This window comes from Quercus lobata, chromosome 7 (genome assembly GCF_001633185.2).
Source record: "Quercus lobata isolate SW786 chromosome 7, ValleyOak3.0 Primary Assembly, whole genome shotgun sequence".
Lineage (NCBI taxonomy): Eukaryota > Viridiplantae > Streptophyta > Magnoliopsida > Fagales > Fagaceae > Quercus > Quercus lobata.
This window is the reverse complement of record NC_044910.1, coordinates 28,199,436-28,271,524: the sequence shown is the minus strand read 5'-3', so window position 1 is coordinate 28,271,524 and position 72,089 is coordinate 28,199,436. Positions and strand designations below refer to the sequence as shown.

Sequence of the window (72,089 nt, the reverse complement as noted above, 5' to 3'; positions counted from 1 at the left end):
TGGGTCTTGCAGTCAAGCTCCTTTCTACCTTTACACTTGAGGGCCAATTTCCATCTCATCCGAAGAAACCTTTGCACGTAGGTATATATTAACCGAACTCATATAATATTATTGTACTTTCAAATAATCGTATAATTATTGTCCTTTCAAAGGATTGTATAATTAGTACTGTAATCATTAAAAATTTATGTGGTGTAGGCTCCTTTTATGCTCTGTTGCAAGTTTGACTCTTTTTCCTTTTTTTTCTTGAGTCCTTCTAGTGCCACATAAAGTGGCACAAGACTTATTCTTTTTTCCTTCAAAAGGACTTTTTTGGCTGAGATAATCGCTCAGCTCAGTTCTTGCTGAGATCATCCATGAACTTGGCGCTGGTCCTGAATGTTCCAATCATGCTAGGATATACCATGGGCCATGATTGACATTTCAGCACTTAAACCATTTACCACTATCTGCGTAGGGAAGAGAGAAAAATTAACATATAACTACTCCTTAGTGCAACAAGAAATCGAATTGATTAAATTAACATTTTCTATCTTCAAGTTGGGTTTTTTCCTCTTTAAATAATAACCCCCAAGTCTATCATCCATGAACTATGGTGCTGGGTCCTGAATGTTCCAATTATGCTAGGATATGCCATGGGCCATGATGGACATTTCAGCACTTAAACCAGTTACCGCCATCTGCGTAGGGAAGAGAGAAAAATTGACATATAACTACTCCTTAATGCAACAAGAAATCGAATTGACTAAGTTAACATTGTCTATCTTCAAGTTGGGTTTTTTCCTCTTTAAATAATAACCCCCAAGTCTTCTTCTATCCATTAATTGGGCAGCTTCCTCCCCAAGAAACAAAAATAATACGAAGAGTCAAAGGCATAGTAGTGGCTTAACCACTAAGTAACCATAGTGCATAGTAGGCTCTTTAAAAGGGCATCAGACCCAGAAGGAAGAGCCAAGCATCTGAATCTCATAACAAATCTTGACAGTGCAGCAACAAAAAGTTTCATCATAAATGGACGAAGAAGTATTGTTGTTAGGTTCGTGGGGAAGCCCTTTCAGTCGTAGAGTAGAGATGGCTCTGAAACTGAAAGGAATCGAGTACAAATACATTGAAGAAGATTTAACTAACAAGAGTCCTTCCCTCTTCAAATACAACCCAGTTTACAAGAAGGTTCCTGTGCTCGTACACAACGGAAAGCCAGTGGTTGAGTCACTTGTTATTCTCGAATACATTGATGAGACCTGGAAAGACCATCCCATTTTGCCCAAAGATCCTTACGAGAGAGCCCATGCACGATTCTGGGCTAAGTTCATAGACGAAAAGGTAAATATTAATCTTTAGATTCTTTAATTTGTAAAACTATGATGTTTGTAACCAAACATAGCTGTCTTAACATTGAGAAGGAGGCGCCCTTGTTTTATTATTTTTGTTTAAAATGAGACTTTTATTCTACGTTTGGAAGTTTGGAGTGAGAGGAGAGTAGAGGAAAATCGTTATCTTTCACCTTGTTTGGATGTTTTTAAAATTAAGGAAGAGGAGAATAATTAACTTTTTTATAGTTTGTAATTTTGTTAATATGATAAGGATAAATTTGATAATTTATTATGTTAAGTATTTCTATACTCTACCCTCTCTCAAAATCTCTCTAATTTGGGAGAATAGAGTATAGAAATACATGAGATTTTTAATTTTTAATAGAAGGTAGAGTAGATGCCGAGATTAAACTCATGATAACTTGTTTTTATATTATGATAAATTACTCACCGTCCTCAAAGCTTAAACTTAAAAATGACAAATTTAATTATTTAACCATATTTTGATTATCTATTTGTGTTTTTTTTTGGTACAAACACTTCTTTAGAGATACACTTTATCATCAAAGAGAAACAGACTGCTAGTCACACTAAAATTTGAGTTTTCTGTGTCGCTCTCTTTTTTTTAGAGCTCGATTGCAGGATTTAAGGCTTGCTGCTGGGGTGAAGAGAAAGAGCGTGAGAAGGCTAAGGAAGAAGTATTTGAGAAACTACAATTTCTAGAAAATGAGCTCAAGGAAAAGAGGTTTTTTGGTGGAGAGAATATAGGACTGGTAGACATTACTGGTAACATCATAGGCTACTGGCTTGGAGTTTTTGAAGAAGCTTCCGGGGTAAAGTTATTGACAAGAGAGAAATTTCCCAAACTTTGCAATTGGGCAGATGAGTTTGTAAGTGCCATCAAGGAAAATCTACCTCCTAGAGACAAACTACTTGCCACTTTACGACGTCGCTTGGGGGGCGCTAATGCTTCCAAATAGGTGAACTTTACACTTGCCAATCATAGTTGGTTCACATTACTGCATAATAATTGACTTTTTTGCCATCAATGGGGTTCTTATGTACTTTGCAGTTTCATGTCATTTGTCTGTAATAGTCTATAAGTTAGTTTGCGCCCTGTACTTGTTACCCTGTTGCAGTGTTTCTATACAGTGTTCACTACTCTTGGATGAGTAATTCTTAGATATTCTCGCATTATAGAGAATCGTACTCCCTCCTTTTACATTTATGATGAGGTCCGCTCATTAAATTTATGGTAGAGTCCACCATGAATGTCAAAGGAGGGAGCACTATTTTTTCGTACTCTGAGACTACTTAAGAATTTTTCCTCTTGAATATCCTGTCAATTAAGAATTACTATGTAATGTAAAAGAAGTGCTATTAAACTAGTCTTCAACATGGCATTTGAATTTTTCCCTACTATTAAAATTTCATTAGTTGCAGACTTGCAGTGTAGTGTAGTATAAGGGTAGATATTTTCAGTTGACCGGAATATGAAATTTGAATTTATTCCTTTTGGTGTTAGGAGACTGTTCAAAGGTTGACAACTTGAGATGACTTGCACTTGGGAGTCTTGGATAAAGTTTCTCTCTTCTTCTTCTTTTTATTTTTATTTTTTCATTTTCATTTTTGTTTTAGGGCTCAAGGATTCTCGTTATCTGGACCAGGCTATTTTGAAATGTTTACATTTGTTTAAAAATTAAAATACAATTGTACTTGAGAAAAATTTAAAAATTACAGTATATCCAACCAAAGCTGTAAAATAAATCAATATAAATAGACCCCTAATACAAGAGTGAATTAAATGGTTTTAATATCCTCATAGAGTCGTGGTACTCTGGCCCCATAAAGAACTTGTAAATAGTGCATTCAAAATCGTACTCTAATTAACAAAGAAGCAACTATCAAGGGCTTTTAGTGGCATTACTCAATTCTTTTAAGGAGGATAATTTGGGTTCAAATCCTCTCCCCGACTTTTTGTAAGGATAAACAAACAAAAACAAAGAATCCACCAATGTCATGGTATCACCAATGCATAGCATCGATGGACATACAAGTAGGACACTAAAGAATGAGACAACAAATTTTCATATGATATGTCCACATGCGTTCACATTTCACACAACTTTTCCTCAATTAGTTGTTCGAATCTAACCAATAAGCATTAATGAGTGATCAAGGGTCCCTTGGTGGGCAAAATCTGGAGGGGCCTAAAGAAGAAAATGTTAAAACTATTAGTAATTTTATTACAATAAATATATATATATATATATATATATATATAAATTGTGGGGCCAGAGAATTTGTGATAATAATCTCCTTTACTTGGCTCTCACTTTTGATATTTTTCTTGCACGGCTTTATGATTTTTGAACTGTTGGACATATACGTGTGAGTGAAATCTCACATTAAATAACAATAAAAAAAGTGAGTGGTTAATATAACATAGTTGAATCCAAACTCATAACCTTAAAATTTTGGGTTGGTTGTGTCCTTTTATATATATATATATATATATATATATATATATATATAAAACCAAAGTCTTTTACTTTTTGTTAACCTCTACAGAACTTGCCACATCATTATCATTTTTTTTAAACAAAATTATTCAACTTTTTTTTTTAATTAACAATATCAACTTCAACCCGAGGAGGACTAATCTTTGACATCAACAACTAAAGTCCAAACTTAATAAGGAGTGAAACTCTATCTCTCTAACAAGTCCAACTTAAACTTAAACTCAAACGTTGATAATTTATCTTCAAATTTGCGAGGTTAATTATGAACACTAGAAAAGCAGCGCAAACCCCAATATATATATATATATATATATATAGATAAATCCAATTCTAAAATCAACAAAAAATCACACAAAAAAAAAAAAAAAACTATTTCTCCCCATCCTCTCTCTTCTCTAATTTTTCCTCCTTCATCCTTACAAAACTTCTATGACTTACTTTGGACTGAATTGAAGAAAGGGACTACGTGCAGCAATCTTCAAAGCAACATAACTTTTCTTTTTATCCTCAAAAAATTATAATATCACACAATTGCAATCAGCTCTACCCATTTATGACTCTATTCTCAGCTTCTTCCTCTCTTTGCCTTCCAAGAGAATGTGCATCACGTGTGTGGTTAAAATCTGATGTTTTCATCAATTGAAGTGGTGGCCAGGTATGACTTCTCTTTCTTCTTTATTTCTTATTAAAATAATATATATATATTATACTACATAACATTGTAATATATATATATATATATATATATATATATATATATTATTAAACTAGAAAAAAAAAAATAAAACATGATTTTTTGGGCTAAGCAAAAAGATTGATCATTATTTTTTTAAAAAGTAGTTTTTTTTTTTTTTGTTTTTGTTTTTGTTTTTGTTTTTGTTTTTGATATTGATCTTTGGGTGTAGGGTTTAGAAGAGAAGGGTCATGGGTGGTTGATTTGAAGGGCAAGTTGATGAAATCATTGGGTTCAGAGAGGGGCAACCACCCAACCATTCACAATCTGAACCCTCTTTCTGTAACTATTAAGAGTGTGAAGAAGAAGAAGGAGAAGCAAAGCCCTTAAAAAAGTAGTTGATTATTTGATTAAAATTTTCATATATTGAGATTTGTCTACTTTCTAGAAAATCTTTAATTTATTATTATTTTTATTATTAATAAATAATTTGTTATCCCCTTCTCTGTCACTCCAATATTTTCTTCTCCTCTACTTTGTTAAAAAAAAAAATATATATATATTTTATGGTTTTTCATATATTTTTTGAAAATTGATTTTCGTACATGAACCACCAAACTTTACGTCTGTGGCTGCATATGATTTTTTTTTTTTCATTGTTTAAAGTTTAGACCCGTTTAAAAATTTTTCATCGTTTAAAGTTTAGACCGGTTAAAATTTAAAACTTACTGTTTTATGGGTTCGTATACATTTTTTTTTTTTTTTTATATTTCTCTTTTGAATAGTCATATATTTTTTGAATTGTTTCAATAACTTATTCTTTAATTATATATCTTTTTTGGCATTTTGAAAGTTTTAACATCTAAATTTGTGTTAGTTTTTGCAATATTTGAACATGTTTAGCAAATTTCAATGACTATACCATGTACTATTCTTTTGAAGGTAATTAATTTTTCTTTTATATCTCTCTATTGTGTAATCATATACATTTTTTTTTTTTTCAAAAATTGATAGGAAGTAAATCTTATGATTCTTTAATATGTTTTGGCTTTTCAAAAGTTTTAACATCTGAATTATTATTTTGATTGTAATACATCTTTTTCTTATATATCTCTGTTGTGTAGTCACACACACACACACACACACACACACACACATTATCTATAATTTCTAGGCTCTAAATCTTTTGATTCTTTTCAATAGTTATAGTCATGAATTATTATTTTGAATGTAACCCATCTTTCTTCTATATTTCTTTATTGTTTAGTCATATATATTTTGTTTTGTTTCAATAATTTCAAAGCAGTGAATTATCTGATTCTTTAATATTTTTTGGTCTTTTAGAATTTTTAATATCTAAAATTTCATCCTTGAAAATAACAAAATCCATGCAAACATTAAAATAAAAGTTAATGTTATATAATATTATAAATTTACAAATTAGAATAATATTCCTGAATATGGATTTACTTTATGTGAGTACAATTTAGGATTTTTTTTTCTCTTAATGTTTGAATATGCATTTTTATATAGTATTCCTGAGTAGTTAGTGTAAATCTGTGCAATATATTAAAATCTCTAGGTTATTTTACAAATTTTTTTTAAGCCATTACACATTCAAGCAATGACTTTTTCATCAAATTGTAACACAAATTGAAATCATACAAGAGTAAATCATGTAATAGTGTAGTTTCTTAATCAATTTAGGATTTTATAAAATTATTTTAGTCTACCTCACAAATAGGTAGGTTTCCGTGTATAGCACGGGTTAACAACTAGTATGTTATAATAACTATATAACTAGCAGATGTTTGGTGCGATGTGCAATAATGAAGAAAAAGAAATTGTAATACAATATATCCATAAGTAACCATAATCAATATACCCTAAAAATGCCACTTGATTCTTACATTTGACGTTTTCAATACAAAAATTCTTATTAATTCTTTTTCTTTTTCTTTTTTTAAGGAGTATTTATTTTATTTTTAAAAAGAAAACATGTGAACTCTTGAAGGCTAAACATCTAAGATTTAAGGTTTATAATGAAAAATTTGCAAAACTATATATACATGTCAAGAGATAAAAAATATAACAACAATTGAATAGAGAGATGTAAAATTGTATTGTTTCATATCGCAAGTTTAATTTTACATATAACTGAGTACCTCAATTAATTACAAAGATTACAAATATAAATAAACATGCATTTTAGAAACCCCAACTGGCTGAACCGTTGTATCAAGCTTTGACAGTGTTGTTGAGAAATTTAGATCATATGCACCTAAAATCGAAGCCAATTTCATACTTTTATTGACATTGACTCTCTCTCTCTCTCTCTCTCTCTCTCCCCCTTCTTTTTGGCCATTTGATATTTTGTGAAATCGGAATATATAAAATAACAAGTGTTATAATATGAAAGGCAAACATTGAATAGAGAAAATTTTTCATTTATGAAATTAAACATGGAAGAGTTCAAGAAGTTGGACAAGAGAGTAAAGCCAAATCTCTTAATCTTTTGCATTTATGGCTTAAACTAGACATGGATAAGAAGATGAGGTGAGGTGAAAGGCTAAATAAAAAACTATTCATATAAAGTGTCACATGGGAAAACCTCATACTTTCCCCCATAAGGTCTCTACTTATATATGACAACTTGAGATGATTTGAAACTTCCCAATGTGTTCTCTCCTCAATAAAGTGGTATTAAATCTCACGGTGGTGTGTGGCAACAAAGAAGTATTGTTAGTGATGCTAGATTAATGGTTTGACACAAGGTTCTCATGGATGAGCATGCGTAGTTGACGCATGATACTAAAGGATGGTATACGAGAGACCCATAGATAACACGTATATGTGTAAATTAGATTTTTAGAGATTACTTTGAGAAAACCTCTAAACCATAACTAGAGCACACTTAAACACCATTTTGACAAAGATTTATAACAGTGTTTCTCTACCAACAAAGAAAAGGAAGAACAAGAGTAAAACTAAATAAAGAGAAAAAGGCAAGAAATTACGTGTGTTAGAAAATTTAGACCCCGGTTGATAAAATTAACAAGTTTTAAATCCAAATTGTTAATTAGATTTATTATTGATAAAACTTGTTAAAGCAAACAAACATCAATATCATGTCAAAATCATGCATTGGAAAAATAAATAAGACTAGATATGATGACCTAGGAAAACCAATGAAACAAACTAGTTTCACAGTAAAAAACCTGGGGGGAAACCTTCCCAAAAAGCAATCCACTATAGCAAAAGAAAAGTTTCAGATCTAGTGCAAACCTTTATCCCTAGACTCTACAATCCTTGTAAATAAACTTACAGCAGAAACCTTCTACCGCTTCTGAACATCTGAACTCTTCAATATATGAACGCTACCCTTTTTGCACGGATCCCAGTATGTGACTAACCAATGATGTACGACTCCTAGTATGTGACTCACTCACCAACTTGAAGAAGATTGTTGGCTGCAAAGTTCTTCACTTCATCAACAATGAAGATCAAGAAGCATTTGGTTATAAATCCCTAAGGTGCAAAGATGCAGTAGCTTCTTTCAGAGAGAATAAGGCATCGGTCACCTTTTGCATATGTTCATCTTGTATTCTCTTATGTGACAACTTCTAAAATAAGCCTTACATATGTCTAGGGTTGTGAGAAAAGAAAGCCTACACAAACACAAAAACATGGGCCAAAAATCAGATCTGAAAATCTGAATTCCTGTAACCTCGATAGATACCTTGATTGATTGAGAATTTGTCGAGCTTCATTCATTAAATCTCGATAGATAGCTATCTGTCGAGCAGCTGTTGAGCTATCTGTCTGTAGGTGTCGAGCTATCTATCCAGCTTTAATGAAAGCCCTTCTTCACTTGTTTCTTGGTCCAATCTTCATGACTTTAATACTAGACTTGAACAACATGTTTCTTGAAGTACGAAACACATCCTAGATCTACCTAAATATAAATAAAGTGTATTTTGTCAAAGGATTGGCCAATTACACAAAATATGTCCTTAACAACATGAAAAACCCATGACAAAGGGGTGAAAAACCATGGTGAGGAGCAAGGATTTGGTGTCCTTACTCTTGCAAGAATATTACATTCCTTTTCAATGAGACCAATAATACATTTTTTATTCTCTATTCAGTGTCAGCTTTTGTCATTTCTTCTTGTCCTTTTCTACCTTACTCATCATATATTTGCTGATACCTAGAATGACTAGTGTACATATCCTTTTATAGTACATGGAAGAACACCTGGTGTACAAAGGCAGGTGGCAACACTCTATTAGTGTTTGCAAATCCAAGATGACAACTAATCAATAGTACACATTTGTCTGCTGGAAGAGAGAAAAAAGCTCAGCTGCTTGGAGGAGGTATGTGGGGAAGGACAACACATGTCATGGTTGTAGGAAGATATGATCATGGGTTTTGTTTCTTCCTCAAGCCAAAGGGGGAGCTACACGTGTCTACTGTGTTGCCCAAGCAAGGTACTATCCAAAATAGGAAGTGACTAGAATCTCTCTCAGGGTAGCGCTTGGTGATTAGTACAGTACATCAGAGAGTGTCCCCCTTTCCTTTAGATTCTAGCAGCTGTGTGGAGCTCACGCCATTGAGGTGCTCAAGGTGTAACTTCCCTCCTCAAATACAACCCAATTCACAAGAAGATTCTCGTGCTTGTACACAACAGAAAGCCTTTAGCTGAGTCACTTGTTATTCTAGAATACATTGATGAGACTTGGAAAGACTATCCCATCTTGCCCAAAGATCCTTATGAGAGAGCCAATGCTCGATTCTAGGCCAAGTTCATAAACGAGAAGGTAAATATCATTTACTATTAAGCTATTCTAAATTATAACTTTGTCATGTCCTAAACAAATTATAGTTAAAATTTTATTTATTAGATTTAGTAATGTAAAGAAATATCTTTTAAATTTTAAATGATCATAGTATTGGATGTATTTTAAATTTATAATTTTTCTTTTATAAGATATTGTACTAATATTTAATTTAAACTACTATTGCTAGGGTCATACTTTGTTGTAATTGGATAATTCTTTGACAAAATACACTTTACTTGTAATTGGGTAGATCTAGAATGAGTTTAGTACTTCAAGAAACATGTTGTTCAAGTCAATTATTAAAAACATGAAGATTGGTCCAAGAAACAAGTGAAGAAAAGCTATTCATTAAGTCTCGATAGATAGCTTAACAGATGCCTGTTATCGAGATTTAATGTGAAACTCAATAGATAGCTCGACAACAGCTCGATCTATCGAGATTTATGATTTTAGAATTTTCAGATCTTAAATTCGGCCCAGTCTTGTATATTTTTTTGGAGTTTCTTTTTTCACAACCCTAGACATATATAAAGCTTATTTTAAAGGCCGTCACACACAGATACAAAGACCAAGAGACTTATATTCTTCATGTGAAGCTATTGTGTTTATATGCCATAGGGTTTTGTAACTAAATGCTTCCAGATCTTCATTGTCGATGAAGTGAAGAACTTTGCAGCGAACAACATCTGTTCAAGTTGCTGGAGTTAGTCATGTACTTGGGATCCATGCAAAGGGTTAGTCACAAATAGGAGGTTTGTGCATCAAGGGAAAGAAAGCTACTATAAAATCAAGTCTAATTGGGTATTAGAGCGAAGGTTCAATTGTAGGTTGGTATTTTGGGATAGGGTAAGGGTAGTTGGTAAGATTCCTTATACTTGTAACATCTTGATTGTTGATTAGTGGATTCTTGGGAGTTGTGACCTTAAATCACTCAGTGAAATTTTTGCCTTGCGATTTTTCCCCATTTGTCAACAAATCACTGTGTCAAATTTATTTTCCGTTGCATTTATTTATTTATTTTTTGTGATTTGTTGATGCCTCCACGATTTGCATGAAATTGAACCTAATTAATCAACTTGGGTAATTGAATTAATTAACCGGGATTAAGCTATCTTAATCCAACAACCATGATATTGATCAAATTTTAAATGAAAATAGCCCTTCTCCAATGAAATAGTGGTTTTTCAAGTGTCTTGTAAATTATGATTCTAGTTTCTGTTGTTTTTATTTTTGGTAATCTTATTGAGTTTCACAACCTCGGTTGTCAGTGGTAGCAAATTTCTAGTTAAAATTGTGTATGTTAAAGATAAATCATTCAAAAGCAAATACCCCTGCGTGCATTGCAGCCAAAGATTCCATTAACTATGTGTCCGCGAGCATGTTTTTTATTTTTATTTTGTTTTTATTTTTTAATTTTATAAACAGTCGTTAGAGAATAGAGATATAAATTATCAATTAAGAGAAAAGGAGAAAAACTGTAACTCGCACTAAAATTTGAGTTTTCTCTATTTTATTTTAATAGTGCTTGCCTACAAGATGGAAATCTTGCTCGTGTGAAGAGAAAAAGCGTGAGAAAGCTGTGGAAGAAGCATCTGAGCTTCTACAATTTCTAGAAAATGAGCTCAAGGAATAGAGGTATTTTGGTGGAGAGACTATACGACTGCTAGACATTGCTGCTAACATCATAGGCTACTGGGTTGTAATTTTTGAAGAAGGTTCTGGGGGTAGAGTTGTTGATAAAGGAGAAATTTCCCAAATTGTGCAAATAGGCTAATGAGTTTGTGGGTGTCAGTGCCATCAAGGAAAATCTACCTCCAGAGACAAACTAATTGCCTTTTTGCGAAATCACTTTGGGCTTGGTAATGCTTCCAAATAGAACGTACACTCACCACTCACAGTTGGTGCATATTATTGTGTAATAATTGATTGCTTTGTCATCAATCGGGTTCTTATGTACTTTTGCAATTCCATGTGATTCATCTGTAACTGTTTATGAATTTGTTTGAGCCTTGTACTTGCTTACCCTATTGCAGTTTTTCTATAAAGTGTTCTCCACTCTTGGTTATCCTGTCAAATAAAATTTTTGTAAATTGACATTCTTCACATACATCTAAAAAATATCAAAATGACTACTGCGCACCCTTGGTGTGATGGTTACTCTACAAGCATAAGTGCTTGTGTGGTGTGGGGGGTAAGGGCCAAGGTTCAAGTCTCTAAGAGAGAGCTTCATACACATATATACTTAGGTTAGGTTAGAGTAAAATTTCTATCTTGTATTAAAAAAAATAAAAATCAAAATGAAAAGAGATGACAACGGTAATAAGAGTGTCAACAAAGGATGGTGAGCAACAGAGACAGACATCTTCTTATTGTCAATATCTAATTCGGTAATTCCTAAGTTAAACATTTGGCTTCAAGACGAGCCTTGTAACACTAAAAAGATATATCTTTGTAAGTTTAGGTGTTCTAAACTCACTTTAATAATATGATTCCCTTGAGGCAAATCACTTGGTCCAATGTCTGAGTTTTGGCACGTGTATCCAATTGTTCATTCATTAGAGCATTAGTATTGGTGGTGCTAAAAAAACTAATTTGCTATTTTTAGCACCACAATATACAAAAAGTGTGCTACATTGGAGGTGGTATACGTAAAAATTTTAACTACTCAACTACAGTGCATAACCATCTATAGTTGTGCACTGTAGCTCAAATGTTAAAAGAAAATAATATATTTTATTATTTCTCCCATTAAAATAATATTTATTTCCTTTTTTTTTTTTTTTCATTTTTTTCCCCTCCACTCCATAGTTCAACTCACTCTCTTCACAATCTCATCCAAGCTTTCTCTTCCTCCACTCTCACAGACCAAAGCCCAGTCCTCCATCTCCCCTACCCTTCTTTGATTTATCCTTTTTCCTCAACTCGTATCTCACCTAAGCTTTCTATTTAGTCAACCATCTTTGCTCCTTCTTGTCGCCCCAAGCCCCATTGCCGACCCATCCCTCTCCCAGTCACTCTCTCGCCAAGCCATCTTGCCCATAACGCAATCCCCCACGATGCCCAAACCCTATTCCCATGCAACTCCACTAGCATTGCCTTCTTCGAACTCAATGGCATGAGGCGAGTTGAAATTGGTGAGGCGTCAATGGCATGAGGCAAACTCGACGGAGAGGAATGAATCGAAGTTGAAATTGAAATTTTCACTATTGCCACCATCTACGACAGCGTCGTTTTTGGTTGCAGCTCTAAGTCTAAGCGTGAGGCAAATGGATTTTCTATTGATGAATAGGTTTTGATTTTGAGGTTAATGGATTTTGTTTTGATTTTTTCTTAGTTAACAGGTTTTGTGGTGGATCGTGACTAGGTTTATGGTGGTGGATCAATGGTTGATGGTGGTTGAGTTTGAGATGGTGGATTGTGGCTGGTGGTGATGTTGTGAATGGGTTTAGTTTGAAGAGAAGACAAAGAGATAGAGATTAAGAGAGAGAAAAAATAATAAATAAATGATTAGTGTTTAACTTTGACATGAAAATAAGAGCATTGACGTGGAGTGAGTTGTGAAATGGTAAGTTAAAATAGATAAAGTGGCTTTTTGTGGTGCCAAATTGCTAAATTTTTGGCACCACCAATGTTGATGCTTGTTACCCCAAAGGGCTAAATAATGAGGCCTCACATAATGAGTGAGATTTGTGTAAAGTTGCTAATGCATGATAACAATTTAAATAATGAATGTGTGATGATGGAGATTTTACCCTCTAACCTGATTGAAGTAGTGAAGGTCTGAAGTAGTTAAATTCAATGGCAGAGCTAGAAATTTTCTCAAGGGGGGCCAAACTAAATGAATCATTATATTCCGGTATCCTTAATTCTCTCAATATAAATGCATGACTCTATTTTTGGAATTTTTGGAATTTTTCATGTTAAAGAGATAAATTTACTTATTTATTTTTATAAATAAATGTTTGCTTTAAATGCTCTTAATTAAAATTGTTAAGGACATATTTTATGTAATTGGTTAATTTTTTGACAAAATGCACTTTACTTGTAATTGGGTAGATGTAGGATGAGTTTAGTACTTCAAGAAATAAGAGTTCAAGTCAAGTATTAAATCCATGAAGATTGAACCAAGAAAGAAGTGAAGAAAAATTGTTCATTAAAGTTCGATAGATACCTCGACAAAAATAGTATCTATCGAGATTTAAGAACAAAGCTCAATAGAAGCTCGACAAAAGCTAAATCTGTCGAGGTCTACGAAATCAAGATTTTCAAATCTGATTTTTGGCCCTAGCTAACATGTATGTGTAGGGTTTCTTTTTTCACAAACCTATATATATATAAAAGACTTATTTTAAAGGTTGTTATACATGGAGAACACATGCAGAAAGTGACCCAGTGTCTTATTCTCTCTGCAAGAAGTTACTACATCTTTTGCGCCTTAGGGTTTTGTAACCAAGTACTTCTTGATCTTCATTGTGCATGAAGTGAAAAACTTTGCAACCAACAACCTTCTTCAAGTTGTTAGAGTTAGTCACGTACTGGTATCTGTGCAAAAGGGTAGCGTTCATATATTGAAGAGTTCAAAGGTTCTGAAGCGGTAGAAGGTTGTTGAGGGCCATTTGTTAGAGCCCAGGTAGAAAGAAAGAAAAGCCCAATGATAAGGGCAACAAGGAATTGACAAAATAGATACGACCCAAGCAGCAGGAATAATGCATCACAGGCCCAAGAAATAAACAAATGGGTCTTGAAGAGGCAAGTGCGCTCAAAGAAGCCCGGAAAGAAAGAAATAGCATCCCATAGGTAGTGTATGAGGTAGAAAAGCGAGAAAAGGCCGTCGTAGGCCCAGTGTAATGTAAACTAAGAGAGTAAGGGATTTATGGCAGGCCCATGAGTCCCAAGGATGAGAATAAGGTTATTGGACCAGGGAAGCCCAATAAAGTTAGTAAAAAGCCCATGGGAGTGTGGAATTAGCAAAAGGATCGAGGAAGCCCAAAGAAAGCAAAACAGGCCAAGGATGCCCAAAGGGACATAAGAGCCCATAAGCAAAAGCAAAACAGTAGCCATGTCAAGCCACTGAGAGAAGGAATAAACGACTGGTCTTAAAAAGAGGCCCAACGGATTAAGTTATTACGGCAGAAATAATTGTACAACATTACAAGAAATAAAGAAAACCAGGGAGTGGGCCAAAAGAATGTAAGGCCCATCATCAAACGAAGTCCAGCTCTTGAATGGAGCGAGAAAACAAAGAAACGCCCACACAAGAGGTCAAAAAACACAGACGGCGAGCCTCCAGATCACGACAAACGCATGAGCAGCAGGCAGATTTTTGGACATATCTGAAAGGAAAGCACGCGCAAGGCCCAGACACCACTAGCCTGTACCCAGCCAATATGGGACGTGGTGGGGTTATTGGCCAGAGGTAAAAGGTAAAGGGGGCATGGTTTGGTGGTGGGGAGAGGGGAAAAGACCTATTTTGTAGTTCCTGCCCAAGCCCTTTTGGAAGGTACGTCCTGTTGGGATGATAGACCACCCAAAAGAGGCAAGGTTGAGGGGGGAACCGCTAGGTACATGCCTTGAGAGTAGAGAGAGAGAGCATTTATGCTGTGGCAGGTAAGAGTGCTACGGTGGACTGACGAATGAAACAAACTTGCCTTTGTCGGGTAAGGGTGAGTGGCACACAGACGAGCCCTTTGGTGGTTGGCAAGTACGCCCAGACTAGAGAAAGGCGATTAAGGGGCAAAGTGGTAAAAAACTGGTCACGGTAGACTATAAAAGGACCCTTGCCGTGCCTTGAAAAAGGATCGAAAAAACAGAGGGTATTCACGGAGTAAAAGAAAAAACAGAGTAAAAAGAAAACAAGAGAAAGAAAAGAAAAAGATAAGAGAGAAAATAGAGGAAAGAAGAGAGGAAATTGAGAAAAAAAAAAAAGAGAAAATACAATGGGCATGCATCAGTAGGTCGAGTTCCCTCTCCCCCCTTCAAATCATGCTTTCTTCCAAAACATAACAAGGATTCCTTTTGGGCATTAACCATTCAGGTTCGACTCCCTCAAAGCCATTAATCCCCACAGCATGATCTTTTTCTGGGAGATTATTTGCATTGAGAGGAGGCGTTCTCCCCTTTTTGGTTTTGCTTTTGCGGACCAAACTTAAAACTTGACTTTGTGCACGTTCTTGATTAATTCATATTATTTTCTTTCTCCTTTACTTTCTCTGTAAATGACATTATCACAACTGTAATCATGTTATATAAGTATAGATTTCTTGGCCATTTTTATTAAATAGTCAGAATACTTTGTTTTGTTATTATTATTCTATTTGCCTGTCGTAACTCATTTGAAACAGTTCTACTTGCCGTAAGCCTACTCCTGGCAGACGAGGCATAGTTTGTGCATAAACTAGCCCAAGTTGAGTTACAGTTGGACTGGTCCCAACTCCCTTACTCCGAAACATTCGGGTCCATTACCATAGGAGGCAGCCCAACCCAAAGCACAATATGCAAAAAACAACCCACATTAAATTGGCGACTCCATTGGGGAGTTAGGAAGTAGATAGGGGTAAAAAGAAAAGAAAACATAACCCTTCGCAAACAATACCACCAAAGTCTCGGATGACAAGGAATATGAGTGTCGTATCCTCACAAGTAGAATCCAGGCCGATGACACCTCACCAACAGCAACTTAACCAAACAGAAGGTGCCAACAGAACGAGGGTTGATCCTCAGCCTCAGAGAAGAGTCCCCACGAACAATGTCAACACTTTCATCGAAGTATTGCAATCATTACTGTACTCGCAACAACAAATGATGGAAGAGATTCATCAACTGAAGGCAGACAAAACAAAAGAGAAAGGCAGCCAGCATGACCCAGATCATGGGCAGACAGAGAGGAGACACTGGCAGGATGTGTCCCACGGAACGTAGAACAGCTTTTCATTACCATGGTTGAAGTAGCGGCTCTCTTGAAGCAAGAGATAGCCAGAACACCTAAGGAGAGGTTTTACGCACGAAGACCTCCTTATCCTCTAAAATTACTAAGTAAACCGTACCCCGAGAGGTATGAACCAAGGGCCTTTGCACAGTATGATGGCAGGAAAGGAAGTGCAGTAAAGCACGTGAGCAAATTTATTGATACCCTTGGCCCTTACGCAGCAGATGAAGACTTATATCTGTGGGAGTTTTCAAAGTCACTGTGCGACCGGGCATACACCTGGAACATTGGCTTAAATCCAGGATCGATCCTAACTTGGGATGACATGGTGGATGTATTTTAAACTAAGTACTTCCACAGAGAAGAAACGACAATGCTCGCAACTCTGCAAGCAATCAAGCAAAGGAATGGCGAGGATTTAATGGAATACATCAAACGGTTCAGGGACATAGCACTTGACTGCTACGACCACTGTGAAGAAAGCACCTTAGTGGAAATGCATGACCAATATAATTCGGGAATTCAGAGCTGTCTTGGAAATTCTAGAAATTTCCTAGTTTGTACAGCTATTGCAGAAAGCTAGAAAGACGGCTCAGTCTGTAAAACCCAGTTCAGACAAGAGAAACGCCCCGCAGGCTATGGCGATGTCCACTAGAGATTGGAGAAGGAAAACAGAGGGGAGGGAGTATGATACGCCCTAACCCTTACCATGTACTCCTAATGAGTTGGATGTGCTACTTGACAAATAGATAGCGGACGAGATCTTTAAACCCAACTAGGTTTCTAGAGAGCCCACGGAGGAAGAAAGGAGGGATCCTCACTTCTGTCGCTTGCACAACTATGTACAACATCCCACCGCAAAATGCTGGGCGCTTCACAAGTTGGTGCACCACAGGATTAAAGAAGGCGCATTAGAGCTAACCCAGCAGGAAGTCCAAAGAAACCCACTCCCAAACAACAAGGGAAAGAGTGTAGCAGCAGTAGTAATATGTGCAGATCCGGGAGAAGACGACGAAGAAAACTAGACTCTACTTGCTGTAGCGATTACCACTCTTCAGCAGAGTGTCAAGTTCAAAAATCTATTTGACCAGTTGGGACTTACAGCAAAATAAAGAAAGATAGCCACGGAGGCTTTGGTAAGCATCGCCTCCGAGATAGGGGTGGAGTTCCTATCAGTAGAAATGCCAAAAAAATAGGGCTTTCTTGCAGGAATCAACAGAAATCACGTTCAGCAGTAAGGATATGGAGGTGGGACACCCAGATCATAGGAGGCCTATCTATTTAGCAGCATCTATAAATCAAATCCCCATCAAGAGGGCCCTGGTGGATACGAGTGCTTTCATAAACCTCATTCCGTTGAGCACCTTACAAGCTGCAGGAATTTCGAAAAGAGAGATCCAAGGATACCCGATGGAAGTAACATGGTTCAGTGGAAGAAGTGAGTACACCGCAGGCCACATTTAGTTATGGTTAAAGGTAGGCCCTATAGCCTCTTTAGCTCGTTTCTATGTGATTAGAACGGAAGTATCCTATCATGTGCTTTTGGGAAGGCCTTGATTACACAAACACCAACTGGTCCCATCTACCTACCACCAATGTGTGAAAGGAAGACTGAATGGCAGAATGATATGCATAGCCGTAAACCCCTCGCCATTTGAGCAAGCAGAAGCTCACTTGGTGGAAACTATGTTTTATGACCAATGGGCTCCATCTGGGGAAAACTTGGTTTTAAGGCCACGAGGCACCTTCGTGCCTAGGTGGGAAGATGTTCAAGACGACCTAGAACCCGATTTAAGAGAACTACTGGTGCGAAAGAAGAAAAGAAAAGAAGCGCCTGCCGTAGAGCCAGACGAAACACCATAGTGCATCAGGGTTCGAGGCCTTAATGGTAGGATTGTGTATAAATTATGAAGGTACGTGGGGCCCACGGGTGAGAGGCAAGTGGGTCCCACACAAAAAGGGCAACACAAGAGTTTGGCATATTGCATCGTTGAAGAAAGTTTGGGAAAAAAAGAAGAGAAAAATGAGGCAGTTGCGGCAGAAAAGGACACGTAGGTTATGGCAGAAGTAGAGTTGAAAGAAGTTGACTTGGGGTCTGATTCACGGGAACCAAGGCCTATCTCAATTAGTGCAAGCCCGACAGAAAGGGAGAAGTCAGAACTCATATTGTTGTTGAAAGAATTCAAAGACGTTTTTGCTTGGGACTATAGTGAAATGCCGGGATTGGATCCCAGGCTAGTTGCGTATACATTAAATGTAGACCCAGAGACCAAGCCGGTGGCCCAGCCTGTCAGAATATTCCACATGGAAATAGAAGGGTAAATAGTCAAAGAAGTGCAGAAGTTGCTGGCCGCAGGATTCATCAAGCCTATTCAGCATCCTCGCTGGCTATCCAACATAGTACCAGTGAAGAAGAAGAACGGCCAGATAAGATGCTATGTGGATTTCAGAAATCTCAACAAAGCCTATCCAAATGATGAATTCCCTTTGTCGAACATGGATTTACTAATAGATTCTGCAGCAGGAAACGCCATGTTTTCATTCATGGATGGTTTCAGCGGGTATAATCAGATCAGAATGGCACCAAAGGATGTAGAGAAAACTGCTTTCAGAACACCTATGGGCAATTTCTATTACACTATGATGCCCTTCGGGATAAAAAAATGTAGGTGCAACTTATCAACAAGCAATGACGACCATATTTCACGATATGATGCACCAGGAGCTAGAAGACTATGTAGATGACATAGTGGTTAAATCAAAGAGGAGAGAGGAGCACTTTTGTGTGTTAAAAAGAGTATTTAAATGATGCAGAGCTTTTAAGTTAAGAATGAATCCCCTCAAGTGTGCATTCGGAGTGTCCTCTGGGAAATTTTTGGGTTTCCTGGTTCACAGCAGGGGCATAGACGTGGATCCGGCCAAAGCCACAACCATAGCAACTATGAGACCTCTGGCCACAGTAAAAGAATTAAAGAGCTTCTTAGGAAAAGTCTCATATATCCAGAGATTCATCCGTGGGTTGGTATCAATCATCTCTGCCTTCACCAAGTTGCTTAAGAAGGGGCAAAGTTTTGGGTGGGGGGAAGCGCAGTAGACGGCCTTCAAAAGGCTACAACAGATAATGATGAACCTTCCCACGGTGCAGGCCCCTATTCATAAAAGACCACTGCTACTCCATTTGGCCACCAACTCGTACGCCATCGGTGCACTAATCACTCAGGAAGATGGAGGAGGTGTCGAGCAGCCAATATACTACATCAGCTGCACCTTAAAAGATGCAGAAACTCGTTACCCAAAGGCAGAGAAAGTGTGCTTGGCCATTGTATAAGCTTTGCAAAGGTTGCGTCACTATTTCTTGACCTGCGAAGTATGGCTGATGACTAAGTCCCATGCCATTAGAGCTCTGTTACGATAGCCGATCCTTTCTGGCAGGATATCTCAGTGGTTGCTACAGTTATCGCAATACAACTTAAGAATAGGGACACCTAAGGCAGTAAAAAGTTAGGCTATAGCAGATTTATTGGCGCAGTTTCCAAGCGAGGAAGAATTCCCACTAGATGATGAAGTTCCAGGGGAAGTAGCCATGGTTAAAGAAGTCAGAGAACAGTGGGTAATGAAATTCGATGAGTCTTCTACTATCCATTCTGGAGGAGTAGGAGTAGTTTTGTATCATGAAGAAGACAAGACGGTGGCGCTGTCATTTAAGCTGGAATTCCCTTGTTCGAACAACACGGCGGAATATGAGACCTACTTAACTAAGCTTGCCATGGCCCTCGAAATGGGAGTTAAACATTTGAGAGTATTGGGAGATTCAAACTTGGTTGTCTACTAGGCCAAGGGAAGTTTTTCCTTAAAGGAGCCTAGCTTAACCCCGTACAGAGTGATGGCCCAGAGAATGGAAGAAAAATTCTCAACCTTTGAAATAGAGCATGCTCTTAGATATGAAAATAGGTTTGCGGATGCGTTAGCTGCATTGGGTTCCCAAATAATCTTCAAAGGGAATAACACTAATATAGAAGTCAGCAAGAGGGAAGAATCCATCATTGAGGTGTTAAAGGAAAAGTTCCGAGAAGAACAGGGTGAAGGGGATTAGCGAATCCCCATAAAGGAAACCTTGGTGAAGGGAGACAACGCAACATAATTAAAGATGTTAAAAGACTATGCCTTGGTAAAAGAAGAGTTGTATCGCAGGATGCTAGGCGGGGTCTTATCTAGATGCGTGGGGCAGGAGGAAGCCCAGAGGAAATTGAAAGAAATACACAACAAGACTTGCGGGTCTTGCAGAGAAGTTAGTCTTTAACGCAGACTTTAGAGAGCAGACTTCTATTGGTTAAGCATGGGTAAAGATGCAAATCAAGTCCAAACCCAGTGTGAGACTTGCCAGCTTGCGGCAGACAGGGAGGAAATTTACGCTGTATTCATCAGTTAGGATTGGAGAAGCCCTTTCATGCAATACCTAACAGAAGGCGTTCTGCCACAAAGGCACAGTGAAAGATACAAGCTTAAGAGGTTAGCAACATGTTACTTCTTGCATAACATGGTCATTTTCAAAAAAGGATATGATGGAGACCCTTTAAGGTGTTTGGGCCCTGAAGAGGCAAAAGAAATGATAAAAGAATTACATTCAGGGGAATGTGGTGAGCACCAGGGGAAGAAAAGGCTTTACAGATGCCTGCTATAGATGGGTTACTACTGGCCAACCATGAAGAGAGATGCGGCAGAATTTGTAAAAAAGTATCACAGTTGTCAAGTACAAGCCAACTTGATTCACACCCATCCACAGGGCTTGCACAACATGGTCACCCCATGGCCCTTCCACACTTAAGGGCTAGATTTGGTAGAGCCAGCCAATCCACCATCACGTGGATACATATGGATATTAGTGGCTACAGAGTATTTTACTAAGTGGGTAGAAGCAGTACCACTCCGTAAGGCCACAGGGGAAGCAGTGGCAAACTTCATCAAAGAAAATATAATTATGAGGTTTAGGGTGCTCCACAGGATCATCAGTGACAACGGCACACCATTTGTCAACAGTGACGTAAGGAGAATGCTAGAGTTCTACCAAATCAAGCACCACAGGTCATCACCTTATTACCCTCAAGGGAATGGGTAGGCAGAGGCAACGAACAAGACTCTCATAAAGATCATCAGCAAAATGAGCCAAGAGTATACAGGAGAGTGGATGCTCTCTAGGCTTACAGAAAATCACCAAAGTCAGCCACAGGCTTTTCACCCTTTTCCTTAGTCTACGGAACTGAAGTAGTGAGCCTGGCAGAAATAATGACACTGTCCCTGAGGGTCATGCAGATGCAAGAAAAAGAAAAAGAGTGAAAAGTCTTCGCGGCAGAATGATTCGAGGACCTAGAAGAGCTTGATGAAAAGAGAGAAGAAGCCTAGGAACGCAGCCGAAGATACAGGCAAAGATGACTGAAGCCTATGGCAGGATGACCAAGGAAAAAGTGTTTGCGGAAGGACAACTATTGTTAAAGGTGACAAACTATGTCAGATGAGGCCTGACAGGACTATCCAAGTTTGCACCAAAGTGGGAGGGACCCCTTGTGATAAGGGAAGTGCATCAAAGTGGATATTATCACCTAACTCAAATGGATGGCAGGGACTTGATGGATCCCATCAATGGAAAATGGCTGAAACGTTATTTTGCTTAGAGAAAAAAAAAATTTATGTGGTTATCCCCTTCTTTTGTTTTAAAACTTTTATGTTTCATACACTTTTTCTTTTATTCCTTCAAGTGACTATGTCACAGAAGAAAAAGTTGTAACGTGCTTTCATGAGTGTGTAATGAAAAAGTACGAAGTATTAGCATCATGTCATAGCAATAGTAAAAGAAGTAGCAAAGTGTAGCATCATTACAAACCTAAACTGTGGCAAACACATGCCAAATAACTACTGTAGGAAACATAGGAGTGTTCTGTGTGACATAACAAAAACAGGAAAGTAGAGAAAAGGAAAGGGAACCGCGCCATCATCAATGGAGTCTAGAAATGAGACTCTAATCTCCAAAACGACTAGGCCCATTAACGCCGGAAATAAGGTGCTCACAACGACCTTCCAAATCCACCACTTCTTTCTTCAAAAGCTCGATGCGGGCATCTATGGCATCAACAGCTAGCTGAACTCTCCTCATAAAAAGGGCTCGGGCAACTTCACGAAGATGATCAAGAACAAACTCCACAGCAAAACCCACACTGATAAGTTCTTGAATCACAGCCCTCCACTGCAGGATTCTCTCGGTAGAAATAAAGTCAATGAAATTATGCTCAATATCGTTCAGCACGCACCCTAACATCTTCAAGAAATGCTCCTTAGCAGAACGGCCAAGACGAAATTCCTGCATAAAGTTGCCACGACTACTGTAGATCATCACCAAGTGAGAAACACAATCCTCAGGGACTCGAAAGCCATAAAAGTCTACGTAAGGAGGATTGGAAGCCCAGAAGTCTAACGGACCAAGGTCGTTAACTTCCGGCTAGTCAAAGCGGGCAAAGAAGGTCACAGCATCATCTGGGACGGTAGCAGAACTACTACCTGTCTCAAATTGAGAAGGGATAGTAGGAAGTGGACTTATATATATATATATATATATATATATATATATATAAGTCCACTTCCTACTATCCCTTAAATATATATATATATATATATATATATATATATATAAAATGCAAGGCAAAGTGAGAAGCCATGACACGGGAAGAGAAGACTTACAGAAAAAGAGGATGAAATAAAAGGAAAAGGAAACTTGTCAAAGCTACCAGGAATGGGGGGTTGCGGGTGCAAAAAAAACAAGTACTGTAGGCACAGCAGAAGCAACAGTAGTAGGTACGGCTAAAAAGGGTGCTAAAGGTGTGGTAGGAATAGGTGCTACGAGTGTGGCAAGAGCAGTCATTCCCACGCCTGCTACAATTCCTGGCCCCTCATAAGTCTCTGCAAGTGGGGAGATAGGTGTGCAAATGAAACGCAAATACAACCAAAAAAAAAAAAAAGAAGGGGAGGAAAGATACATACCCATGAAGTCAGGCTTGGGCAAAGCACTCTCCTCTTTATCGGAATCGGAAATCCTCTTCTTCATGACGGGCGCATCATTGGGATCCTCAAGAATTTCATCGGATCCCTCTGAGGATAAGTCCGTATCAGGACTATAGGTAGCGGAGCCAAGAATGGAGGAAGGAGTAATAACAAGGGAGGCATCACCTTTTGCAGCCTGGGAGATAGCTGCAAAAGGGTCACTAGTCGAAATAACAAGCGGCAGAACGGAAGGAGCGATCTTGGTTTGAATAGCGTTAGGAGGAATGGCTCCCTTTGGATGAGTGGGTCTCTCGGCAGACAAAGGTGTAGTCTCACCAGCCCCTTCGACATGAGTACCCTCTCTAGGTATCGGCTCGGCAGAAGGGGTGGGAGTTTTGGCAGGAGCCTTATATGTAGCAGTAGAGGGAGCGGGCGTTGCGAATACTACATCGGCCCCATCAAAAAAGCCTTCTATGGGTACACCCATGGAAGCGGAAATCTCCTCGGCAGTAGGGCCATATATGGATAGAGGTTCAGACTCCTCCTAAAGAAAAAAAATTTAAGCAAAAAACAAAAGACATGTGGCAGAGGGAGCGCGTGTGAAAAAGAAAAAAAAAAAAAAGAGAAGTGAAGAAAAGGGACTTACCTCAGATTCAGGTTCATCGAGCAAAATATGGCAGGTAACTGACGAGTTTTCCTTATGCTTGGACTAAAAGAAAAGAGACAGAGGAAATTAGCAAGGTTAGGCGCAAGAAAGTTAAGAAATTTTGTCAAAAAAAAAGGGGGGAGAGATAACTTACCTTCTGTTCAGTAGCAGATACGGGGTGAAGGGTAGTCTTCCTTTTGCTACCACGAGTTTTGCTAGCCAAAGGAGCACCTGTAGAAGGTAGTGGGGTGGCAGGCTTGGTTTTGCCGGTAGACTTAAGTTTGGTAAGAGCTTTCTTGCTCGATACAGAGATGTTTGTTACTTTGACTTTTTTCTCCCATCCGGGAGGATAATCACTAGCGTGCCAGTACCATCCTTTCTTCTCTGCATCCCACTCAAAGATGGCTGACTGGTTTTGTTTTCTAGCATACCCCAAAACTGACTTAGAAGGAAGAAGGAAGCGAGGGTTAACTAAAACAACCATACCTAGCCCATCAGGAGGAATAAGGGAAAAGCCACGGCTACGCGCTAGCTCGTCCACAAATGTAGTCATCACCGCGTACCAATAGCCATGCATAGGAGGAGTATAGAGACCCTCCTTTAGTGAACTGGGAATTGTAACGGTGTTGAAACACTGCCTCTAAAACTCAAAGGTAGTGTGCCACAGGAAAAGATGGACTGAAGTAGGAGATTCCATGAGGAAAGAAATGTCATTGGGGATATCTTGATCCAACCCAAACTGCCTTCTTACCTGATTGGCAGGATAGTGGACAAACCTAATGCCTTCATTGGCTAGGCAAGGCAGCCATCCGGCATTAGTAGCAGCAAGATAGGTGATCCCTGTTTCATCAAAATTAACAAAGGGGGAAGTGGTCCCAATGGTGTCAACAAACGAACCCATGGCATAATCTATACAGGTGTAATTTACACCTAAGTTTCTATAGGCTCTCCAAGAAAAACCGACGCCCTCATCAAAAGATTCAACCACAGAATAGCCAATTGGCTTCAAACCAAACCAACGAAAAGCGAGCGGAAAATCGGACTCAAACCTACTGCAAAAGTCAGTAATCACTCTCGGACATGTCTGGTACTTCTTTCTAGCAAACCGAGCAGGTCTACACTTTGTCAAGTACTGAGCACAACGCTCAAACAACAACTGCTAAAGTATGGAACAGTGAACGGAAGAGGTAACAATGTGGCAGGACCCAGCCTGATTCTCATCACTACGAAGAATGTCTAATTGAACATATAGATGTCCCAGGAACATAGGGGCCAGCGGCAGGCTCACGCCAACAGATATTTTAATAGCCAAACGAAAGTACAAAGGCTTTATGGCATAGTGGGGGTGGAACCTAAAAACAAATTTGCAAAGCCAAAATGCAATAAAAGCCGCACGACGAGCAGCAACAGAAAACTTAGAGGAAGAACTAATCCAGTATGAAAACTTGACGTTTCTGGCCATCCTTTTCCTCAATTCAACCTCAATGGCCTCTTCCTCCGGAGAAAACTCTAGGGTGGTAGGATCGGCATCACCAAGAATGGGTAGGAGCAATTGATTAGCCACATTTTCAAGAGTCACAGTGAGTTCGCCGAACAAGAAAAAGAAGGTGTGGGTCATGGTACACCACCGTTGGACCAAATGATAGAGGTTATGGAGGTCCCGGTAGTTCGACAGGCAGCAAGATGAGACTATAGATTTCAAACGCCGGCTTGTTGCAACAACCCCATAAAGCCCGTATCGCCAAGCCCGTATAGTTTTTGAAGAAGCTTCTGGGGTAAAGTTATTGACAAGAGAGAACTTTCCCAAACTTTGCAATTGGGCAGATGAGTTTGTGAGTGTAAGTGCCATCAAGGAAAATCTACCTCCTAGAGACAAACTACTTGCCACTTTACGACGTCGCTTGGGGGGTGCTAATGCTTCCAAATAGGTGAACTTTACACTTGCCAATCATAGTTGGTTCACATTACTACATAATAATTGACTTTTTTGCCATCAATGGGGCTCTTATGTACTTTGCAGTTTCATGTAATTTGTCTGTAATAATCTATAAGTTAGTTTGCGCCCTGTACTTGTTACCCTGTTGCAGAATTTCTATACGGTGTTCACTACTCTTGGATGAGTAATTTTTAGATATTCTTGCAGTATAGAGAATGGTACTCCCTCCTCTTACATTCATGGTGGGGTCTGCTCATTAAATTAATGGTGGTGTCCACCATGAATATAAAAGGAGGGAGCATCATTTTTTCGTACTTTGAGACTACTTAAGAATTTTTAAACAAAATTATTCAACTTTTTTTTTTTAATTAACAATATCAACTTCAACCCAAGGAGGACTAATCTTTGACATCAACAACTAAAGTCTAAACTTAACAAGGAGTGAAACTCTGTCTCTCTAACAAGTCCAACTTAAACTTAAACTCAAACGTTGATAATTTATCTTCAAATTTGCGAGGTTAATCATGAACACTAGAAAAGCAGTACAAACCCCAATATATATATATATATATATATAGATAAATCCAATTCTAAAATCAACGCAAAATAACACACATTAAAAAAAAAAAAAAACTATTTCTCTCCATCCTCTCTCTTCTCTAGTTTTTCCTCCTTCATTCTTACAAAACTTCTATGACTTACTTTGGACTGAATTGAAGAAAGGGACTACGTGTAGCAATCTTCAAAGAAACATAACTTTTCTTTTTATCCTCAAAAAATTATAATATCATGCATTTGCAATTAGCTCTACCCATCTATGACTCTATTCTCAACTTCTTCTGTTAGGTTCTAAATGTTTAGAACAATTGGCAAATCGTGAACACAAACTTGTCTAGATATAGATCTTAGAGTCTATAGGTTTTATTAGACAATGCTCAAGGTGATTCAAGTCAAGATTCAAGAACATACAAGCTGCAGGAAGAAGATTTCATATTCTGCCTGGTTCGATCGATCGAAAGACAGGCTCGATCGATCGAAAGTCGTATCTGTAAAATTTTAATTAAGTCCAAATAGCAGTTCAAGCCCATTTAGGATTAGGGTTTCTAATCTACTTCTCCCAGTATATAAAGGAAACCCTAGGCACGTTTTTATGAGGCTTTTTAGAGAGAAAAGAGTGTGCCTCTTTTGTATTTAGGGTTTTGTTCCTAAAAAGCTCTCTTATGTCTTCTACCGGTGCTATTCCTTGAAGAATCTCAAGATCCGGTATTGTAGAAGTTGCTGCCTTCTCTTGTCATCAATGGTGTTGATGATCTAAACCTTCAAGGGTGGTCTTGGAGTCACAAACAGGAGAGTTTATGTTGCTAAACCTTTGAGTGTTGAATGGGATCTCAAAGTCACAAACGGGGGTGTTTGTGTTTTGCAAAGGCTAAAGAAAGAAGGAGTCCGTGGATTCGGAGCTTGCACGTGGTCGTGTTAGTAAGTTCTACTGGTTGGTAGAAATAAGAAGTCGAGCGTGGGGGCTTGTAAGTCTTATTGTATGAACTTTGATTCTTTCTAGTGGATTTGCTTTTTACCTTGAGGATAGCTAGGTTAAATCCTCCCCAGGTTTTTTACCGGTTTCGTTTTCCTAGGTGATCATATCTTGTGTTATTTATTTTCCGCTACTTTGCATGATTTGATCTTGTTATTGTGATAACCTAGACTTGTTTAATTGGACTAAGTAACAACTTGGCTAATTACCTAGGTTAAATCAATTGTTTAAGGGGTCTAAAAACTAACATCTTCCTATCTTTGCATTCCAAAAGAATGTGCATCACGTGTGTGGTTAAAATCTGATGTTTTCATCAATTGAAGTGGTGGCCAGGTATGACTCCTCTTTCTTCTTTATTTCTTATTAAAATAATATATATTATACTACATAACATTGTAATATATATATATATATATATATTTATATAACTATTATTAAACTAGAAAAAAAAATATAAAATGATTTTTTGGGCTAAGCAAAAAGATTGATAATTTTTTTTTAAAGTAATTGATTATTTGATTAAAATGTTCATATATTGAGATTTGTCTACTTTCTAGAAAATCTTTAATTTATTATTATTTTTATTATTAATAAATAATTTGTTATCCCCTTCTCTGTCACTCCAATATTTTCTTCTCCTTTACTTTGTTAAAATATATAAATATAAATATATATATATATATATATATTATGGTTTTTCATATATTTTTTAAAAATTGATTTTCATACATGAACCATCAAACTTTACGTTTGTGACTGCATATGAGTTTTCATTGTTTAAAGTTTAGACCCGTTAAAAATTTTTCATCGTTTAAAGTTTAGACTGGTTAAAATTTAAAACTTACTGCTTTATGGGTTTGTATACATTTTTCTTTTTCTTATATTTCTCTTTTGAATAGTCATATATTTTTTGAATTGTTTCAATAACTTATTCTTTAATTATATATCTTTTTTGGCATTTTGAAAGTTTTAACATCTAAATTTGTGTTAGTTTTTGCAATATTTGAACATGTTTAACAGATTTCAATGACTATACCATGTACTATTCTTTTGAAGGTAATCAATTTTTCTTTTATATCTCTCCATTGTGTAATCATATACATTTTGTTCTATTTCAAAAATTTATAGGAAGTAAATCTCATGATTCTTTAATATGTTTTGGCTTTTCAAAAGTTTTAACATCCGAATTATTATTTTGATTGTAATACATCTTTCTCTTATATATCTCTGTTGTGTAGTCACACACACACACACACACATTATCTATAATTTGTAGGCTCTAATTTATAGGAAGTAAATCTCATGATTCTTTAATATGTTTTGGCTTTTCAAAAGTTTTAACATCCGAATTATTATTTTGATTGTAATACATCTTTCTCTTATATATCTCTGTTGTGTAGTCACACACACACACACACACACACCACACACACACACACACACGTGTAGTCACACACACACACACACACATTATCTATAATTTGTAGGCTCTAATTTATAGGAAGTAAATCTCATGATTCTTTAATATGTTTTGGCTTTTCAAAAGTTTTAACATCCGAATTATTATTTTGATTGTAATACATCTTTCTCTTATATATCTCTGTGTGTGTAGTCACACACACACACACACACACCACACACACACACACACACACACCACACACACCACACACACACACACACACACACACACACATTATCTATAATTTGTAGGCTCTAAATCTTTTGATTATTTTCAATAGTTATAGTCATGAATTATTATTTTGAATGTAACCCATCTTTCTTCTATATTTCTCTATTGTTTAGTCATATATATTTTGCTTTGTTTCAATAATTTCAAAGTAGTGAATTATCTAATTCTTTAATTTTTTTTGGTCTTTTAGAATTTTTAATATCTGAAATTTCATCCTTGAAAATAACAAAATCCATACAAACATTAAAATAAAAGTTAATGTTATATAATATTATAAATTTACAAATTAGAATAATATTCCTGAATATGGATTTACTTTATGTGAGTAAAATTTAGGATTTTTTTTTCTCCTAATGTTTCAATATGCATTTTTATATGGTATTCCTGAGTAGTTAGTGTAAATCCGTTCAATATATTAAAATCTCTAGGTTATTTTACAAATTTTTTGTAAGCCATTGCACATTCAAGCAATGACTTCTTCATCAAATTGTAACACAAATTGAAATCATACAAAAGCAAATCATGTAATAGTGTAGTTTCTTAATCAATTTAGGATTTTATAAAATTATTTTAGTCTACCTCACAAATAGGTAAGTTTCTGTGTATAGCACGGGTTAACGACTAGTATGTTATAATAACTATATTACTAGCAGATGTTTGGCGCGATGTGCAATAATGAAGAAAAAGAAATTGTAATACAATATATCCATAAGTAACCATAATCAATATACCCAAAAAATGCCACTTGATTCTCACATTTGACGTTTTCAATATAAAAATTCTTATTAATATTTTTTCTTTTTCTTTTTTTAAGGAGTATTTATTTTATTTTTAAAAAGAAAACGTGTTAACTCTTGAAGGCTAAACATCTAAGATTTAAGGTTTATAATTTTTAATTTGCAAAACTATATATACATGTCAAGAGATAAAAAATATAACAACAATTGAATAGAGAGATGTAAAATTGTACTGTTTCATATGCACCTAAAATCAAAGCCAATTTCATACTTTTATTGACATTGACTCTCTCTCTCTCTCTCTCTCTCTCCTTCTTTTTGGCCATTTGATATTTTGTGAAACTGGAATATATAAAATAACAAGTGTTATAATATGAAAGGCGAACACTGAATAGAGAAAAATTTTCATTTATGAAATTAAACGTGGAAGAGTTCAAGAAGTTGGACAAGAGAGTCAAACCAAATCTCTTAATCTGTTGCATTTGTGGCTTAAACTAGACATGGATAAGAAGATGAGGTGAGGTGAAAGGCTAAATAAAAAACTATTCATATAAAGTGTCACATGGGAAAACCTCATACTTTCCCCTATGAGGTCTCTACTTCTATATGACAACTTGAGATGATTTGAAACTTCCCAATCTGTTCTCTCTTCAATAAAGTGGTATTAGATCTCATGGTGGTGTGTGGCAACAAAGAAGTATTGTTAATGATGCTAGATTAATGGTTTGGCACAAGGTTCTCATGGATGAGCATGCGTAGTTGATGCATGATACCGAAGGATGGTATACGAGAGACCCATAGATAACAAGTGTATGTGTAAATTAGATTTTTAGAGATTACTTTGAGAAAACCTCTAAACTATAACTAGAGCACACTTAAACACCATTTTGACAAAGATTTATAACAGTGTTTCTCTACCAACAAAGACAAGGAAGAACAAGAGTAAAACTAAATAAAGAGAAAAAGACAAGAAATTGCGTGTGTTGGAAAATTTAGACTTCGGTTGATAGAATTAACAAGTTTTAAATCCAAATTATTAATTAGATTTATTATTAATAAAACTTTTTAAAGCAAACAAAAATCAATATCATGTTAAAATCATGCATTGGAAAAATAAATAAGATAAGATATAATGACCCAAGAAAACCAATGAAACAAACTAGTTTCACAGTAAAAAACCTGGGGGGAAACCTTCCCAAAAAGCAATCCACTATAGTAAAGAAAAGTTTCAGATCTAGTACAAAACCTTTGTCCCTAGACTTTACAATCCCCGTAGATAAACTTACAGCAGAAATCTTCTACCGCTTCAGAACCTCTGAACTCTTCAATATATGAACGCCACCCTTTTTGCACGGATCCCAGTATGTGACTAACTAATGATACATGGCTCCCAGTATGTGACTCACTCACCAACTTGAAGAAGATTATTGGCTGCAAAGTTCTTCACTTCATCAACAATGAAGATCAAGAAGAACTTGGTTACAAAACCCTAAGGCGCAAAGACGCAGTAGCTTCTTTCAGAGAGAATAAGACATCGGTCACTTTTTGCATATGTTCATCTTTATTCTCTTATGTGACGGCTTCTAAAATAAGCCTTATATATGTCTAGGGTTGTGAGAAAAGAAATCCTACACAAACACAAAAACATGGGCCGAAAATCAGATCTAAAAATGTAAATTCCTGTAACCTCGATAGATACCTTGATCGATTGAGAATTTGTCGAGCTTCATTCATTAAATCTCGATAGATAGCTATCTGTCGAGCAACTATTGAGCTATCTATCTATAGGTGTCGAGCTATCTGTCCAACTTTAATGAATAGCCCTTCTTCACTTGTTTCTTGGTCCAATCTTCATGGCTTTAATACTAGACTTGAACAACATGTTTCTTGAAGTACGAAACACATCCTAGATCTACCTAAATACAAGTAAAGTGCATTTTGTCAAAGGATTAGCCAATTACACAAAATATATCCTTAACAACGTGAAAAACCCATGACAAAGGGGTGAAAAACCATGGTGAGGAGCAAGGATTTGGTGTCCTTACTCTTGCAAGAATATTACATTCCTTTTCAATGAGACCGATAATACATTTTTTATTCTCTATTCAGTGTCAGCTTTTGTCTTTTCTTCTTGTCCTTTTCTACCTTACTCCTCGTATATTTGCTGATACCTAGAATGACTAGTGTACATATCCTTTTATAGTACATGGAAGAACACTTGGTGTACAAAGGCAGGTGGCAACACTCTATTAGTGTTTGCAAATCCTAGATGACAACTAATCAATAGTACACATTTGTCCGCTGGAAGAGAGAAAAAAGCTCAGCTGCTTGGAGGAGGTATGTGGGGAAGGACAACACATGTCATGGTTGTAGGAAGATATGATCGTGGGTTTTGTTTCTTCCTCAAGCCAAAGGGGGAGCTACACGTGTCTACTGTGTTGCCCAAGCAAGGTACTATCCAAAATAGGAAGTGACTAGAATCTCTCTCAGGGTAGCGCTTGGTGATCAGTACAGTACATCAGAGAGTGTCCCCCTTTCCTTTAGATTCTAGCAGCTGTGTGGAGCTCACGCCATTGAGGTGCTCAAGGTGTAACTTCCCACCTCAAATACAACCCAGTTCACAAGAAGATTCTCGTGCTTGTACACAACAGAAAGCCTTTAGCTGAGTCACTTGTTATTCTAGAATACATTGATGAGACTTGGAAAGACCAGCCCATCTTGCCCAAAGATCCTTATGAGAGAGCCAATGCTCGATACTAGGCCAAGTTCATAAACGAGAAGGTAAATATCATTTACTAATTAAAAATTTGTCATGTCCTAAACAAATTATAGTTAAAATTTTATTTATTGGATTTAGTAATGTAAAAAATATCTTTTAAATTTTAAATGATCATAGTATTGGATGTATTTTAAATTTATAATTTTTCTTTTATAAGATATTGTACTAATATTTAATTTAAACTACTATTGCTAGGGTCATATTTTGTTGTAATTGGATAATTCTTTGACAAAATACACTTTACTTGTAATTGGGTAGATCTAAAATGAGTTTAGTACTTCAAGAAACATGTTGTTCAAGTCAATTATTAAAAATATGAAGATTGGTCCAAGAAACAAGTGAAGAAAAGCTATTCATTAAGTCTCGGCAGATAGCTTAACAGATGTCTGTTATCGAGACTTAATATGAAACTTGATAGATAGCTCGAGAACAGCTCAATCTATTGAGATTTACAATTTTAGAATTTTCAGATCTTAAATTCGCCCCAGTCTTGTATATTTGTTTGAAGTTTCTTTTTTCACAACCCTAGACATATATAAAGCTTATTTTAAAGGCCATCAAACACGGATATAGAGACCAAGAGACTTATATTCTTCATGTGAAGTTATTGCATTTTTATGCCATAGGGTTTTGTAACTAAGTGCTTCCAGATCTTCATTGTTGATGAAGTAAAGAACTTTGCAGCAAACAACATCTATTCAAGTTGCTGGAGTTAGTCACGTACTTGGGATCCATGCAAAGGGTTAGTCACAAATAGGAGGTTTGTGCATCAAGGGAAAGAAGGCTACTATAAAATCAAGTCCAACTGGGTATTAGAACGAAGGTTTAATTGTAGGTTGATATTTCGGGATAGGGTAAGGGTAGTTGATAAGATTCCTTATACTTGTAACATCTTGATTGTTGATTAGCGGATTCTTGGGAGTTGTGACCTTAAAATCACTCAGTGAAATTTTTGCCTTGCGATTTTTCCCCATTTGTCAACAAATCATTGTGTCAAATTTATTTTCCATTGCATTTATTTATTTATTTATTTTTTGTGATTTGCATGAAATTGAACCTAATTAATAAACTTGGGTAATTGAATTAATTGACCGGGGTCAAGCTATCTTAATCCAACAACCATGATATTGATCAATTTTTAAATGAAAATAGCCCGTCTCCAATCAAATAGCGGTTTTTCAAGTGGCTTATAAATTATGATTCTACTTTCTGTTGTTTTTATTTTTGGTAATCTTATTGAGTTTCACAACCTCCGTTGTCAGTGGTAGTAAATTTCCAGTTAAAATTGTGTATGTTAAAGATAAATCATTCAAAAGCAAATACCCCTGCGTGCATTGCAGCCAAAGATTCCATAAAGTATGTGTCCGCGAGCTTGTTTTTTATTTTTATTTTTTTGTTTTTATTTTTTAATTTTATAAACAGTCGTTAGAGAATAGAGATATAAATTATCAATTAAGAGAAAAGGAGAAAAACTGTAACTCGCACTAAAATTTGTGTTCTCTCTGTTTTATTTTAATAGTGCTTGCCTGCAAGTTGGAAATCTTGCTCGTGTGAAGAGAAAGAGCGTGAAAAAGCTGTGGAAGAAGCATCTGAGCTTCTACAATTTCTAGAAAATGAGCTCAAGGAACAGAGGTATTTTGATGGAGAGACTATAGGACTGCTAGACATTGCTGCTAACATCATAGGCTACTGGGTTGTAATTTTTGAAGAAGGTTCTGGGGGTAGAGTTGTTGATAAAGGAGAAATTTCCCAAACTTTGCAATTGGGCTAATGAGTTTGTGGGTGTCAGTGCCATCAAGGAAAATCTACCTCCTAGAGACAAACTAATTGCCTTTTTGCGAAATCACTTTGGGCTTGGTAATGCTTCCAAATAGGTGAACGTACACTCACCACTCACAGTTGGTGCATATTATTGCGTAATAATTGAGTGCTTTGTCATCAATCGGGTTCTTATGTACTTTTGTAATTCCATGTGATTCATCTGTAACATTTTATGAATTTGTTTGAGCCTTGTACTTGCTTGCCCTATTGCAGTTTTTCTATAAAGTGTTCTCCACTCTTGGTTATCTTGTCAAATAAAATTTTTGTAAACTAACACTCTTCACATACATCTGAAAAATATCAAAATGACTACTGCACACCCTTGGTGTGATGGTTCCTCTACAAGTATAAGTGTTTGTGTGGTGTGGGGGGTAAGGGCTAAGGTTCAAGTCTCTAATAGGGAGCTTCATACACATATACACTTAGGTTAGGTCAGAGTAAAATTTCTATCTTATATTAAAAAAAAAATAAAATGAAAAGAGATGACAACGGTAATAAGAGTGTCAACAAAGGATAATGAGCAACAGAGATAGACATCTTCTCATTGTCAATATCTAATTTAGTAATTCCTAAGTTAAACATTTGGCTTCAAGACAAGCCTTGTAACACTAAAAAGATATATCTTTGTAAGTTTAGGTGTTCTAAACTCACTTTAATAATATGACTCCCTTGAGGCAAATCACCTGGTCCAGTGTCTGAGTTTTGGCACGTGTATCCAATTGTTCACTCATTAGAGCATTAGTACTGGTGGTGCTAAAAAACTAAATTGCTATTTTTAGCACCACAATATACAAAAAGTGTGCTACATTGGAGATGGTATAGGTAAAAATTTTAACTACTCAACTACAGTGCATAACCATCTATAGTTGTGCACTGTAGCTCAAATGTTAAAAGAAAATAATATATTTTATTCTTTCTCCCATTAAAAATATATTTATTTCCTTTTTTCTTTTTCCTTTTTTTCCCCTCCACTCCATAGTTCCACTCACTCTCTTCACAATCTCATCCAAGCTTTCTCTTCCTCCACTCTCACCCACCAAAGCCTAGTCCTCCATCTCCCTTACCCTTCTCTGATTTATCCTTCTTCCTCAACTCACAGCTCACCTAAGCTTTCTATTTAGTCAACCATCTTTGTTCCTTCTTGTCGCACCAAGCCCCATTGCCGACCCATCTCTCTCCCAGTCACCTAGTCGCCAAGCCATCTCGCCCATAACGCAATCCCCCACCATGCCCAAACCCTATTCCCAAGCAACTCCACTAGCATTGCCTTCTTCGAACTCAATGGCATGAGGCGAGTTGAAATTGGTGAGGCATCAATGGCATGAGACGAAGTCAACCGAGTGGAATGAATCGAAGTTGAAATTGAAATTTTCACTATTGCCACCAACTACGACGGCGTCGTTTTTGGTTGTAGCTCTAAGTTTGAGCGTGAGGCAAATGGGTTTTCTGTTGATGAATGGGTTTTGATTTTGAGGTTAATGGAATTTTTTTTTTCTTGGTTAATAGGTTTTGCGGTGGATCATGACTGGGTTTATGGTGGTGGATCCATGGTTGATGGTGGCTGAGTTTGAGATGGTGGATTGTGGCTGGTGGTGATGTTGTGAATGGATTTAGTTTGAAGAGAAGACAAAGAGATAGAGATTAAGAGAGAGAAAAAATAATAAATAAATGATTAGTGTTTAACTTTGACGTGAAAATAAGAGCATTGACGTGGAGTGAGTTGTGAAATGGTAAGTTAAAGGAGATAAAGTGGCTTTTTGTGGTGCCAAATTGCTAAATTTTTGGCACCACCAATGTTGATGCTTGTTACCCCAAAGGGCTAAATAATGAGGCCGGGCATAATGAGTGAGATTTGTGTAAAGTTGCTAATGCATGATAACAATTTAAATAATGAATGTGTGATGATGGAGATTTTACCCTCTTACCTGACTGAAGTAGTGAAGGTCTGAAGTAGTTCAATTCAATGGCAGAGCCAGAAATTTTCTCAAGGGGGGCCAAACTAAATGAATCATTTTATTCCGGTATCCTTAATTCTCTCAATATAAATGCATGACTTTATTTTTGGAATTTTTTCATGCTAAAGAGATAAATTTACTTATTTATTTTTATAAATAAATGTTTGCTTTAAATGCTCTTAATTAAAATTGTTAAGGACATATTTTATGTAATTGGTTAATCTTTTGACAAAATGCACTTTACTTGTAATTGGGTAGATGTAGGATGAGTTTAGTACTTCAAGAAATAAGAGTTCAAGTCAAGTATTAAATCCATGAAGATTGGACCAAGAAAGAAGTGAAGAAAAGCTGTTCATTAAAGTTCGATAGATACCTCGACAAAAACAATATCTATCGAGATTTAAGAACAAAGCTCGATAGAAGCTCGACAGAAGCTAAATTTGTCGAGGTCTACGAAATCAGGATTTTCAAATCTGATTTTTGGCCCAAGCTAACATGTATGTGTAGGGTTTTTTTTTTTTTTTTCACAAACCTATATATATATAAGACTTATTTTAAAGGTTGTTATACATGGAGAACACATGCAGAAAGTGACCCAGTGCCTTATTCTCTTTGCAAGAATTTACTACATCTTTTGCGCCTTAGGGTTTTGTAACCAAGTACTTCTTGATCTTCATTGTACATGAAGTGAAAAACTTTGCAACCAACAACCTTCTTCAAGTTGCTGGAGTTAGTCACGTACTGGGATCTGTGCAAAAGGGTGGCGTTCTTATATTGAAGAGTTCAGACGTTCTGAAACGGTAGAAGGTTTCTGCTGTAAGTTCATCTATAGGGATTGTAGAGTTTAGGGACAAAGGTTTTGTACTAGATCTGAAAACTTCTCTTTACTATAGTGAATTACTTTTTGGGAAGGTTTCCCCTCCAAGTTTTTTACTGTGAAACTAGTTTGTTTCATTAGTTTTCATGGGTTATCATATCTTGTCTTATTTACTATTTCGTTGTACATGATATTGATATTTGTTCGTTTTAACAAGGTTTATTCATAATAAATTTAATTAACAACTTGGATTTAAAATTTGTTAATTCTATCAACTGGGGTCTAAATTTCCCAACAAAAATTAATGATATATGACAAAAAGCCAATATTAAAAGGAAAATAAATTAGACAACAATAAATTAAAGAGTGTTTGTAATTTTTTTAATTGAAGGGGGAGGGACCATAAATAGAAATTTATTCAAAATATTGACATTAAAATAGAGGGGGGCGGGCATTTTTGAAAATGCTAGGCCCCCCCTCCCCCTCCCGTATTATCAAATTCCTCATATTGGGTGTATATATATATATATATATATATATATATATATATATATATATATATATGACTAGGGCTCTCCCAAAAGTAGGAGCAATTGCCTCTATAGATGTTTTTTTTTTTTTTTCATAAAGATTGAGACTCAAATAAAGAGATCAACAAAAGATTGAAATTGTGGAATAGGAAAGGTATGGAGCATCTTATGTTTCCATAACACAACATGACAAAAGCCGTAGTCATTTGGTTATAAGTTGTAACATCTATACCTTTTTTTTGTTCAAGATTGTAACCTAAAAAGCAACATATATTGAGAATGTATGATTGTAGTTTATTGCACTCGTGAGTTGGAGGATGACAAACTAGAAACAATGAAAGTCTCTAAGCTAACTATAGTTAGGAGAAGTGCCAAATAGGTGTTCATAGGGTGTTGATTATGCAAAAGGGATAAGGATAATCAATTAATGGTTTGAGCAACAGTAAGATATGTTTTCCCTCAAAAAGAGTTAGGAACATATGAAAATTTATTAAAATTTATTGTCCAAACTGTAGTGTCCAAAAAACATATCAAAATTTGCTTTCTCCTCAACCATTATGTTATGAATCGATGTACCTAGGGGGAGGTGGAATTCAAACATAAACATGAGATAATATAAACTAGTATAAAGTATTCCAATACCATTGGGTTATCATCTAAACCTCAAGAGGTAAATCAATTTTTTTTTTCGTCCAATTAACATGAAATTCAATAAAATAAACTATAAGAAACTTATCCTAGCAAGAAAACTATACAATAGTAAAGAGTACAATAATGTTATATATAATACTCTCTCATCTCCCACAATTAGTGAGTCTCACCATAAATTTTAATTAGTGTGATTCATTATTATATGTGAAGAGAGGGTATAACATTATTGTATTCTTAAGATATTGTTTACTCTTTCTAACAAATCTCCTACTCATTCAATTTATCGTGCTTAGGGTCCATGCCATGTGTAGCAAGTTTGCCTGTTGTAATTTTGTTTTTTTTTGTTTTTTTTTTTTTTTTTAACGTATTTGATTAAGTAAAGAATTTGAGGTTACCTGTACAGACAGTAATAGCCCACCAGGCTGGATCAGCCACATGACCCAAGAGGCTGTTGACTATAGTAATTAGTACTATTGTCCTTTAGCGCAGCCCCTGCTGAGAGCATCAATGACCTATGGGCTGAAATGATTCCTGAATATAAATTGGGTTTTTTCCTCTTTAAATAATAACCTGCAATTGACCAATCTATTAACTGTGCAGCATATTCAGCAAGTCTATCACTATTGGTCCATTTAGATTGAACTTATTTTTGTTGAAATTGAAAATTGAAATTAAAAATACTATAATAAAATAAATTTTAAATGTGTGAATAGTATCGTGAAATCCATTTTTAATGAAAAGGTTGCTAAAAAGTGAAATTTGTAGGTTCGTAAACAGTACATGAATGTACTGTTCACGATTGACTTAGTCAAATAGTGCGGCTGAAAAAAAAAAAAAAATCAGAAAAGCAGACTTTGAAAACGCTGGATTCATTTGAATCCAAACGGGATAAGTCTTCAACCACCACCTAGTCCTGCATTCTAGAACCTATTGACCAAGAAACAAAAAAATAATACAAACAGCCAAAGGCTTAATCTCCAAGTAACCATTGTGCCTAGGCTTTATAAAAGGGCATCAGACGCAGAAGGTAGAGCCAAGCCTTTGAATCTTATTACAAATTCCTTTAAGTGCAGGAACAAAGAGTGTCATTATGGCCGAAGAAGTATTGGTGTTTGGTGCGTGGGGAAGCCCTTTTAGTCGCAGAGTAGAGATGGCTCTGAAACTGAAAGGAATTGAGTACAAATACATTGAAGAAGATATAACCAACAAGAGCCCTTCCCTCCTCAAATACAACCCAGTTCACAAGAAGATTCCTGTGCTCGTACACAATGGAAAGCCTGTCGCTGAGTCACTTGTTATTCTCGAATACATTGATGAGACTTGGAAAGACAGTCCCATCTTGTCCAAAGATCCTTATGAGAGAGCCAATGCACGATTTTGGGCCAAGTTCATAGACGAGAAGGTAAAATATCATTTAATCTTAAACTTCTTCAAATTGTAAATTTATAATGTAAAAAAATAAAGTCAGCATGATTTAATTTTTTTTCTTTTTTTAATTTATTTGATTTATTTATTTTTTTAGTTTTAACCTGAAATTGTGGTATAATTAATTTTATATTTCTAATAAAAATACTATTTTGGTACTCACATTTTGAATTCACGGTAAATTTCAACCTTACATTTTGGTCATTATTATTTTAATTTGGAGCCAATTTAGTACTTTTATTTATTCTTCTTATTATTTTTTGATAGATAGTAATAAAGAGGGCGTATGGGATTATTAGGCATGACTTTAAATGACATATAATTCTAGAGGCATGACTTTTCGTGTTTTTTTTTTTTTTTTTTAATGGGGATAGGGGGGTTAGTTCTTGAAAATCGTAGTGACATTAACAATTGTAAATGGCAACATAATTCTAATAATCCTCTCATGTGGGCCGAAAGGTGGGTTTTTTTTTTTTTTTTTTTTTTAAATTTATTTATTTAAATTGAAGATATTGTATAAACAAAGTTAAAGTTCAAGTTCATGATTATCTTCTTTGATACCATGATATATTACTAATTATTTCAAAAGTTTAAGTAGTTAAAAAATAACTAATTTAATCATTATTCTAATAACGTATCCGAAGGCTCTAATGAAAAAACATGTATTAATAATTATCTATTTGTGCTTTTTGTGTAAGCACTTGTTGGAGATACAATTTATCAACCTAGAGAAATAGACTGCGAGTGACACTAAATTTGGAATTTTCTTTATTTCTTTTTTTAGTGCTTGTCTGCAATATTTAAAGCTTGCTGGGGTGAAGAGAAAGAGCATGAGAAGGCTTTGGAAGAAGCATCTGAACTTCTACAATTTCTAGAAAATGAGCTCAAGGAGAAGAGGTATTTTGGTGGAGAGACTGTTGGACTGCTAGACATTGCCGCTAACATCATAGGCTACTGGCTTGGAGTTTTTGAAGAAGCTTCGGGGGTAGAGTTGATGACAAGGGAGAAATTTCCCAAACTTTGCAATTGGGCTAATGAGTTTGTGAGTGTTAGTGCCATCAAGGAAAATCTACCTCCTAGAGAAAAACTGATTGCCTATTTTCGAAATCGCTTTGGGGTTGGTACTGCTTCCAAATAGGTGAACTTACACTCGCCACTTACAGTTGGAGCATATTATTGCAAAATAATTTACCACTTTGTCATCAATCGGGTTCATATATGCTTTGTAATTTCTTGTGATTTGTCTGTAATAGTTTATGAATTTGTTTGAGTCATTGAGATTGTACTTGCTTACCTTGTTTCAGTTTTTCTATAAAGTGTTCTCCACTCTTGGTTATCCTATCAAATAATAATTTTGTAAACTAACATTCTTCACATACATCTTAAAAATATCTCAATGACAAGAAGTGCTAACTGTTGGATCCCAAATAATATTACTACCAATATTATTAATCCCAAATAGCAATCACATACAAAAATACAAATATTTACGTAGAAAACTCTTTCTCCTTGAAGGGAAGAACTACATGACAAACTTTGAATCAATTTCACTATTCTCAAATCAATTACAATGTCTCTTGTGTATATCTAACGACTAAAGAAAAATCTCTCTTATTTTTCTTTACTCTCACACACTCTCTTTGTGTCTCATGGCTAAAGAAAAATCTTTCTTATTTTTCTTTACTCTCACACACTCCCTCCTTGTGTCTCACGACTAAAGAAAAATCTCTTTGTTTGTTTGTTTTTGTTTTTGTTTTTTTTTTTTTTTCTCACACATACTCCGTTTGTGTCTCACGGCCAAAGAAAAACATTCTTCTTTTTCTTTACTCTTTCACACACTAATTATTTATCTAGAGGGCTGCAACACTTTGCTTTCTCCTCTTTAGCTTTCTTTTCTTCTTATTTCTCTTTTCCACATAGCTCTCCTTGACTATTTTCTCAAAGCGGCATCATTTTGCTCTGTCCTTCTTGGCTATCTTCTCTTCTTCTTTCTTTTTTCCACGTAACTCTCATTGGCTATTTTCTCAAAGGCGGCAATACTTTGCTCTCTCCTCCTTGGTTATCTTCTTCAAGGAGGCAACACTTTACTCTCTCCTCATTGCCTATCTCCTTGAAAGCAGGGACACTTTGATTTCTCCTCCTTGGCTATCTCCTAAGTGAAAATCTCTTTTTTCTCTCTTGGTTTCACACTCAATTTTCTCTCTCCCCATAGAGATGACCCTTGGACCAAAGCCATCAAATTCTTTGTAGCATTGTTTATTTAAAAGACTATTTTCCTATTCCCTCTTGGACTAAAAATATATTACTTCTTTAATAAGAAATAGTCTTTCCTTCTACACCAAGGAATTGTCTTATAGCCCTAAACAAATTTATATTTGCAAGTTTTGGTCTTGTATACACATAATAACTCCCTTGAGGCAGATCACCAAGTCCTATGTCTAAGTTTTAGCATGTGTATCCAATTATTCTTTCATTACTTGTTACCACAAAGAGTTAAATGAGGCCTCATTGAATGTGTGAGATTCATGGAAAGTTGCTAATGCATGATAAGTTGATAAAATTTTAAATAATGAATGTGGGATGTGGAGCTCTTACCTGGCTGAAGTGACGAAGGTCTGAAGTGGTTTTATTACCAGATTCCTCATATTAGAAAGATGACTAGGACTCTCCCAAAGTAGGACCAATTGCCTCTTCAGATTCCACATCTTATGTTTCCATAATACAACATGACAAAAGACTAAGTCATTTGACTATAAGTTGTATCATCTATACCTTTTCTATGTTTCCTCCTTCAGACCAAGGAAGTCAATACCGTATATCGTACTAAGTCTACTGATCATTGAACTAGTATTGGTACTCTTCCAAAATGTACTAGTCTATATTGAGGATATTTTGGGTATTTCGATCGGTATTGGCGTTTCAGCCAGTGCAATAAAAAAAAATTAAAATGTTAAAAAATTGAAAAAGATATTAGTAAAAAACATGTTATTTAAGCTAATATATTAAGTTAATGTATTTAAGCTAATATTTAGGCTTATAAAATATGTTAATTTTAAATTTTATGTTGATAAACATAAAAAATTGATAAATTGATACTTACACGAGTATATATATATATATATATATATATATATAGTGGTACTCCCAAAATGGTACACTGGTACTAACCGGTATCAAAATATTTCATTCTCCTAGCCAAACCAAAACGGTCTCTAATACGAATTTGACTCCCTAACTTCAAACCCCTTATTAGTTGAAGTAAACGATGCCCATTTAACTATCTTTATGGAAATAGATGTAGAACATAAGCATAATTATGTTTTCTTTGAAGAATACATCACACGTTTGAGAGAAAAACTTGCAATCTAGAATTCATGATAATAATCTCCTCTAACATCAACTACTTGGCCCTTTCTCTTTTGTGAATTTCCTTGCAAGACTTTATGGTTTTTGTATTGTTGAGCCTACATGTGTGAGTGAATTTGATATTGAATAATAACTAGAAAAGTGAATCATTAATATAATATAGTTGAGCCTAAACTAGTAAGCTTAAATTTTTGGGTTAAATGATGTCCATATATATTATATGAACTATTTAATTGGAGGCGTTGGTAAGTGGCAAGGTTAATCTCTTTTGCAAATGGAGTGAAAACAGGGGGCAAAGTGCATGTGCTTGAAGCTCACATAAGTGTGCATCTTACAAGGTAAGCCCATAAAGCTCACATAAACAATCCAAGAAAAAGGTCCAACAAAGGTGTATTGTTAATGATGCTAGATTAATGGTTTGGCACAAGGTTCCCATGGACGAGTGTGCGCAGTTGATAAGAGATTCTTGTGGATGGTGTACTAGAGGCTCATCGATGACACGTTAGTGAATAAAAACCCCCACAGGCAAGAGGGATCAATTAGAACTTGTTTATGGCCCACAATGAGGCAAATACTTACACGTAAGAATGAGATTGTTAGGCATACACGTGTGAGTAAAGTCTCATATTGTGCGATGCACGAAAAAAGTATTGAAAATGAATCTAAAAAAAAATTGGATTATTATTATTATTATTATTATTTAATATTGAATATATCATTTTTCATGTCAAGATCTAAGGAAATATAATTATAAAATATTTTACTGGTGTTACATATCAATTTGATATTTTAATCCCTAGATTTTAAGGGGTCATGAAAAATACTAAGTCGGTGGCACCTAGCCAAAATGTCAAGTTTTCAAAATTAGCTTAACGTAATTGTTTCTTCTTGCTAGTGGCCACATTGCAAATTTAAACTTGTATCTAATCAGTTATATACATATATTGAAAATAATTATAACATATTTCTATTTAGGAAGACTATTAAATATTGTAAGGATGCAAATTGGGTTTTGATTATGCAAAGTTTTAATGTCCTAAATTGCGAATGATGTTGATGACTTAGTATGCCTAAATGCATATTAGAAAAAAATGAGAACATAATCATATCACAAGCGTAAGGAAGAAGAGGGGTGGTATTGTATTTTAATGTTAAAAAAGAAACCAAATACGTCCTGCCAGACTATTTGACTCTCTCATCATGAACCCATACAGATTGCAGCCAACCAAAGCCATGGGAATTGTTGTCATACACTTTATCCCTTTGTGGATTGCCCCGCCTTGGATTTTGCATAATCTTGGATGTAGTGGACCATCTCAATGGTGACAAACTGACAGTGATGAATGAGTTTCAATGTTCCACTGTTCCTGAAAGTTATTTAAACTAACATAGTTGGCTTCTTTAATCGCGTATATTTGTTTAGCCATTGAAGCTCTCTCAAGTCTGAACTCTGAACAGAGGTAAAGAAAAAGAAAGGGTTTATCGGGTGGAGGGAGAGAGGTAGTGATTGGGTGGTAATTTGGTGAAAAGAACCTTTTAGTCCCTACATTTTCAGGCGATTTCCATTTTAGTTCCTACATTTTATTTTTATCACTTTTAGTCCCTATCTTGAAAAACGCTTCCCATTTTGGTCCTTACTGTTACATTAGAAACGGAAAAAGCTGACGTGGCAAACGGTATGAATAAATAATAATAAATTAATGTCCATGTGGCCTAAATTAATAATAAAAAATGTTTTTTGGTATTAAAAATGCCACATCAGCATCTAAATTAAAAAAATTAATTTTTTAATTTTAACTAATTAAAAACAGAATTAAAAACTAAAAATCATATGAATTGAGATCTAAGTGTGTCTTGAACAAGAACAACAAGAACACAAACCTAGATCCAAGAACACAAACCCAAAAATTAAAAAAAAAAAAAGAAAAAGAAAAGAAAAAGAAAAAGAGAGAACAAACTAGACATCAAGAGATTGAACTAAGAAGATGAAAGATCTGGGTTTTAATCAATTTTTTATTCCCAACGTTTCTTCTTCTCTCTCCTCTCTCACTTCTCTGTTCTCTGCTCTCGTTTCTCTCTCTGCCGTGACTTGTGAATGTTCTTGGTGGTTTCGTGGTTGTGCTTCGGCGGTTCGTGGGTTTGATTTGGTGGGTGAGGTCATGAGGCACGGTGGTGTCGGGTCGTTGGTTGCTGTGGGTGGCTTATGTGGTGCCGGGTTGCTGGGATTCATGGGTTTTTGTTGGGTATCGGATTCATGGGTTTATGTTGGCTGTGATATGGGTTTGAATTTTGTGGTGGTCAGATTCGTGGGTTAAGGACGTGCTCGATGGTGTCGCCGTTAGTTTGGCCATGGGTTGTGGGTGATTGTGCTTCAATGGTTCCAATTGGTTCATAGGTCCGATTGGTTCATGGTTCATGGGTTTTTTGGCTGTGGATCGTGGCTTATTTGGCCGTAGGTTGTGGCTGATTTGGTTGATTTGTTTCATAGGTTTTTTTTTTGGCCGACTCTGTGATTAAAACCCGGATCTTTCATCTTCTTAGTTCAATCTCTTGATGTCTAGTTCGTTCTCTCTCTCTCTTTCTTCTTCTTTTTTTTTAAAAAATTTTTTTTAAATAATTTTTGGGTTTGTGTTCTTGTTGTTCTTCTTCAAGACACACTTAGATCTCAATTCATATGATTTTTAGTTTTTAATTCTGTTTTTAATTAGTTAAAATTCATAAATAAATTTTTTTTATTAATTTAGATGTTGACATGGCATTTTTAATGCCAAAAAACATTTTTTATTATTAATTTCGGCCACAGGGACATTTATTTATTATTATTTATTCTTGTTGTTTGCCACGTCAGTTTTTTCCGTTTGTGATGTAACGGCAGGGACCAAAACGGAAACCGTTTTTCAAGATAGGGACTAAAAGCGGTAAAAATAAAATATAGGAACTAAAATGGAAATCACCTAAAAATGTAGGGACTAAAAGGTGCTTTTTGCCTGGTAATTTTTATCTATATCCATGAACCTGTCCATTACCCTTCTTATTTAATTTGGCACTCTTAGCAAAGCAAGGTTGGCGGCTCCAAGTTGGTCATAACTCACTAGTCTATCAAGTCTTCAAGGCAAAATATTTTTCGGATTGTGACTTTGCCCATGCATCTATAGGGAAAAAACCATCCTTTGTTTGGCGAAGCTTAATGGCTGCTCAAAAGGTTGTTCAGAAAGGGTTATGTTGGCGTGTGGGAAATGGTAGGAATATCAAGGTTTGGGAAGATAATTGGGTTCCTAGCTCCTCTACACATAAGATAATTTCACTTAGAGGTTCATTTCCTTTGAACTCAAGAGTCAGTGATTTAATTGATGCTAAACAGAAGTGTTGGAACTTGAATCTGTTGAATAGAGTTTTCCTTCATTTTGAAGCTGAAGAGATTACAAGTATACCTTTGAGTATTAGATTGCCGGATGATAAACAGGTGTGGGCAGCAACTTCAAATGGACTGTTTTCAGTTCGAAGTGCCTATAAATTGGCTTTAGAACTAGAGAAAGACGAGGAAGCTGGTTCTAGCTCTGATGGAAGTCACTTGCATCAATTCTAGAAAAGATTATGGTCATGCCAAATCCTTCACAAGATCAGACATTTTGCATGGAGAGCAGCTCGAGACATCTTGCCAACTAAGGCTAATTTGGTAGCAAGGAAAATTCTGGTAGACAACAATTGTGAGGAGTGTGGGTTATGTGCAGAATCTTTTTATCATCTGTTTTGGGAGTGTTCAAAAGCTAGAGACACTTGGGCTCATTCACCTTTTCTCAGTTCTTTATCAATGGTTCCTTTTAGGAGCTTTTTTGAGTTTTTTATGGTATATCATCATGGAAGCAGATTGGAGTATGGAAGATATTGGTCTAGCTATAACTATTGCATGGGCTCTATGGTCTAATAGAAATGAAGTGATTCATGGGAAGCCGAGGAAGGCAGGTCTGAAGTTGGTTGACTGGTGTAAGAACTACCTAGATGAATATTGGTCAGCAAATAGAACATTAGTGAATCCACCAACTAATTTGGAAGTAGCTTGGTCTTCTTCTATTTTTCCTTCTTATAAAGTTAATGTTGATGCTGCAAGATTTATGGCTTAAAAGGCTATAGGTGCTGGTGTTATTATTCGAGACCATGAAGGAAAATTCATTGCAGGTTTAAGCAAGAAATTACATGCTCCATTGGGGATTGTTGAAGCTGAAGCAAAGGCATTTGAAGCTGGTATAATCTTTGCTAAGGAGGTGGGAATCAGAGACTTGGTTTTAGAAGGGTCATTGATTGTTATTCAGGTTCTAAAGCAAGTTTTGAATGCTCCATCAACTGTTTCTAGTCTAATATATGGGATGCTAGCTGAATGTAATGAGTTTAGGAAAATGTCCTTTCTCCCATGTTAAAAGTCAAGGCAATAAGCCTGCCCAGTTATTGGGAAAACAAGCTCTTGGTTTGGATGATTTCTCTGCTTGGATTGAAGAGTGTCCTTGTTTTTTAAAACAAACTCTTGTCTATGATGTATCTGTTTCTTTATTTTCATAAATAAAGTTTTAGTCTTTCTATATATATATATATATATATATATATATAAAAGGTCTTAATCAAACCCATTTGCTTATCAAAAAAAAAAAATTGAATATTTAAGTTAAATAGGTAAAGACCCATTTGATTATTTAATTAAATAAATCTAAATAGATAAATCCATGAATACCTAATAAACTCATCTAAAATTTAAAATTAAATAAATCCACAAATAAGTGAAATAACCATAAACCCCTGTAAAACCCACAAATATCAATAGAAACAAAGACCACTAGATTTCTATGCCAAAACATTTGGCCCTCTGTCTCACTCTCCTTAAGGCTTAAAACACTCTTTGTCAGATTTTCTCACTAACCAAACAAAAGTTGACTTATTCCCATTCCAATCACACTTTGCTTCGCCTATAAGAAAAACACCAAAAACACCAAACGGAAAACACAAAAACAAAAACAAAAACGAAAACTCAAAATCAGAGTCTCAAATTGACTCACCTTCTTCTTCTTCTTCTTCTTTCTTCTTCTCAAAATATCATCGCCATGGCCACACCATCGGCTTCGTCCTCATCGTCTTCCAACATCATGCTCGCAATCTTCGAAAAGAAAACCACTTCCATCGAGCTCTACCGGCCTCTCCGCAACTACATCGCTTTCAATTACTCCGAGCGCGAAGCTCAATACCTCGAGGACGATCTCCAAACCCTAAAGCAGTACCGCGCCGATTTGGAGCGCACGCCCGACTCGACTCCCATCGCTCGTCGCGACCTCCTCCAGAATTACTTCAAAGCCCTTTGCCTCGTCGAGACTCGCTTCCCGATCTCTCCTGACAAGGACCACGTCAACACCATCACGTTCACGTGGTTCGACGCGTTCAAGCCGAAGCAGAAGGCGGCGCAGCAGAACATTCACCTGGAGAAGGTGGCGGTGCTGTTCAATTTGGGGGCGGTGTATAGTCAAATTGGGCTGACTAATATAGCTCATATTTAGGAATTTAGTTTAATTTTGGCATTTTTTTTTTTTTGCTAACTAATTTGACAAATGAGAAAACTTGTATACATAATTATAATTTCAATGATAAAATGGCTAAAATAATAACACTGGGCATGGGCAATTTCATATTCTATACATAATTATAATTTCAGGTGTCTTACTTGGCATGGGCAATTTTATCAATCCTTTCTAAAAGCTCAGATTTATCATTCTAGGGTATTTTGGTAATTTTAGATGTTCAAGGATATATTGGTAATTTTGAAAGTGTGGGGATATTTGGGTCATTTTGGGTATTTAAGGGTATTTTGATAATTTTGAAGTTAATAGGGTATTCAATTAGTTTTAGAGACATTTGGATCATATTAGATTAAATGGGTGGGTTACTAATTAAATGGGATGTGCGGGTAATGAATAATTAATTTATATATAAATGAGTCATAAATGGATAGATAGGTAATTATACATCTAATCCATTTATGACCCAACTTGCTCATTTGCCACCCCTAATCTGAATCTCTTATATGTCAAATGTAACTGTAGGGAATAGAATTAAGCATTGTTGAGAAGATGAATTAATTGGTTTTCATGATCAACGCCTTTCAGGTATGCTAGCATCCTACTTTATGCTTTGATCAAATACATTTATATGTTAGAAACAATCACTTGTTGGATGTCTCTAACCTATTATGTGGTCCATGTATGCGTTATCTCCTAAACCTTTTAATTTGCTTAATTAGCTCTGTCATACTCTATATTATTTATATATCATTATATCAATGCTTCCATTTTTTTTTTTAATTTACATTTCATGGTCTTATGAAGTTAGAATGATTAAGTTGCTGATGGTTAGTTTTTCGCACTTCTAAATTCTCAGTGGAAAGAAATAAACTTCAGACACTCACTTAAAATATACCTGTATTTGATTCTTCCTAAGTAGAGCTGCATAACGTTTATTGCCCTTATGATAAGAAATAATTGAAAGTCATCTAAACTCAAGTATGTCCAGACGTTGTTACATGCTCAATGCAGTCATACATTTGGTCATGTATACATATGCCTGCGTCTATAAACTCATATTGTACAATTCATTCTTGCTCATAAATGAGTTCTTGTTTAGTTGTTTGTCTGTTGATTTATACATTGTGTAACAGAGCTTGGGAGATGAGGTTGTCAGTGAGACTGTGTTGAGATTAGCAAGTTTGCAATCCTGGCACAGTTTGTCATATGGTCGTTTGCAGGTTTGACACATGCTTTTTCTTAATCTGTTTCCCTAGTGGTTGGAATTTATTAAATATCTGCTTCTCTTCTATGTAGATGGAGCTTTGTCTTAATCAGGAATTGATCAAGAAATGGAAAAGAATGATAAAGAGAGAAGCTAAGGAGGCAACAAAGGGAGGAGAGCTTTTTGACCCGTCAAGTAAGCTTGAAGTGAAATTCTTGAGAAATCTTATTGAAGAATTTCTGGAGGTTTTATCGTACAATAAACTATGAAGTAATTGTTTGATCTATAACTATGGTGCGCAAGGCATTTATGTTTAAGTTTATCAATTTGTACCAGGTACTGGATTCAACGGTTTTTTTTCCAGGAACATGTTAATGAAGATAATAAAATAATGATGCTTATGGTTTGAAGCAAGTTGACGATGCTTGTGTTTTGTACTGTGAGAGGTTTATGGAATTTCTTATTGATCTCTTGAGCCAACTGCCAACAAGGAGGTAAAGTGCACTTTTTTTTTCTTATCATTTTCCACACTCCCTTTTGAAGATGTGGAGTGCATTGGGTATTACAAATAGTAATTCTGTTCAATGTTTCATAGAGTCCATTCATATGTTGATATTTTTTCCATTTGTAATACATAAGGGTACTTTGTGACTTTTTTCATGAAGTAATCTCGTTTCAATAAAATTATTCTTACTTTTGGTACAAAAAGAAGAGTTTCTTAAACTTATATCTGAGCAGATGTGGATGGGCTTATGTGATTGCTTTCTGTGTCTTTTTAATGGTAATTTTAGTTTGAAATTACACTTCATTAAGTTTAGCAAGTAGAAAGATGAAATGGGACTTTTTTCTGTTCTGATCTATAATGGTTTCCTTGGTTTTTATGTTTTTAAAGTTGAGATCTTAGTGTTTTGTTCTTCAATCTTGCCTATATGTGGAGAATAATTTTAAAATCCAAAATGATACTAGACAACTGGTTCCTGTTCCCCACATTATTTGACATTGGTTTCTTTAGATTGTGGTGATTATTTTATCACATACTAGATCTTCCTTGGAAAAGATTTTTCCAAGTGAAATTATATGCTTTTATGATCCATGAATGGTGGAATCCTTTGGTCAACTTATTTACTCATGCTATGTTTTATCATTATTTTTTCTTCTCGAGTTCTATTTATCATTTTTTTTTATGGGAATAATTTTATTCTCTTTTTTTCAAAACATTTCTCTTTTCTGGGGCATACAGGTACCTGAGACCTCTTGTTGCTGACGTGGCTGTTGTTGCCAAGTGCCATCTGAGTGCACTCTATAAACATGAGAAGGGGAAACTCTTTGCACAACTGGTCGACTTGCTGCAGTTCTATGAGAAATTTGAGATTAATGATCATGTTGGGACTCAACTGACAGATGATGAGGTGCTGCAGTCTCATTATGATCGCTTCCAATCTTTTCAACTGCTTGCATTCAAGAAGATCCCCAAGGTCCGTGTCTCAGCAGGCATTTATAAATGTTCTGAATTGAAAATGTCGCTGCTTATGATGTTAATATTAAGGAACAATTAGTTGTTATCATTATTATTATTGTTATCACCATTATTGCTTTGATTATTGTTTAATTCAATTTGATAAATGTCTCAACTTTCTTTCCATTGGTGCTTGTAGTTGCGAGAACTTGCATTGGCTAACATTGGTGCAATTAACAAGCGGGCTGATCTCTCTAAGAAGTTGTCAAAGCTTCCTCCTATGGATTTGAGGGATTTAGTTTGCCACAAGGTTTGTAAATGAATGATTGATTACACTTTGCCTTATGTTGATAGTCACTTTTGATCTCATGCCTAGGACCAGAATGAGTTCTTGTTGATCTTCATGTGGAGTTTGTTAGTGCTTCCTATACTCTTGCACAACTGTTTATGCAAAGGTCATTTTTGTTGCTGTTGGCTCCCAAGAATTATCACTCTTTTACCTCTAAAATCACAAGTCGTAAAATTCTACCATCAGTTAGCACAGTACTGAGAATAACTAGATGTATTTTTTATTTTAGGAGTGTATGAGAAATTTGATAAGGTTTTCTTTCTCTTTTTATTTTTTTTGGGGGTGGGTTGGGGAAGGGGGATGCAAATTAATAATATAATCTTTAATGTCTCTGCTGAGTGGTAAGTTGATTATAAGTACTTGTTTAGAACAAGAAGTTCTGGGATTTACCTTGTGAAGGCCTTAACGTTAATGATTCTGCATGTAGTATTGTAACTATATTAAAAATTTCTGGCTTTAACTGCCATTGGGTTTTAGAAATGAATTATATTTTAATAATTTTTTTTTTTTGTACATTAAAGTCCCTATATTGTCCCTTGCAGACTCAAGAGAAAGTTATTCTTCTGTAATTCTGTCTGGGGCAAATCTGGTATACTGATGCTGCCATTCATCTTGTGTTGCACTAGTTTAAAATCATGTCATAAAACCATTCGGCTGTCATATTCTTTCTTAATGTACTCTCCCCTCTCATGCTTTCTCCGTGTGTGTGACTGTGTTTACGTATAAAGATATTGTTTTAAAAACTGTATGATTTTTGGACACTAGCTGACATGATCCCTTTTTGCAGCTCAAACTGATCTCAGAGGAAGATCCCTGGTCAGAAAGGGTTGATTTTCTTATTGAAGTCATGGTCTCCTTTTTTGAGAAACAACAATCTCAAAAAGAAGCCATAAATGCTCTCCCACTCTACCCAAATGAGCAAATTACGTAGGATGAAAGCCTTGTACCAAGCATAAATTACTATGGCGAGGGTTGTCTAGCTCTTCCAAAACTTAATTTACAATTCTTAACGCTTCATGATTATCTTCTGTGAAATTTTAATCTCCTCCGTCTTGAATCAACATATGAGATACGTGAGGATATCCAGGAAGCTGTACCACATCTCCTTGCCTGCATCAATAATGAGGGAGAAACTGTTTTTCTCGGTTGGTCAAGAATGGCAGTGCCAATTAAAGAATTTAAGATCACCAAGGTAAAACAGCCAAACATTGGAGAAGTCAGGCCGTCATCTGTTACTGCAGTCGTGACTTTTTTGCATTTCCAGTTATAAAGCACAAATAAGATCAGAGTGGAATGCCTTTAAAGAGCACGATGTTCTGTTTTTACTTTCGATTCACCCTTCATTTGAGCCTCTAAGTGCTGAAGAAGCTGCCAAGGCAAGTGTGCCACAAAGGCTTGGACTTCAGAATGTGAGGGGATGTGAGATTATTGAGGTTCGTGATGAGGAGGGAACTCTCATGAATGATTTCACAGGAAGAATTAAAAGAGATGAGTGGAAGCCTCCAAAAGGGGAACTGAGAAATGTAACTGTTGCTTTAGATACAGCGCAATACCACATGGATGTCAGCAATATTGCAGAGAAAGGTGCAGACGATGTTTACGGGACATTCAATATATTGATGAGGAGGAAGCCAAAAGAAAACAATTTCAAAGCAATTTTAGAGTCTATAAGAGATCTTATGAATGAATATTGTATTGTTCCTGATTGGCTGCACAACGTATTTTTGGGCTATGGGAATCCTTCTGCAGCACAATGGACTAACATGCCTGATCTTTTGGAAATGGTAGATTTCAAAGATACTTTTCTTGATGCTGACCATTTGAAAGACAGTTTCCGGATTATCAGGTTTGCTATTGTTTGCCTTTTCTTTTGATGTTTTATGTATAATCATGCGTTGAGTAAAAATGATGTCACTTAAAAACTACCTTTCCTTCTCTTCTTCTAGGTTTGTTTTATAAATCCAGATGGCAGTGAAAACTTGCAGCCGATGCCTCCTTTTCGAATTAAGCTTCCCAAGATGCAGAAAGGCGGTAGTCATGCACTTATTGGGAATAAGATATCTGGTGTTGATTCAGCAGATGGTGTCAGTATGGAGGATACACTCATTGTTGAGGCATACACTCCTCCTGACCCAGGTCCTTATCCCCAAGATCAGCCAAAACAGAACTCAGTTAGATTTACACCTACACAGGTGCTATGCAACTATTTTTTTCAATTGCACTGTGTTATTTTTCACACTTATTTGTGTTAAATCCTTTCTGATGATCCAAAGTCCTTTGCCTGTTTATTGTAATCCTTATATAATTGGTACTCATCCCATTGGCTGCATGAATTTAAGTTTAAATTGGCAAATTTGTTAACTAAATTGATCATTCAGTGGGCCTTTATATAATTATATGCAACTTGTATCTCAGTTTAAACTTGATTATTATGTTAGACAATAAAGTTATAGTTAGCTCTTTACTGTGCTGTTCTAATCTATATATTACTAAAAGTTGAAGCGTAGCGTTTAATGCTGCTGCTCTCATGTTGCGCCACATTAGCTGTCATGTCATTTAAAAAAAAATAATAATAATTTGTCCTACAATTTTAAAATGGCTTTTACAATTTTCAACCCTATAAATGCACCCCACTACTTATTTATTTACTTCTACTATCACCCTATAATAAATCTATATAATTAATCTAGCCCATCTCTTATTTATTTAGTTCCACTATCAAGCCCAATCGAAAGTCTTTTCAGTTCAGTTTTATGGTTTTGTGTGAGCCTTTTCAGCTTCAAAGAGGAGGGGGGGGGGGGGAAAGCTTTAGGTTTTTTTTTTTTTTTTTTTTTTTTTTTTTTTTTCAATTTTCCAATAATTGTTTTTAACATTTATTTTTTTTAATATTTACACTTCTCCAACCTTTCTCTCTCCCTTACCATTTCATCTCCCCACTACTTCTTCAATCTTTCTCCCTTCCTTACCTTTTCATCTCCCCACTACCCTCTACATTAATATCATTCTTCCTCTTTCCCTTCATCTTCCATTTATTTTTGTCTCTTCTTATTCACACTCTCTTACTATAAATTTGTTACTATCTCTTCAATTCTATGCGTAGTTTTCCCTCACAAAAAAAAAAAAAATGGTTCTCTCTCTCCCTCTCTCTCTCTCTAAATTTTTTGGTTGATTTTTTTTTCTTGCATCTCTACTTTAGGTTGGTAATTTTTTATATTCTTTAAAACTCTATTTTGGGTTAATGCAATTTAGTTTTGTTTTTTAAATTGTTGTTATTGTTTTTTATTTATTTTTTATTATCTTTGATTGTTAAATGTTATCCTATTGTGTTCTAAAGAATTAAATATAGCATATAAAAATATAATATTATTATATTACATAGTATGATTTGAATAATTTGGTATTTATTCTATTACATAGCATGATTTTTTATAGTGCTCAATTTAGATGTTAAATTATGAGACTTTACTAATTTTTGTTTATTTTCTAATCCTTTATGGCAGATAAAGTACTCTAATAGTTGTATTAGAAGTACTCTATAATGTCATTCATTTAAAGAAAAGTAAAGGTTAGTCAAACGAAAATAATCGAATAGGTGACAAATTTTAACTTTTGTAATTTTATTTTAATTATTATTATTTAATAACAATGCATGTATAGAAATTTAATTCTTAGATTTTGCTAATAATTTTTTATTTGATAATATGTTTGGGTGGCCAAAATTATAATTTCTACAAAGAAAATAACCTTAATAGATTATCAAAAACAAAATTTTATCCTAATATTGGTTCAATTAATCATTATTAAGTTTTATTAATTTTTTTTAGTTTACGTTTTTTTGGTGTTTTGGATTGTTTCTTTATTACATTTATGATTGTTCCTATAATAAATAAAAATATAATTACGAAATACATTACTCATTATTAGATTAGTTTAAATTGTAAAAAAAAAATTAATAAAACCACCAAAAAAATAATTATCACGCGCAACGCGCAGGTTCGCGGCTAGTTATATTAATAGTAGTATCTAAATAGGGATGATTAGATGGGGAAGAGAGGGCAATTCACCCCCTGAACATTTTGACTGGAAAGAAACAGTATTGAACCACACTAACAGATACTAGGGCTTATGAGAGGAAACTAGCTTAAGAGTGCGTTTGGGAAGCGCGTTTTGCGCTTCCCAGACGCACGTTTACGTTTCAGAATTTTTTTTTTTTTTTTTGTCAAGCGTAACTTTTTGACTTTTTTTGTGTGAACAGTGCTTTTATGCACTGTTTATGGGTCCCACAAAATACATTTTTCAGCAATTTTTTCATTAAAAATGGGTCCCACGATACTATTCACACATTTAAAAATTATTTTGCTACAGTGTTTTTCAGTTTTCAGTTTCAGTTTTCAGTTTTCAGCTGTATCCAAACGGACCCTAAGTATCCATCCCCAGGTTGTGTGAGTTTTCACTTCTAACAGGAAAGAGAAATGAGAAGTAAGAAAGTAAATGGACTTTAATCTTCTCCGGGGCTGAATTTGCTCTCTCTTTTTATTGACTGAATTGGTCATCTGTTTATCATGGTTGTATGACTGAAGTTTCTGCTACTAGAGTTTTAGCTTTGAAATTCATCTTTATGTTCAAGCAATTTATGATTTAGACTTGGCATCTGATATTTTTTTTACTGATTAGAGACATTTTGGTTGTCTTTTATGTTTATTTTACCTTGTGAAATTGAATGATACATATGCAAGATTTTTGAATATCAAGGATTCTCATTGGATTTTCATATTGAGAGTTACGATCATTGATGGCTGGTATTGTGAATGGTCTTTAATATTGTGAATGGTACATATGCTAATTTCACTGGATGATATTATGCATGTAACCATTTTGATTACCCTTTCATAGTATAACCAATGGAGAAGGTACATAGAATAGCATACCTCATGTGCATAATTAGGCTTCCAGCTCTATGTTGGAGCTAACTTGTTCAACTCCATGTTGATGATAAAATGCACAGACTCTTGGCTTGGAAGATATCAAAAGCAAAATTTTATCCTAATATTGGTTCAATTAATCATTATTAAGTTTTATTAATTTTTTTTAGTTTACATTTTTTTGGTGTTTTGGATTGTTTCTTTATTACATTTATGATTGTTCCTATAATAAATAAAAATATAATTATGAAATACATTACTCATTATTAGATTAGTTTAAATTGTAAAAAAAAAATTAATAAAACCACCAAAAAAATAATTATCACATGCAACGCGCGGGTTCGCGGCTAGTTATAATAATATTTATTTCCTTTTTTTTTTCCCCCTCCACTCCATAGTTCCACTCACTCTCTTCACAATCTCATCCAAGCTCTCTCTTCCTCCACTCTCACCCACCCAAGCCCAGTCCTCCATCTCCCCTGCCCTTCTTTGATTTATCCTTTTTCCTCAACTTGGAGCTCACCCAAGCTTTCTATTTAGTCAACCATCTTTGTTCCTTCTCATCGACCCAAGCCCCAAGCCCCATTGCTAATCCATCTCTCTCCCAGTCACCCTCTCGCCAAGAGATCTTGCCCACAACGCAATCCCCCACCATGCCCAAACCCTATTCCCAACCAACTCCATCGGCATCGCCTTCTTCAAACTCAATGAGATGAGGCAAGTTGAAATTGGTGAGGTGTTGACGACATGAGGCGAACTTGACGGAGAGGAACGAATCGAAGTTGAAATTGAAATTTTCACTGTTGCCACCAATTATGACGACGTCGTTTTTGGTTGCAGCTCTAAGTCTGAGCGTGAGGCAAATGGGTTTTCTGTTGATGAATGGTTTTCATTTTGAGGTTAATGGATTTTGTTTTGACTTTGTCTTGGTTAATAGGTTTTGTTGTAATAATCCCGCCCCACCTGTGTAGATATTGTCCGCTTTGGGGCCCATACCCCTCACGGTTTTGTTCTTCTCCAGGTTGTGTTGGGGAAAAGGTCTCTACACATTAAAGGGAGGTCATTCCTTATAAACACATTCTCATGTACTTCCTTAGGCGATGTGGGATTCCATGGAATGCAAGACCCCCTTTTTTTGGGTCACTACAATCCACCCCCCTTACGAGCACACGCATCATCGCGTGTGGGGCCCACACTTTCGGCTTGGACATGGCTCTGATATTATCTGTAACGACCCCACCCCAACTGTGTAGATATTGTCCACTTTGGGACCCATACCCCTCACGGTTTTGCTCTCCCCCAAAACACATAGCAGTGGGGGAAAATGCCTTTACATATTAAAGGGAGGTCATTCCTTATAAACACATTCTCATGTGCTTCCCTGGGCAATGTGGGATTCCATGGAATGCGAGACCCCCTGTTTTTTTTGGTCACTACAATCCAAAAAATTTGGACCATTTCTCGATTATGCGTGTCATCCTTACGCAAGGGCCATGCTAATCTTCTATGTATCGTTCCAATTTTATCAGAAGAACAAAACCATGAGGGGGTATGGGCCCCAAAGTGGACAATATCTACATAGTTGGGGTGGGGCCGTTACATTTGTGGTGGATTGTGACTGGGTTTATAGTGGTGGATCAATGGTTGATGGTGGCTGAGTTTGAGATGGCGGATTGTGGCTGGTGGTGATGTTGTGAATGGATTGAGTTTGAAGAGAAGACAGAGAGATAGAGATTAAGAGAGAGAGAAAATAATAAATAAATGAATAGTGTTTAACTTTGATGTGAAAATAAGAGCATTGATGTGGAGTGAGTTGTGAAATGGTAAGTTAAAATAAATAAAGTGGCTTTTTGTGGTGCCAAATTGCTAAATTTTTGGCACCACCAATGTTGATGCTTGTTATCCCAAAGGGCTAATTAATGAGGCCTCACATAATGAGTGAGATTTGTGTAAAGTTGCTAATGCATGATAATAATTTAAATAATGAATGTGGGATGATGGAGATTTTACCCTCTTACCTGACTAAAGTAGTGAAGGTCTAAAGTAGTTTTATTCAATGGTAGGGCCAGAAATTTTCTCAAGGGGGGCCAAACTAAATGAATCATTATATTCCGGTATCCTTTATTCTCTCAATATAAATGCATGACTTTATTTTTGGAATTTTTTCCTGCTAAAGAGATAAATTTACTTATTTATTTTTATAAATAAATGTTTGCTTTAAATGCTCTTAATTAAAATTGTTAAGGATATATTTTATGTAATTGGCTAATCTTTTGACAAAATGCACTTTAAATGCTCTTAATTAAAATTGTTAAGGACATATTTTATGTAATTGGCTAATTTTTTGACAAAATGCACTTTAAATGCTCTTAATTAAAATTGTTAAGGACATATTTTATGTAATTGGCTAATTTTTTGACAAAATGCACTTTATTTGTAATTGGGTAAATGTAGGATGAGTTTAGTATTTCAAGAAATAAGAGTTCAAGTCAAGTATTAAATCCATGAAGATTGAACCAAGAAACAAGTGAAGAAAAGCTGTTCATTAAAATTCGATAGATACCTCAACAGAAACAGTATCTATCGAGATTTAAGAATAAAGCTCGATAGAAGCTCGACAGAAGCTAAATCTGTCGAGATCTACAAAATAAGGATTTTTAGATCTGATTTTTGGCCCTAGCTGACATGAATGTGTAGGGTTTCTTTTTTTACAAATCTAGACATATATAAGGCTTATTTTAAAGGCCGTTATACATGGAGAACACATGCAGAAAGTGACCCAGTGCCTTATTCTCTCTACAAGAAGTTACTGTGTCTTTTGCGTCTTAGGGTTTTGTAACCAAGTACTTCTTGATTTTCATTGTGCATGAAGTGAAAAACTTTGCAGCCAACAACCTTCTTCAAGTTGTTTGAGTTAGTCATGTATTGGGATATGTGCAAAAGGGTAGTGTTCATATATTGAAGAGTGCAGAGGTTCTGAAGCGGTAGAAGGTTCCTACTGTAAGGTCAGCTACGGGGATTGTAAAGTTTGGGGACAAAGGTTTTGTACTAGATCTGAAACTTCTCTTTACTTAGTGAATTGCTTTTTAGGAAGGTTTCCCCCCAGGTTTTTTACTGTGAAACTAGTTTGTTTCATCAGTTTTCATGGGTCATCATATCTTGTCTTATTTACTATTCCGTTGTACATAATATTGATGTTTGTTTGTTTGTTTTAACAAGGTTTATTTATAATAAATCTAATTAACAACTTGGGTTTAAAACTTGTTAATTCTATCAACCGGGGTTTAAATTTCCCAAAAAAAATTAATGATATATGACAAAAAGTCAATATTAAAAGGAAAATAAATTAGACAACAATAAATTAAAGAGTGTTTGTAATATTTTTAATTGAAGGGGGAGGGACCATTACTAGAAATTTATTCAAAATTTTGTCATTAAAATAGAGGGGGGCGGACATTTTTGAAAATTCTAGGCCCCCCCCCCCCTCCCCCTCCCGTATTATCAAATTCCTCATATTGGGCACATATATATATATATATATATGTGTGTGTGTGTGTGACTAGGGCTCTCCCAAAAGTAGGAGCAATTGCCTCTATAGATTGAATTTTTTTTTTTTTTTTTTTCCATAAAGAATGAGACTCAAATAAAGAGATCAACAAAAGATTGAAATTCCCATCAAAAAAAAAAAAAAAAAAAAAAAAAAAAAAAAAAAAAAACAAAAGATTGAAATTGTGGAATAGGAAAGGTATGGAGCATCTTATGTTTCCATAACACAACATGACAAAAGATTAAGTCATTTGGTTATAAGTTGTAACATCTATGCCTTCTCTTTGTTCAAGATTGTAACCTAAAAAGCAACGTATATTGAGAATGTGATAGTAGTTTATTGCACTCGTGAAGTTGGAGGATGACAAACTAGGCACAACCAAAGTCTCTAAGCTAACTATAGATAGGAGAAGTGCCAAATAGGTGTTCATAGGGTGTTGATTATGCAAAAGGGATAAGGATAATCAATTAATGGTTTGAGCAACAGTAAGATCTGTTTTCCCTCAAAAAGAGTTAGGAACATATGAAAATTTATCAAAATTTGTTGTCCAAACTGTAGTGTCCAAAAAACATATCAAAATTTGCTTTCTCCTCAACCATTATGTTGTGAATCGACGTACCTAGGGGGAGGTGGAATTCAAACATAAACATGAGATAATATAAACTAGTATAAAGTATTCCAATACCATTAATTGGGTTATCATCTAAACCTCAAGAGGTAAATCAATTTTTTTTTTTGGGTCCAATTAACATGAAATTCAATAAAATAAACTATAAGAAACTTATCCTAGCAAGAAAACTATACAATAGTAAAGAGTACAATAATGTTATATATAATACTCCCTCATTTCACACGATTAGTGAGTTTTATCATAAATTTTAATTAATGTGATTTATTATTATATGTAAAGAGAAGGTATAACATTATGGTATTTTTAAGATATTGTTTACTCGTCCTAACAAATCCCCTAGTCATTCAATTTATCGTGCATAGCAAGTTTTCCTGTACTTTTTTATTTTTACGTATTTGATTAAGTAAAGAATTTGAGGTTAATTACCTGTACAGACCGTAATAGCCCACCTGACCCAAAAGGCCGTTGCCTTTTGTAATTAGTACTATTGTCCTTTAGCTCAGCCCCTGCTGAGATCATCAATGAGCTATGGGCTGAAATGATTCCTGAATATAAATTGGGTTTTTTTTCCTCTTTAAATAATAACCTGCATTTGACCGATCCATTAACTATGCAGCTTCTTCAGCAAGTCTTCAACCACCCTTATCCAAAAAAAAAAAAAAAAAAGAGTCTTCAACCACCAGCTAGTCCCACATTTTAGAACCTATTGACCAAGAAACAAAAAAATAATACAAACAGCCAAAGGCTAACCTCCAAGTAACCATTGTGCCTAGGCTTTATAAAAGGGCATCAGACGCAGAAGGTAGAGCCAAGCCTTTGAATCTTATTACAAATTCCGTAAAGTGCAGGAACAAAGAGTGTCATTATGGCCGAAGAAGTATTGGTGTTTGGTGCGTGGGGAAGCCCTTTTAGTCGCAGGATAGAGATGGCTCTGAAACTGAAAGGAATTGAGTACAAATACATTGAAGAAGATATAACCAACAAGAGCCCTTCCCTCCTCAAATACAACCCAGTTCACAAGAAGATTCCTGTGCTCGTACACAATGGAAAGCCTGTCGCTGAGTCACTTGTTATTCTCGAATACATTGATGAGACTTGGAAAGACAGTCCCATCTTGTCCAAAGATCCTTATGAGAGAGCCAATGCACGATTTTGGGCCAAGTTCATAGACGAGAAGGTAAAATATCATTTACTCTTAAACTTCTTCAAATTATAAATTTATAATGTAAAAAAATAAAATCAGCATGGTTTAGTTTTTTTCTTTTTTTAATTTATTTGATTTATTTATTTTTTTAGTTTTAACCTGGAAATGTGGTAAAATAAATTTTATATTTCTAATAAAGATACCATTTTGGTACTCACATTTTGAGTTCACGGTAAATTTCAACTTTACATTTTGGTCATTATTATTTTAATTTGGAGTCAATTTAGTACTTTTATTTATTATTATTATTATTTTTTGATAGATAGTAGCAAAGAGGGCATATGGGATTATTAAGCACCACAGAGGTGTCTCTATGATCCTAAATAACATATAATTCTAGAGGCATGACTTTTCGTGTGTTTTTTTTTTTTTTTTTTATGTGAGGGGGGGGGGGGGTTAGTTCTTGAAAATCGTAGTGACATTAACAATTGTAAATGGCAACATAATTCTAATAATCCTCTCATGTGGGCCGAAAGGTTGGTTTTTTTTTTAATTAATTTATTTAAATTGAAGATATTGTATAAACAAAGTTCAAGTCCATGATTAACTTCTTTGATACCATGATATATTACTAATTATTTCAAAAGTTTAAGCGTTTAAAAAATGACTAATTTAATTATTTAACCATTATTCTAATAACGTATCCGAAGGCTCTAATGAAAAAACATGTATTAATAATTATCTATTTGTGCTTTTTGTATAAGCACTTGTTGGAGATACAATTTATCAACCTAGAGAAATAGACTGCGAGTCACACTAAATTTGGAATTTTCTCTATTTCTTTTTTTAGTGCTTGTCTGCAATATTTAAAGCTTGCTGGGGTGAAGAGAAAGAGCATGAGAAGGCTTTGGAAGAAGCCTCTGAACTTCTACAATTTCTAGAAAATGAGCTCAAGGAAAAGAGGTATTTTGGTGGAGAGACTGTTGGACTGCTAGACATTGCCGCTAACATCATAGGCTACTGGCTTGGAGTTTTTGAATAAGCTTCGGGGGCAGAGTTGTTGACAAGGGAGAAATTTCCCAAACTTTGCAATTGGGCTAATGAGTTTGTGAGTGTTAGTGCCATCAAGGAAAATCTACCTCCTAGAGAAAAGCTGATTGCCTATTTGCGAAATCGCTTTGGGGTTGGTGCCACTTCCAAATAGGTGAACTTACACTCGCCACTTACAGTTGGTGCATATTATTGCATAATAATTGACCACTTTGTCATCAATCGGGTTCATATATGCTTTGTAATTTCTTGTGATTTGTCTGTAAAAGTTTATGAATTTGTTTGAGTCATTGAGCTTGTACTTGCTTACCTTGTTTCAATTTTTCTATAAAGTGTTCTCCACTCTTGGTTATCCTATCAAATAATAATCTTGTAAACTAACATCCTTCACATACATCTTAAAAATATCTCAATGACAAGAAGCGATAATTGTTGGATCTCAAATAATATTCTTACCAACATTATTAATCCCAAATAGTAATCACACACAAAAATACAAATATTTACGTAAAAAACCTTTTCTCCTTAAAGGGAAGAACTACAGGACAAACTCCTAATCAATTTCATTATTCTCAAATCAATTACAATGTCTATTGTGTATGTCTCACGGCTAATGAAAAATATCTCTTATTTTTCTTTACTCTCACACACTCTCTTTGTATCTCATGGTTAAAGAAAAATCTTTTTTATTTTTCTTTATTACTCTCACACACTCTCTCTTTGTGTCTCATGACTAAAGAAAAATCTCTTTGTTTTTTTGTTTTTGTTTTTGTTTTTTTTTTTTTCCTCACACATACTTTCTTTGTGTCTCACGGCCAAAGAAAAACATTCTTCTTTTTCTGTAGTCTCACACACTAATTATTTATCCAGAGGGCTGCAACACTTTGCTCTCTTTTCTTTAGCTTTCTTTTCTTCTTATTTCTCTTTTCCACATAACTCTCCTTGATTATTTTCTCAAACGGCATCATTTGCTCTATCCTCCTTCGCTATCTTCTCTTCTTCTTTCTCTTTTCCACATAGCTCTCATTGGCTATTTTCTTAAAGGCGGCAATACTTTGATCTCCTCCCTGATTATCTTCTTCAAGGTAGCAACACTTTGCTCTCTCCTCCTTGCCTGTCTCCTTGAAGGTAGCAATACTTTGCTCTCTTCTCCTTTGCTATCTCCTAAGCGAAAATCTTTTTTTTCTCTCTTGGTGTCACACTCAATTTTCTCTCTCCCCATAGAGAAGACCCTTGGGCCAAAGCCATCAAATTCTTTGGAGCATTGTTTATTTAAAAGACTATTTTCCTATTCTCTCTTAGACTAAAAATACATTACTTCTTTAACAAGGAATAGTCTTTCCTTCCACACCAAGGAATAGTCTTTTCTTCCACACAAAAAAAACCTAAATTAATTTTTCCTTCTTCAACTAGGAAACCTAATTAAATTTTCAAGCCACAATTAGAATTTGAGGCAATTTTCTAACAACAACTATAATAAGAGTGTGTACAAAGGATAAATGAGCAACAAAGACAAGCATTTTCTCATAGTCAATGTCTAATTCCTAATTTAAACATTTGGCAACAAGGCAAGCCTTGTAGCCCTAAACAAATTTATATTTGCAAGTTTTGGTCTTGTACACACATAATAACTCCCTTGAGGCAGATCACAAAGTCCTATGTCTAAGTTTTAGCATGTGCATCCAATTATTCTTTCATTACTTGTTACCACAAAGAGTTAAATGAGGCCTCACAGAATGTGTGAGATTCGTGTAAAGTTGCTAATGCATGATAAGTTGATAAAATTTTAAATAATGAATGTGGGATGTGGAGCTCTTACTTGGCTGAAGTGACGAAGGTCTGAAGTAGTTGTATTACCAGATTCCTCATATTCGAAAGATGACTAGGACTCTCCCAAAGTAGGACCAATTGCCTCTTCAGATTCCACATCTTATGTTTCCATAAGACAACATGACAAAACAATAAGTCATTTGATTATAAGTTGTATCATCTATACATTTTTTGTGTTTCCTCCTTCAGACTAAGGAAGTCAATACCGTATATCTTACTAAGTCTACTGATCATTGAACCAGTACTAGCACTCTTTCAAAATGTAAAATAAATAAATAAATAAATAAATAAAAAATAAAAAAATAGTAAAAAATTGAAAAAGATATTAATAAATAACATGTTATTTAAGCTAATATATTAAGATAATGTGTGTGTGTATGTGTGTGTGTATATATATATATATATAGTGGTACTCTCAAAATGGTACACTGGTACTAACCGGTACCAAAATATTTCATTCTCCTGGCCAAACCAAAACAGCCTCTAATACGAATTTGACTTCCTAGCTTCAAACCCCTTATTAGGTGAAGTAAATGATGCCCATTTAATTATCTCTTGGAAATAGATGTAGAACATAAGCATAATTATGTTTTCTTTGAGGAAGATTCAAAGATGTTTTCTTTGAAGAATACATCACACGTTTGAGAGAAAAACTTGCAATCTAGAATTCATGATAATAATCTCCTCTAACATGTACTACTTGGCCCTTTCTCTTTTGTGAATTTCCCTGCAAGACTTTATGGTTTTTGTATTGTTGAGCATACATGTGTGAGTGAATAATTTGAGCATACATGTATGTCCATACTTAGGCTGATGCGCCTCTTTGGCCAACAAAGCTTTAATAATTTGCTCTGCATCTCCTTCGAAAACAGTATCCATTAAGTTCAGCTCCTTAGCAAAGATCAAGGCTCTACGGTAGGCTAAAGCTTCAACAATAGTTGCTGAGATTGGAATTGGAATTCGCTCAGCCAAGGCACCAACCACCCTTCCATAGGAATCATAAATGACCACTCCTAGTCCTGCCGCATTCAACTCCGAGAAGACAGCCCCATCAAAATTGATTTTGAAATGATTTGGAATGGGAGGAATCCATCTAGGAACTCTCGTAGCAGCTGCTGCAACTCTTCGATCATCTTTCTGTGCTGTTTTAAAGTCCAGCAAATACATTTCAGCTTTGGTCCGAATTTGGTGATATTCAAGGATAGATTCATCCAGACGTGCTGCATTTCTTCTACCCCAAATTAACCACATAATCACAGCCAGGAAGTCAATATCCAAACTATTCTTCCTCATGAACAAATATGCTAAGAGGTTAGCAAAATGAAGGAACTTCTGCCAACTGCACTTCCGTAGTTCTCTATCATCTTCCTAAATCACTAGCAGCCTTCTTCAGCTCCACCAAGCGTGGACCGTATCTTCACCATCAGATTTACAAAATGGGCAGTAAGTTGATGTCACTACTTTTCGGTGCCATAGGTTATGCAGGGTAGGCAAGGCTTCATTTGCTGCCCTCCACATCAGGTGCTTAACCTTGTGTGGAACCTGTAAATTCCATATACTCTTCCAGACTTGTTTATTACCACCACCTGATGAACTACTTGGCAACAAATTCCTCCCCTGACCTGCAAGTAAATGGTAAGCTGAATGTGTTGTAAATTCGCCATTATTGGAAGGCACCCACACTTGCTTGTCCGAAACACCCTGCAAACTCAAAGGAATGCCTTTTATCAGCTTAGCTTCATGAGGCAGAAAAACATGGTCAATCAAATCAGCCCTCCACTTATGTGAATCCTGGTCTATAATATGACAAACCCTTGCATCCAAGGCCAACCCCGTGACTGGAGATAGGACTCTGGCACTTGAGACTTGGGGCAACCACCGGTCACCACGAATCTGGATAGACACACCATTTCAAACTCTCCAAACCATTCCTAAGTCCATAACATGTTTAGCTTTTATGATACTCCTCCACGCATAAGACCCTTTGTTCAAGGACTCGCACTCCATGATTGAACAATTTGGGAAAAACTTTGCTTTGAAGACTTTGTGAAAAAGACTCTTCATTATAAGCTAGGCCCCAGATTTGCTTAGCCAAAAGCGAATCATTAAACTTCTCTAGTTCTCTAAACCTCATACCTCCTTCACCTTTAGGCCTGCACATCTTGTCCCAACCAACCCAATGAATTTTCCTTTGCTCACCTTTATAACTCCACCAAAACTTCCTAATGAGGGTCTCAATCTCCTTAATAAGCCCTTTTGGTAGCTTGAAGCAGGACATGGTATAAGTGGGGATTGCTTGGATAACAGCCTTGACAAGGATTTCACGACCCACTTGTAATAACAACTTCTTCTTCCAGCCCTTCAATTTTTTCCATATTCTTTCCTTTATAAGACTAAAATACTTCTTTTTCGCTCGACCAACCAAGGAAGGTAGACCGAGGTAATACTCATAACTTTGGGTTGTCGGAATACCCAAAAAATTAATGATAGCATCTTGAGTATGTGAAAGAGTGTTTGAGCTGAAGAAAATGTTAGTTTTCCCTCTATTAATGGACTGGCCTGAGGCAAGTTCATAAAGATAAAGGAGAGATTGGATCTTCACACACTCGGAGACTGTAGCTCTACAAAAGACCAAGCTGTCATCAGCAAACAACAGGTGAGAAATTCTTGGACCCGCCGGGCACAAAGAAAGTCCCCTTATTTCTCCACCACACTCAGCTTGTTTGAATAGAGCGTTTAGACCTCCTGTCACTAATAAAAACAAATAAGGCAATAATGGGTCACTTTGACGCAGTCCCCTAGTTGGGGTAATCAGACCATGGGGTTGACCATTAAGCATAACTAAGTATGTAATACACCTTATACACATAGAAATCAAATTAATCCACCTTTGGCTAAACCCCATCTTCTCCATAATCCTTTCTAAATAAACCCATTCAATGCGATCATAGGCCTTGCTGATATCAAGTTTCAAGGCCATATAGCCCATCATTCCTGTTCTTTTTCCTTTTAGGTAATGAAGCGTCTCATGAGCAATAAGGATGTTGTCTATGATTAATCTTTCTAACATGAAGGCATTTTGGGTTTCCGAAATCAACTTAGGCAGTAGAGGCTTCAAGTGATTAGCTAGGACCTTAGTTATCAACTTATATAGAACATTACTCAGGCTAATGGGCCAGAACTCGGTGACTCTTCTAGGGCTTTGAATTTTTGGAATTAAGGTAATAAAAGTGTGGTTAAGGTTGGTAGGGATATTACTTGTATTAAGGGCTGATAAGACCGCTTCTGTGACTTCTCACCCAATTTTTCCCCAGAACTGCTTGTAAAATAGTGGTGGGAGGCCATCCGGCCCTGGAGTTGTGTTCGCATCCATTTGCTTAAGAGCAAGCTGCACCTCTGCCTCTATAAAAGGCTTAAGTAACTCCACATTCATCTCGGTTGATACCCTTGTCTCAACCACATCTAACATAGGGTTTAACTGCGTGGGATTTCCCGAGGTAAATAATGATGAGTAATACCTTGTAAGCAATGCCCCAATCTGATCTTCCCCTTCAACCCAGCTACCCTACTTATTTTCTAAACCCGAAATGAAATTCCTCTTATTCCTCTCCGTTGCACGGCAATGGAATTATTTAGTGTTTTGGTCACCAAACTTAAGCCAATCATTCTTTGCTAGTTGATGCCACATAACTTCCTCCTTGTCCATTAGTTTTTGGATTTCTTTAGTGAGAAACTTGACCCAAGTATGCCCTCTTCAACCCATTGACTCACCTTCTACCTGAAGCAATTGTTTTCTCTTTCGGGCTAGTTCAATGCAAATATTGCCAAATGTGGATTTATCCCAAAGTTTCAACTGAGTTTGGCAAACAGCTACCTTTGCTAACACTTTACCCATAGCATGCCCCTCTAAGCACCTATCCCATACCGAACGGACCAAGTCTTCACAACGGTCATCTTTAAGCCATATGGCTTCAAACCGAAACGGTTTTTGAGCTCGATAAAAACGAGTATTAACATCATCAGAAGCTAGCCATAAAGGTTTATGATCAGAGGACAAACCTTGTAAGTGGTGAAGACGACACGATGGGAATTTTAGGATCCAATCAACTGAAGCAAGTGCTCTGTCTAACCGAACCCATATAAGATCGCCATCGAAATGCTTGTTGCACCAAGTAAAAGGCAAGCCAGTAAAACCCAAATCCTTTAACCCGTAGAAATCTTAACAATCCCTGAAATCCTGCATTTGCTTTTCAGGCCGAATTACTCCTCCTGATTTTTCTTCAATCTTAGCGATCTCGTTAAAATTGCCAATACACACCCACGGTAAGTTAAACTGAGATGCAAGATAGCGAAGCACTAACCAAGAATCTTCCCGGTTGGCCACTTCAGGAACTCCGTAGAATCTCGTGAAATGCTAGGCGTCATCGATTCCTGGATTTATCATATCAATGTGTCAAGGCAAGAAGGTTCTGATGTGCAAATTTAATCATTCATCCACAGCAAGGCAAGACCACAACCCCGATTCTTCCTTGGCACCATAAATTGATTATCAAACTTCAGCTTACACCTCAATTTCTCTAGATAGGAAGCTTTTGTCCTGGTTTCCATTAAGAAAACCAAGTTGGGCCCTTTCTCTTTCAGAATATCCGAAAGTTCTTGTACTCGCCGGCAGTTCCAACTCACACAATTCATGGTGACCAGCGGGGTTGGGAATCAGCCACCGCTGATGATACGAATTGTGTAGAGACCTCATTGTTGCACACCCCTGTTCTTTTCGCAGGTTAAGTCTCTGAAACTTCAAGTTTTGGTTGTTCACGTTGGACTTCAGCACTTGAAGATTTAATAAAGGAGTTTTGGGCTGGGCAGTCAATTCTGACCCACTTTCTCCTTTGCAATTCTGGTGTTAACTGAAAGGGCTCAGGCCCAGTGGTCGGGATTTGATGTGTAGCCTCAGTAGAGTCCTTAACCACACCGAGTTGGGCTTGTGTTGTCACTACTAGGTTCGGCCTAATAAAAAGGTAATCCGGTATGTTAACCTCAAAACTACAAGGCCCAACGTGTTCAGCTAAACTAGGACAGGCCTCCAAACCTCCCGCCTTTTTGTCTTTTTCTAAAAACCCAGCCCCTTTTTCCCACTGCATGCTTTCTGCCACCTTTGCCTGGGATTTTTTACGGTTCGAGGCAGAAACTTCTATTTTCATCATCTTCCCTTCTTGTTTTCCCACCAACCCATTGACCCTTCCATTTTCGTGCAAGTTGTCTGGCTTTTTGACCGAAACCCTATCCTTTTCTTTTAACTGTGTCAGCAGGCTATACTCTGAACTTGTCCCTCTTGGTTCATGAGTCCTACCAACCCCCGTTGAAGCCACCACCTGAAACGTCTCCACTTCTTGTGACCTCCTTTCTGAACCACTTCCACTCCTTACAGGGTTATCTTCCCCACCGAAATCCCCTCCTGTACCTAGTACAAACATGAAGGACTTCTTCCCTACTGAGAATGGATCGGCTCGGAGCCACGAACCATACTCCTGTTGATCTAAAGACAGCGAACCCTTACTGGATAACCATACACTGCACTCCTTCGCATCATGGGGACACCATTCTGCACCAATAACAAAAATTAGGCAACTTCTCATATTTGAAGGTTACCCAGACCTCATCTTCGTCGCCAAGAAGGACTTTACGTCCTCTGTTTAAGAGTCTTGAGACCTTAACGCCAACTTTGATCCTTAAAAAATTACCCCTGATTAATTCCTCGGCTTATGAGGCTCTTGACACTTCCCCAAGGCTTTTGCCAATCCCATAGGCTGTCTTTTCGTTTTGTCTACTCACTGGGAGGTCATGGATTTGAACCCAGAATTTTACTGTGTGAAATCTACCATTCTGGATAGGACATAAACCATCATAACGAGAGAGAATGATAAGATGCTTGTCATAGGTTATGGTTCAGTTGCTAAAATCCTTTCAGCCTCATTCTCATCACTAAACATAAACAGTAGGATATGGTTGCCTACGTCTTGGATTTCGAATCCGTTTCGCGTTTTCCATAGTGGCTTGAGAGTTCTTCCGATCACCTTGATGTTAAGCCTTCTTCTTGTCATGAACTTGGCTGCAAGAATCACTTCTTTAGCAGCAGGGTTTTCTTTATCCAAGGTAACCTTGTTATTCTCTTCCTCTAGAAGAGAGAATCGCTTCCAATCGTTTAGAATGTCTTCCATATCTCCAAAGGATAAGCAGAGCTATAGAAAGAGATAAAGAAAAGATTTCTATTTCCCCACCCCAAAGAAAAAGAGACCACTAGCCCTACTATCAACGGTGTCAATAGAGGGAAAGAATATCACTCCTAAAGGAAGATAATGAATTCTACAGCCCCACTGCTCTAAGCTACGTTAGAAGGACGTGAGCGGAGAAAAAGTGTGAAGGACTTGATTCAAGTGTTCAGGATAACGTGGTTGATTCAAGTTTGAAAAAGGTAGGTGATGTGCCGAGTCCTGATGCTAAGCATGTGGAGATAAAAAATGGGGATGGGCCAAGGGCTTCTAAGCCTAGGCCAACTTGGAAAAGGCTGGCTCGCATGTTATGTGGGCCAGATGTCTCAAAACAACATGATGTAATTGTACTAGGGAAGAGAGATGTGCAGGAAAAGGAAAATAGAACAGGTATGGATTCAAAGGCAATTAAAGAAGCGTGAGAAAGTGGAGGAGTGTTCACAAAAAACTACAGTGGTGGGGGTGATGAATCACCCTTGCCGAGCAAAATGAGGCTATTAAGTTAGAACTGCCAAGGGCTTGGGAACCCTTGGACAGTTCGTAGCCTTCACAAAATTGTGAGGGATAGCACCCACAATGTGTTTTTTAATGGAAACACGACTGGATAAAGATGGTTTTGATAAACACTGTAGAGATTTACCATTTCGAGATAAACTTATTGTCAAGAAGCCGAATTCAGGAGGAGGTTTAGCTTTGGTGTGGAAACCTGTGGTGCATCTTGAGGATATTAATTACACTAAGAACCATATTCTAGCCAAAGTGTTTGAAGATGATGGCAAGGAGTGGTTCTTGACTTGCTTCTATGGCTGGCCTGAGGCTAGTCAAAAAACTAAATCATGGGCACTTCTATCCCACCTTTCTACACTGGTGAATGGTCCTTGGTGCTGCATTGGTGATTTCAATGCAATTTTATATGTAGCAGAAAAGCAAAGCTTTTAT

The 72,089-nt window shown here is 36.1% G+C and overlaps 1 protein-coding gene, 1 non-coding gene and 5 pseudogenes across 3 annotated transcripts; 6 read left to right on the top strand and 1 right to left on the bottom strand.

Annotated features, from left to right (window-relative positions):
- The window catches only part of LOC115953524, a 6,259-nt pseudogene extending 3,821 nt beyond the window's left edge, over positions 1-2,438 (top strand).
- Positions 2,439-8,910: 6,472 nt separating this feature from the next.
- On the top strand, positions 8,911-25,877 carry LOC115951843 (annotated as a pseudogene).
- A 6,332-nt stretch (positions 25,878-32,209) lies between these two features.
- LOC115951842 lies at positions 32,210-34,499 on the top strand (annotated as a pseudogene).
- A 4,825-nt stretch (positions 34,500-39,324) lies between these two features.
- Positions 39,325-41,171, top strand: LOC115953078 (glutathione S-transferase U8-like). The gene is made up of 2 exons (XM_031070556.1): positions 39,325-39,801; positions 40,609-41,171. Exons 1-2 carry the CDS (start codon positions 39,490-39,492, stop codon positions 40,960-40,962), a joined length of 666 nt encoding a protein of 221 aa, XP_030926416.1. The 5' UTR covers positions 39,325-39,489; the 3' UTR covers positions 40,963-41,171.
- A 7,109-nt stretch (positions 41,172-48,280) lies between these two features.
- LOC115951841 lies at positions 48,281-54,181 on the top strand (annotated as a pseudogene).
- A 3,941-nt stretch (positions 54,182-58,122) lies between these two features.
- LOC115954340 lies at positions 58,123-58,220 on the bottom strand. Its single transcript, XR_004083885.1, has one exon. It is a non-coding gene; the product is annotated as a U6 spliceosomal RNA (small nuclear RNA).
- Positions 58,221-61,563: 3,343 nt separating this feature from the next.
- Positions 61,564-63,405, top strand: LOC115953077 (annotated as a pseudogene). The gene is made up of 2 exons (XR_004083646.1): positions 61,564-62,034; positions 62,852-63,405. The product of XR_004083646.1 is annotated as a glutathione S-transferase U8-like (transcript).
- Positions 63,406-72,089: the final 8,684 nt, after the last annotated feature.

Bases quoted from the DNA above. Each gene is read 5' to 3' on its own strand.
- LOC115953078 (XM_031070556.1), top strand. From the start codon at position 39,490: ATGGCCGAAGAAGTATTGGTGTTTGGTGCGTGGGGAAGCCCTTTTAGT. The intron at 39,802-40,608 runs GTAAAATATCAT...TTCTTTTTTTAG, and splicing joins CCAAGTTCATAGACGAGAAG to TGCTTGTCTGCAATATTTAA.